Consider the following 64057-nt stretch of genomic DNA (forward strand, 5'->3'; position numbering starts at 1 on the left):
GAAGTTACGCAAAAAAAAAAAAAAAAGAGGTGGGAGGAAACTCATACAGATACACAGGAAATACATGGATGAAACAAGCACTGGAATATTGTGTATGGCAACAGAGAAAAAGTCAAAATCCCTTTCAAACTGCAAGAGTATATATAATGTTGAGTGTCATGACTTCAGTTAGGAAAGCATATATAGTATCCGTGCTCAGATGATACAGTGATGGGCAACAGTATAGAACTCCACGCTAGACCCCAAATCAGAGTGGCAAACTCTGGCATTATATTTTTTAAAAATGCAATCACATTAAAAACTGTATAAAATGAAATTTTATTTGTTAATTTATCAAGGGTATGTTATTTGTAACACTACAGTATGCAGAATTCTACACCAACTGTTGTAGCAAGACTGCAGATCAGCTCAGCGCTGTGATGTATAAGCAACACAGCACTTCCGGTTTAGCACTTCAGAACTCAACATTCAATACTGCGGATCCAACATTACTGCACAAACATAACAACAGTCATGTTTATTCCTTGCACATTTTCTATTTTCCAGTGCAGCTTCGAGTTGTTCCCTCCCTTTGTCCATGAATATAATACAGCTTTAATTAAATAAATAATTTTTACACAATGCATCAAACAAAAACATTTCACTGACTCCATTTTCTAATAAAGTTATGCCACCAACACTACATATTAAATTATAATAAAATTAGACTGGCAGTTTCTGAGCATGCCTCCCATTGACATCCGTGGGTGCAGCATCAGACCTTAAATCCACAGTCACTGGTGTTGGTATGTTCTGTGTGTAAAGATTACTGCTTTCCATCCCAGAGGTGGCTGCATACTGAAGATGGGGCAAGTGACCATGGTATGCTATATGGGCCAATCTTGCAATCTTTAGTCAGGCAAAAATCCTATGTCCCAATCCTGCAACCCTTACACAAGCAATCTTATTTACTTCAACAGAGCTACTCCCATGAGTGAGCACCACTTGAGTGAGTAAGAGTTCCAGGATCAGGATCCTGAAAAGTCTCTTGGTATTTGGGATCTTTGGGTGCAAGGTGCTATGTAACTGTCTTAATTTATTATGGCCCAGATCACCCTCTCAAACCGTCCATGGGAGGAATGTCTGGGGAGAAAAATCTCAGCAAGGACATCCCCATACTACCCATTGATCCCACATGGAAAAGGCTCTGGGGCCTATCCATAGAGCTCCAGTCCCTCTGCACCAGCTATGGCCCCAGTGACCACAGTGGAGCCGCTCTACCAGGAGCTACCCTGGCTGTGGTAGCCCCAAGATGCCCAGGGGAGGCTCTACACAATAGATAAGACAACTTGGAGGTATATCATAGGACTGGACAGGGGATCCTGCCTGGTCCAGCCTTCTGCCTTCCCATTCCTTCCCATAGTGTGCAATAAGGGCCCATGGAGGAGGGTTGTCCGGGGGGCCTGGAGAGAAGGGGTAGTGGTACGGGGAGGGTGGCTGAGGCTCCCTTCCACGTGGGTGTGGGTTGTTCCATGAGCAGTGTCCCCTTCATTCACAAATCTATACAGGACAGTCTAGGCCTGTGCATGAAATTCACCCTGGGGCAGAGGACTATTTATGGCTCACTGAAGCCCTGTTCTGAGGACATGAGTGGCTCATGGACCTTGTGCAGGCCCTTCTTCTCTGGAGTGAATTTCACCTAGTGTGAACAAGCCTCAGCAAATATCACATGATTATAAAAGGTACAAGGCTCTGCTGATTGTATATTGTACATATACAGAGATGAAAAGAAGGGAGACTTCAGGTGAAATATAGAATTTAAATGGTAAATATGTATCATTGGCAGTTACTGCTTAAGGATGGCAATTTGCTGATTGCTTTTTTCCTAGAGAAGATGTTTCTAAACCCTTAAAGTTTTTCCACTGTTACTTTATAAGCAGATTGAAAAAGAGGTACATATAATCTATCTGACTGGAGTCCCCTGAGAGATACATAATGTTGTTTGGAAAGAAACACTCATATTATGTTCTACTAAATAAGCATATCCACCCTGTCAGACAAGTGATAGCACACAGGGTATGGAAGGCTTAAATACATATGATACAGATGTGTACAGACATTCTGCAATGAGAAAAGGTGAGAACAAAGTGCACACAGTAACAGCTCCAAACTTTGTTCTGTTTCTGTTCTAAGGGCTCATTCCACCCTTGTTAATAAATAACACAATATACAGAACTAGATACAAGAAAACTAAAGATGCAGAGGAACATAAATATTGGAAACCAGAAGTCACTTTGTTCAACAAAGTTGGGATTGGGCCTCCTGCAGCTCTCTTCTTCATGGCAGGTCACGTCTCAATAGAGTTTAAACATACCAAAGTATGTGTTTCCATGATCATAGTTCACTTGAGTCGAATCTGTCACATTAACAAACACCACGTCACCTTTCCGGAGTTCAAACACTCCTCCCAGGTGAGTGGATTGGAGGGCACAGTAAACACTGGATGAGCTGTGTGTATCCTGTCCCTTTAATAAGAGCCGATCAAATTCCGATGGTAGGTTCAAATAAATAAACACCGTAAATGGCGCCCCAGGAGTTTGCTTGGTGCAGAAGCTGACCTGGGAGTAGATGTAGTAGAGCCCTTCTTTTTCCACCTTCAATTTCCCTCCTTTGTAGGATATCAGGTTGCTCATAGGGGCATACCCCGTTTTCTGCCACTGTAAAACTGTGAAGGGAAAAACATCGCTTTTGAGTTGAATGAGTCAGAAATCACATTAGGAGAAAAAAATACCATTAGAACGTTTCATGTGAATGACAGGTTTCAGAGTAGCAGCCGTGTTAGTCTGTATTCGCAAAAAGAAAAGGAGGACTTGTGGCACCTTAGAGACTAACCAATTTATTTGAGCATAAGCTTTCGTGAGCTACAGCTCATTTCATCGAGCTGTAGCTCACGAAAGCTTATGCTCAAATAAATTGGTTAGTCTCTAAGGTGCCACTAGTATGCCTTTTCTTCATGTGCATGGAATCAGTCCAACCCCGAGTCTCTCTTGTCTCTTTAGACTGTAAGCTCATTGTGGTAAAAACTGTCTCTCTCAAAGTGTATCTATACCATGTAGCAAGATAACTGCTCCCCAGCACAGCTTCCCAGTCTCCATCCTGCTCCTGCCCAAATGCTCCTCCTCTGGGGCTGTGAGCACTGCCCACAGCACAGCACAGCCTCCCTCTTGCTGGGCTCCCTTCCCTGCTCTGGGAGAAAGGGGCTCTTTGTTCTTCATGGCAAGTAGTTGTATCGGTTGACATCATGTACAAGTTGACCAACGGTGATGGGAATTATTAGAGCTGGATTGGGAGCTCAAGGTGGATATTCTATCCCTCCCCTCTGTACTCTGATGGGATCCCAGCACTAGAGTGGCCACAGATTTACACTGCTGTCTTATTTATACACAGGAAGGAAGTTGGGTTTTTTGGTTCTTAACCCACGCTGTCCCCTCTGATTGACCTGGTGTGTGGCTTAGCATTTGGCCTTCTTTATGCAGCAGAGAAGTAGTCATGGTTATAATACATTTTGCTACAAATAATAGACACAAAGAGCCAGATTCTCAACTGGTGTAAATGGTCATAGCTCCATTGAAGTCAATGCAGCCTTCAGATGCTCGGGTATTGCCTTTGAGAGGAGCTGACTCAAAGCCATGAAGAGTCCCTCTGAAAGGAATGATGGTTTTTGTATTATCAGGTGTGTTCAACACCCAGGTGCTGACATTCGTTTCTGACCTGTACACTGTCTTTACGTTCCTCCTTCCATCGCCCTCTTCCAGCTACTGAAGAGGGTGGGAATCAGGTGAGAACGTATAAAAATAATCTTGCTACAGGTTTCATTCTACAGTCATAGCAGGCGCCTCCGAGCCTAGCAACTTACATACCATAAACTTTCTCGTGGCAAAACACAAATCTCCCCCAACAGCATCGGCAGCACTGTCTGCTGCATGCCAGGATGGGCTCTTGTTTGTGCACCGGCTGCCACAGTTGGTGGGGGTGAGTGGAGGTGTCAAGGACATTTGAGGAGTACGTCCTTACTCAGGTAAAATGCCCATTAGAGTCAAAGAGAGCTGGGTCAAAGAGCACAGGAGGGGCCTTTTCTTGGCTGACGTGTACATCTACCTTGAGCACTGTCAAATAGCGAAACTGAAATAACTAAAACCCTCTCTAATGTAGAACATGAAATATGCCAGGCAATTAGAGTCCACCTACACCGCCTGCAGCAGCGAGTCTCAGGGCCCCAGGCTACAGACTTGATCTCGTGCTACAGCGCTCAAAACAGCTGTGTAGATGTTGTGACTTAAACTCTGAAGCCCACCCTTCTCCCTGGGCTGCCAAGCCCGAGCTCCAGCTTGAACTCTTTGGATACATCTGCCCAGCAGCTAGACACTTGTGGCTGGCCCGTGCCAGCCAAGAGGCTTGCAGGACTTGGGCTGCAGGGCTGTTTCATTGCTGTGAAGATTTCTGGGCTCGGGCTGGAGCCCGGGCTCTGGGACCCTGTGAGGTAGGAGGATCCTAGGGCTCAGGCTCCAGCCCAAGCCTGGAAGTCTATGCAGCAATGAAACAGCCCAAGCCCCACGAGCCCAAGTCGGCTGGCACAGGCCACAGTCTAGTTGCTGTGTAGACATACCTTTAGAGGGCTTTTTTTCTCTATGGGCCTGATCCTGTGCCCACTGAAGTCAATTACCAAGTTCCCATTGACTTCTCTAATGCAAAATCAAGTCCTATTGAAGTTTACTGAGCAAATATTCATTTTCAACCTTACATTAAAAAAAAAAAGTCTTGATTTTTTTTTCCTAATAGGAAAAAAAGAGTGAGAACCCAGGTAAGGAAGTACAAAATAAATAACTCAGGTTTTTGGAAGTTTGCTAGACCTGATGGAGTTCTGAGAGTGGCACTCCAGAACTCCAGCCTCGGATATTAATATGAAAATAATATCCAGTATCAGTGTTTCTAATTACCTCACAAAGAACCCAACCCTGGAGAAACTGAAATACCATTCTCTGCAATGGGAGCAGGATGGGTATCTTGACCTTTAATAGGAAGTTCTCTTAGTGAAGGAATAATCCAGCATGAGGTCTATACATGTGCATGTTACTGTCTTGTTTTCTTTTCCCCAATGGCTGAGTCTAGGCACTGAGTTCCAGCCAAACTAGTTCATTTCTGAGTGTTTGTTAGTTTGCATTATAATATCAATAGGATTACAGGGAATTTTTTTGTGATTTTTATTTGGTACAAAGGTTTCCTCAAGGTTATGCGTTGAGCTATAAAGTGGAATAAAGTCTGTGTGAGTTGTAGCGTCAGAGATGGAAAGAGCTATTGCTGTTACTGGTAATTACTCCGGAGTCAATTGAAATGTGCTTAGGTTTAGAGATTCTTACCAGATTATAGGTCTGATCTTGCAGACTCTTACTCATACACCTTTGCTCTTGCAGGCTGTCTCCTGGGCCAGGACTACTCTAGAAAATTTACCTAGTGCTGACAATTAGTGCAGCCGAGCCAGTGATGAAAATGGTATAACTGCAAGTGTAGACAGGCCCACAACCAATTCAGCACAGTTTCAGGAAACTGTTCTAGATAAATGTAATTGAGATGGTACAGAACATGGCTCTGTGGTGTCTATACGTTCATTATAGTGACTAAGGGTATGTCTACGCTGCAATTACACACCCATGGCTGGCCTGTGCCAGCTCTCTCACGCTCCTGGGGCTCTGGCTAAGGGGCTGTTTAATTGCAATAGAGAGATTTGGGCTCAGGCTACAGCCCGAATTCTGGGACCCTCCCACCTTGCAGGGTCCTAGAGCCTGGCTCCAGCCTGAGCCCAAACGCCTACAGTGCAATTAAACAGCCGCATAGCCTGAGCCCCATGAGCCTGAGTCCGCTAGCACAGGCCAGTCATGAGTTTTTAATTGCAATGTAGAGATACCCTTTAAAGCCAGTGACCATCAGCGCCTTATCTAATGAGTGTTCTCCCTGTTGATATCAAAGGTGGGAAATTTTAGGGGAAATGTGGAGACAGCCTTGAGAAGAGTGAGACGCTTTGCATGCATAAAGACAACACTCATGACTAAGGGTTTGCAGGACTAGGCCTTATTCTGTTCTTACAGTTTAGCATGGGCTATTTCAGATTCTGCATATGATGAACATTACTCTTCACTTAAACCAGCCCTAACCTTCTCCACTCACAGCTGAGCCTGACAATCCCTGGTATGATGGGATTTCTTCATTTAGCAGTTTTTCTTGTAAAAATGACCACCAGAAATAACGTTCTGAAAAGCACACACATACACTACACACACATAGACCACACAAACACTCTCTCTGCTAAAGGCACCCAATTCCCCAGTCCTTCAAAGTGCATGACATGCCTACAAAATCAAATGTATTTTAGCCAGGTTTCAGCAGGAGGGTGGTCCATTTGAAAACAATGACATTATTTCCTTTTCTTAAAGACCATCTATTATTTATTTCTAGGAAACCTGATATTAAAAAAACAGAAAACAACCAATAATGAAGCAAAAGGAAACATGTTCATTGCGAGGTTTAGTTTATGTTGTCACCAAACTCCTATGCTGGAATTATTGTCTTCTAACTCACTGTAGCCTTTCAATTACACTTCACATAAGACCAAACAGAGCCCACCTTATTCAAGTGCATTGTCACAGTGGAGTCCAGTGGGCAGATGGACACGAGTAAGGCAAGCAGGAGTTAGCCTACATGAAATATCATCAGACTCAAGAATAATACTCTACATAGTTACCACTGAGTTTGATTCCCTGAAGTGTGAAACCCCATATAGGAAAATGTGTGCCCAGTGGTTAGAGCAGAGGACTGGGACTTAAGAGATCTGAGCACTATTCCTGGCTCTGCCACTGGCCTGCTGGGTGACTTTGAGCAAGTCACATCACCTCTCTGTGCCTCAGTTTCTCCATCTGTAAAATGCGGATATGCTACTCCCCTCCTTTATGAAGTGCTTTGAGCTCTATAGAAAAAGCATTACAGAAATGCTAGATACTATCATAGAATGATAGAAATGGAGGGCTGGAAGGGACCTCAAGAAGTCTTCTAGTCCAGTCCTCTGTGCTGAGGCACACTAAGTAAACCTAGACCATCTCTGACAGGTGTTTGTCCAACCTGACGGGGATTCCACAACATTCCTTGGAAGCCTATTCCGGAATTTAACTAGCTTTATAATTAGAAAGTTTTTCCTAGTATCTGACCGAACTCTCCCTTGCTGCAGATTAAGTCCATTACTTATTATCCTACTGTCAGTGGACACGGCAGAACGATCGATCACAGTCCTCTTTAGAACAGCCCTTAACATATTGGAAGACTGTTCTCAGGTCCCCCTCAGTCTTCTTTTCTCAAGGCTAAACATGCCCCGTCTTTTTAACCTTTCCTCCTAGGTTAAGCTACCTAAACCTTTTATCATTTTTGTTTCTCTCCTCTGGACTCTCTGCAGTTTATCCACATCTTTCCAAAAGCATGGCACCCAAAAATTGGACACAGTATTTCAACTGAATAGAATGGGACAATTACCTGCCACGTCTTACACACAACACTCCTGTTAATAAACCCAGAATATTAGCCTTTTTCACAACTGCATCACATTGTTGACTCATATTCAAGTTGTGACCCACAGTAACTCCCAGATCCTGTTCAGGATTTGGTTACTACAACTGCCCGGCCAGTTATTCCCCATTTTGTAGTTGTGCATTTAATTTGTCCTTCCTAAGAGAAGTACTTGCACTTGTCTTTATTGAATTTCATCTTGTTGATTTCAGACCAATTCTCTAATTTGTCAAGATTATTTTGAATTCTAATCCTGTCCTCCAAAGTGCTTGCAACTCTGTCATTGAAAATTTTATATGCATGCCCTCCACTCCATTATTCAAGTCATTAATGAAAATATTGAATAGTACCAGACCCAGGATTGACTCCTGGGGGACTCCACTAGATATGCCCTCCCAATTATTATAATAATTATTATGATTATTTCACCACTTATAAATCCCACTTTCCCCTCCTTCTCCACCCCTCCAATCTGTGAATAGGGTCTGGCAAAGCTGAGTTCCTTACCTGATATTTTCTTGGTGCTGTTCTTGAACCCCGTTAGGTGAGCTGAAATTGGTTGCTGCCTGTCATCTGCAATCAAACAAGGCCAGTGATTTATTCATGTGTTTATCCTTATTCATTATCTTAGGCAGTACAGCGACTGCCCTAGACGCACCTCCGCGCTGTGTAATAATATTAAAGTACACAAGAGCCAGAATCATCAGGACTGATTTTAAAAAGCCTCACCCCTCATAGAAAACTTCCCTGTCTAATAGAGATAATGGCCCCGATCTTGCAATGAGCTCTATGGAAGCAGCCCCCCGTGCCCATGCTGAGACCAGTAGGACCAGGGCCTACAGTAATATTCAGTCAAAAGTCTGATCGAACAAAACGTGTACAAATTCCCATGTGTATGAATGCGAATTCGAGCTCTGATGGGCACAGCAAAGTGGGGACTTTCAGCTCAGAGTGCCCTACTGCTGACCTTGAAAGGGTGTGTTCCAGGCACTGACAGCAAAGACATCTCAGGTTCAAATGAGGTGACAGATAGAGCTTTAAATAACCAACTCCCAGACCCTGGAGGGCTGGCTGGCACGCTGAATTACCAATAGGTTGCTGGTGGGGCACACAGTGTAAAGGTGTTATGCACTCACAGAAACCAACCTCACCCAGACGGTGGGATGCTGTGAACTGCAGCGACTAACCACTTCAATAAGCCTTACCCTAACACTCTCTGCTTGGGGTGAGCAGGGAATGTCTTCACTGCAGAGTTAGCCCAGGCTCTGACGCACACAAAAACCCTTTCACCCAGGTTTGATGGTGCTTTCATCCCGGATTAGCTGGGCTGGCTGGAGGTGATAGAGCCTGGGTTCCACTTTCACTCGGGCTGGTAATGTGTCCACTTTCCAGAGAGGACACAGGCTAAATCACTGAATGCTGATAGTCCACCATTGCCTTGCCCTAATTCCCCATGTGCCTAGAAGGACAGACAAATCCTCCCACAATTTACTGGGAAAGAATTATAGAGTGGCTCAATTTACTGCAGTGCCAAGCATTATGGGATGTGCCTCCAGAAGTCCTAGTGACACACATGGGTGAGTGTAGCATCAGTGAGGATGCAGTAATACAGGCAGCTAGCCTAACTTGTATGAGCTAGCCTAACTTGTATGCTCAGACTCAGGTGCTAATCACCTGGGCTAACTCTGCAGTGAAGACATTCCCTTACAGGAGCCCAGTCAAGATATGACAGATGCACCAACGGGAATGCATCAGGCAAGACTATAAAATGCACACCACCAATAAGTATTTACATGCATGCCACCTTGACATGCCTTCTGAATACGTTGTGTTTCAATCCTCCCTTTGGTTGCGGGTATAGAGCCCCACTGACTTCAAAAGGGCTTTAACTCGCTGGCTCTGATTAGCAGCAGGAACTCATTCATTTGTCTGGTACAAACACTGGCCTCACAGAGATGATGGGCATACAATACATAGTAAATAGTTGGTAAAATATTTTCTGCCTATGTAAACTAAAGGATTAGCAGCATTGGGGCACTGGCAGAACAGTGCTTTGTTACTGGTTTAGCAGATTTAGCAATTTAGCACTTTTTGGTAGCTTTCCTGGCAAGCACTTTCTATTCTTCTGACATCTTATCCTTCTCACATTCCTAGAGATGTTCTTCTGCCTCATGCTATCATGATATAATAGCACTGAAAGACCCAGATGCTGAGCAAAGGACGCCTCAAATCTTGTTCCAAAATGACACCGTAAAGCTCAAGGATTGCCATAGGTATTAAGATACTGACTCTAGACCTTCTGAAACATCATAAGGAACCAAACCTGCTGCATGGGAGTGTTGCCATTGACTTCACTGGGAGCAAAATCAGGCTCCAAGCACAGTGCAGGCCATCCCCAGATTTTTTATGTTATCGATCGTGTTTTCAATGATGCAAAGAACATTGTCTCTTGACAGACCTACTTTCCACTTTATTTCATTTAGTAAAAGTTTTCCCAGAATATCAAGAAGTGTACCTTTTTGCATTTCAAATTTTGCACCATCCTTGCTGAGTTCTGCATCCTAAAACCAGAGCATTATAAAAGGTTATTCAGAGATTTGAAATCACATTTAATCAGTGTTCCAAACACAGCACATCTAATCCTACAACGTATGTGTGATAACCAAAGGTATCAGAATAGTATCCTTGGAGTTATCTGTGACCATATAATGATATTCACAGTAAAAGCGCACCAGCATAACTGAGAACGGAGTTTGACCCATAATATTTTAGATTTACATGAAACTTATCATCCTAAAGGATTGCCGGGCCGTACGAAAGGAAATGCAGCCAATTCGGGGAGCTAGAGGGTAGGACAGCTACCAATGGGTGTAGAGCACACTGAAAAATAGTGGCAGGGTTGGGGAACCACACCTTTACTCGTATGTAAATATCCATACAGAGCAAAACAGTTTGACCCTAAAGGTTAACCTGTATTAAACTGCATGTTATTCCTTTTGTCTGACAGGAGGATGAAGGGCTGCTTGCATTTCAAATCAGATGCTTAGAACACTAAGGCATCCCCTACCTACCAGCCTCATTATACAGTAAAAATTCCATGACTGGAAAAAGATTGGAGAACAGATCACCCAATTTTTGTTCTTCTGGCAAACCACCCTGACTTCGCATTAGCAGAATCAATGCTAGTACATAAACAAAGCATAGCACTTGGGGGGACAATATAGTGCCCCTCCTACACAGATACTCTACAAGTGACATTGGTTATTACTGTTTGGCAAGGTTTGAATAAAATAAATTGACAGCTCATCATCATTGAGCGTAATCTTCTCTGTTCTCTCTAGTGCCTGAACTACCTGATCAGTATTTCTGATGTGTGGAGAGAAAATAAATATTTGAGAAAGCAGAAGGGAAAAGGCCAGTAAGTTCCCATTTTCATCACCTGTGTTGCGAGATCTTTTCTTCCCTGCAGTGCAGCCCATTGGAATTCATTTTTATGGTAAGCAATATTTTTCATTGCTTTGGTGCAGCAGATATTTAAGACCTACTACAGACCTAATTTATTTCTGTTCCCCAGCACTGGATTCAAAAGGTGTTAGTGAGGTTACAGTTTGGCCCTGAGAGCTCTATTGACTTTCGGTTCTGGGATACCTATCACCAGAACTTGTGAAAACAGCTCTGCTGGGGTCACGCGCAGCAGAGTTTTTACTTTCCGTTTGTAGCTCACGGTTTAAAGGGCCTTTTATTTTAGGTTTTATATCATGAAAATGCTGTGACAGGAAAGGTGTATTTGAAAACACTTAGAAGAATGACTGTACAGGGCAATTCAAAAAGTGTGATGCTTTCCTACAAGGCTATCGTACAGCGCTGCAATGCTGGACTCCTCCAGCTCAGACACACTACAGGGTATTCAGAACTGATGAGCCTGGTCAGTTTCAGGCATGATTTGCTTTATCAACTAGAGCCTGATCGAAAATGTTTGGAAGGACTCCCATTTGACTTTGATGGGCTTTAGTTTAGGCCCCTGATGTGCATGCCACCAAAATCCACTTAACACAGGTAGGAAATTATTATATCTACTGAACAGAATAAACACTGCTAATTAATTATTTCAAGAGCTAGGCAGATTGAGGGCACCATCCCCTAATCTGACACCAATTCAGAGTTCATTAGCTGGTTCCCTTCACCTATTCCATTCACTAGGATATGCCAGAAGGAACTTACTGACTATACCAAATGGATCCTAGTTAGTGCCTCGTGAATGAGCTCATAGTTAAGTACCTGAATTTCAAAAAAACCATGATGATAATATGTCCCTGTAGCTGACATCAAATATCTGGAGCCCTGTGCTAGCTTAGATGTATGCGTGGAATTCTCATTAACATTAATGGCACTGCACTTCCATGTGCAAACCAAGGACTGTGTAACATCAAGCGTCTATGCCGGAGCAGAATTAAGCCTCAGATATGCTATGCACACTGTTCTCATGCATCTCGAATAACCTGCTGTTTTGCTTCTTCATGAATAGCAGACTTTTTTCTAGCTGCCGAACTGTATGTGCTGCACCTCAGCCCCAGTAATGAAAATGAGCACAGTGTCTGGGCTCAGTTCTCAAGCGCTTTGCAACTTGTGTAGTCATTGACACCTATGCAATGTGGGTGTAAAAACACAACCAAATCTCACACTGGTGGCAGCATTTTACACCCACCTTCCAAAGGTGTTAGTAAGGTGCAAGACAGTTGAGAATCAGGCCTTCTGTGTATTGTTTAGCACACAGGGTCAGATCCTACCAGCAGCCCACAAATGGAGCTCCCTGTCCAGTTCTGCATGAAAGCTGGCATCAGAGCAATGTTAATAAATCATAGAATCATAGGACTGGAATGGACCTCGAGAGATCATCTAGTCCAGTCCCTGCACTCATGGCAGGACTAAATATTATCTAGACCATTCCTAACAGGTGTTTGTTTAACGTGCTCTTAAAAATCTCCAATGAGGGAGATTCAACAAACTCCCTAGGCAATCTATTCCAGTGCTTAACCACCCTGACAGTTAAGAAGTTTTTCCTAATGTCCAACCTAAACCGCCCTTGCTGCAATTTAAGCCCATTGCTTCTTGTCCAATCCTCAGAAGTTAAGGAGAACAATTTTTCTCAGATACAATCTGAGATCAACTTGTAGGGCGTCAGCTCCATCACTCCCACTAAGCCGATGAGAGTTAGAGTGTCAAAGTCCTGAGTGTTGTACTGCGAACACAACCTCTTGTGTACACTTTTGTAGCTACTGTCTTGTTTGTTAAATAATGGGTGCAATTGTTGTTACATAATGTAACTCATTTTAATGTAAAAAAGAGCAAATCTTGTGAAGGGCTTAGAGTGACCCAGTATTTTGTCATCTATATTTTTGCCGTCTATATTTGTCATGCTTGGTGCATTGTAAATATTGTTATGTATAATGTTACTCCTGTGTAATAATTATGATGTGTTAAGTGCCACTTGTATACCATGCACCAGGGGTGCTGGAACTAGGAGTGCAGGGAGTGCGGCACCACGCCCTGGCTTGAAGTGCTTTCCATCATAGATAGGGCTTACAGTTTTGTTCAATGGCTTTCAGCTTCCCCTCTATAAACATTGTTCCAGCGGCACTGCCATGCACTATATTTAACATGGAGGAGACATGATCCGAGCCCTCTGGAGCTCACACTCTAAACAGAAGCAGTAACTGAACTCCAATATAAATGAGCCTTTCCTATACCTTTGTCTTCAGTACATGATAAATAATTAAATATCATTTTATCCCATGACTGTTAAAAGTTTCATTCAATGCAAATGATCCTCAAACTTTCTAAGACAAACATTCCATTGTCAACTGGGGCAGATTGTGTGAGTAAAATTACCTACAGGTGTTTGTGTTTGTACAATCAGGCTCTATAATATTTGTTTTAGTGGGCCAGATTCTGATCACACTTACGTTATAATAATTCCATTTACTTCAATGGAGTTATTCTGAATTTAACTCCAGTTAAAATGGGATTAGAATCTGGCCCAGTATGTGGAAGTGTACAAATATTGCTTTTTAAATACAGCTTTGCAATATTGCCTGTGTGTGCCTACATATGTGGCATTGCAAATCTTTATCAGCATCTTTATTTATTTAACAGCATCTTACCTTGACGAGCAGATCCTGGAATCTGTTTATGATCTCCTTACAGTCCAATAACGATGAGCCCGCACCTTCTGGTTTCCGACATTTTTGTATTCTTCTGAGGAACAAATAATCTTCATGTAAGCTCAACTCCTGTTCCAACTGTCAGTGAGATAATAGATAAAACAGAATGCTAGAGGCCAAGTGACAAAAGAACATAAGCTCATTGTGTTCTGAAACAACGTCTCATGAAACAGTAGATCCCTACACCATACCATACCTCAAGGGCCCAATCCTGAAGGCCATACTCAAGCAAAGTTCCCACTAACTTCAATGGGAATTTTGTCCAAGTAATGGCTGTAGGATTGGGCCCCACATCAGATTTCTGTATAAAATAAATAACAGCAATTGAAACTTGCTCTCAGATCTTTTGTATTAATTTTAGGGCTGTCAATTAATCGCAGTTAACTCACGCAATTAACTCAAAAAAATAAATCGCAATTAAAAAAATGAATCACGATTAATTGCACTTATAACAATAGAATACCAATTGAAATTTATTAAATATTTTTGGATGTTTTTCTACATTTTCAATATTGATTTCAATTACAACACAGAATACAAAGTGCACAGTGCTCACTTTATATTATTATTTTTTATTACAAATATATGCACTATAAAAACGATAAACAAAAGAAATAGTATTTTTCAGTTCACCTCATACAAGTACTGAAGTGCGATCTCTTTGTCGTGAAAGTGTAACTTACAAATGCAGATTTTTTTTTTTTTGGTTACATAACTGCATGCAAAAACAAAACAGTGTAAAACTTTAGAGTCTACAAGTCCACTCAGTCCTACTTCTTATTCTGCCAATTGCTAAGACAAGCAAGTTTGTTTACATTGGTAGGAGATACTGCTGCCTGCTTCTTATTTACAATGTCACCTGAAAGTGAGAAGAGGCATTCGCATGGCACTTTTGTAGCCAGCATTGCAAGATATTTACATGCCAGGTATGCTAAACATTTGTATGCCCTTTCATACTTTGGCCACCATTCCAGAGGACATGCTTCCATGATGATGATGCTTGTTAAAAAAAAATGTGTTAATTAAATTTGTGACTGAACTCCTTGGGGGGAGAATTGTATGCCTCCTGCTCTGTTTTACCCACATTCTACATATATTTCATATAGCAGTCTCAGATGATGACCCAGCACATGTTTATTTTAAGAACACTTTCGCTGCAGATTTGACAAAATACAAAGACGGTACCGATGTGAGATTTCTAAAAATAGCTACAGCACTCAACCCAAGGTTTAAGAATCTGAAGTGCAGTCCAAAATCTGAGAGGGATGAGGTGTGGAGCATGCTTTTAGAAGTCTTAAAAGAGCAACTCTCTGATGCAGAAACTACAGAACCCAAACCACCAATAAAGAAAATCAGCCTTCTGCTGGTGGCATCTGCCTAAGATGATGAAAATGAACATGTGTCAGTCCTCACTGCTTTGGATCATTACATTAAGCAGAACCCATCATCAGCATGGAAGCATGTCCTCTGGAATGGTGGTTGAAGCATGAAGGGACATATGACTCTTTAGTGCATCTGGCACTTAAATATCTTGCAATGCCAGCTCCAACAGTGCCATGCAAATGCCTGTTCTCACTTTCAGGTGACATTGTAAACAAGAAGCAGGCAGCACTATCTCCTGCACCTTGTAACCAATCTTGTTTGTCTGAGTGATTGACTGACCAAGAAGTAGGACTGAGGGGACTTGTAGACTCTAAAGTTTTACATTGTTTTATTTTTGAATGCAGTTTTTTTTACATAATTCTACGTTTGTAAGTTCAACTTTCATGATAAAGAGATTGCACTACAGTACTTATATGAGGTGAATTGAAAAATTTTTTTTTGTTTTTTACAGTGCAAATATTTGTAATAAAATATAAACATAAAATGAGCACTGTACACTTTGTATTCTGCGTTGTAATTGAAATTAATATATTTGAAAATGTAGTAAACATCCACAAATATTTAAAATAAATGGTATTCTATTGTTGTTTAACAGCGCAATTAATCACGATTAATTTTTTTAATCGCTTGACTTCCCTAATTAATTTACATGTTTCCCCTTTTCAAAAGGCAGAAGGTGAGACTTCATCAGTTGCTATAGGTATCTATGTGTGAATCTTGATGAAGAGCTTGATTCTGCCGCCCTTATTCCTGTGGAGTAGAACCTTGAATTGGTAAGAAGTCCCACTGAAATCACTGAGGCTGTATTGGGATGGAAGAACACAGACTCTGTGCCGATACACATTCCAGTGATTGGAACAGACTTCTGCATGGTCTGTGCTAGTGGATCCAAATGCAGGGTCAGACTCTCAGGACCTACTCATCGTGAGGAAAGGTGACGGATTCAGACTGTTTCTATGGTGTACGACCGCATTTCATCTTCTCTTAGACCAAAACAGTCCATTTCATAACTCAGAGAAGAAATATTTTCTTGCAATAATTAGTAATTACATTCATTCAGACAGACCGTGTTGCTTTGTTTCTCTTGAGTAGTACCGTACTGCACAAGTAGTTCCATTAAAATCAGTGGGACTACTTGCATAGTAAGGTACCACTCAAGGTGAGTACAGAATTTACAAACTGATCCACCACATGCAAACTAACCCGTTCTTAATCTTACAGACTGTTTTGCCTCTTGTACTTTAACATTTGGAGCCGAGCTCTACATTCCATTGTTAGGGATCAGTATTAACTCATTTAAATTTAAATTAAAAATATGCAAAAATGTATATTTTTAATTTCAATGAGAAAATATTGTCTGCATGCCTTTTAAGGAGAATACACTTTATTCTATACCCAATTAGGTAGTTTTACTTGATATATGAAGCACAGCTGGCTACTTACTGTATATCATTTCTTTTACTTGACTAAAAATTAGTTTTAGGCAAGCGACTATAAGCATAGCATGGTCTAGCGGCAGTTTGAATAAGAGCAAACTTGAAAACAGTTTTGAAATTTTGAATTCTTTAAAAAATATTGTTAGAAGCATGAAGCAGAATAATTTGGATTATGCTTATTTTAAAAAACTCCACTCTCCTTAAGTGCAACTTACTATAAAATTATCATAGGCAAATATTTAAAAAGCTTCTGAAACCTCTTCCTTTGCTAGGTATCACTGTAAAGCTCAATACTGCTGAATCTAAAATAGTATCACAAAATAAAAGATTTCACCTTACTCCCAACAAAGAGCATAGAATAATTGTCAAACTGTTCAAACCAACCAAACAATATTTTCATTCTACTGTCACTGTATTTAATCTGATAAAATAAGCAGCTTGATTTGATATAATCTACACTGCCCTTTGCTACACTATTATCATTTTGTTAATTAAAGGGGAAAACTCTTTATGACAATGTATCTTTTATTAAGTGGAAAATTAATGCATAAACAAGAATGTTTACACGATAAATGCTGCTTCTATGTAAGTACAACTATTTGCATTATTCTGCCTCATTTTTCACTGTTGTTAATCAATTTTCTTCGTGCTAGATGTAAATCATTGTTAGAACCAGTCCATTTAACATGATCATATTTCTAACCTTACCTTATCCAGCTTCATGTGAAGATATAAGCAAAAAAGTACAGTCCCAATAGTCTGTGCTATAATAAATACAATAAGAAAACACATAAAAATTTTCATGGTGTTAGGTGAGCTGGTACTGATAGGTCGAGGCGTAGTTGGGCTATAAGGTTCATTCATTCTGTGTTCAAGTGGCTGTGGCCTCCCCTTCAAAAGCACGGTGCAGAAGCAGCATGAGAACTGCCTCGCTAGCACGCTTCTCAAGATAGTTAAAGGACAGGTAGTTGTGACAGCCCACACTTCCTGGAAAAAACCCTTCGTAGTGGGTAGGTTTGTTCATTACCGTCTCCCACAACAAAAAGTGACTTGAACTTTCTTCTTTCATTCACTTCCATACTTTTTCCTATTGTTCTATCAGAAGTCAGTTGAATGTTCTTATTCCATGTATTCATACTTGCCTCGCAACGCTCCAGAAAATAACTGTATTTTTTTCCTACTGAGGACAAACATTTCATGGCTGATGGCTTCAAAGAAATGAGGAAAACAAATCCACAAGCAAAGCTGCTGAATTTCAATGTGGAGAGTAAAAGATTGGGAAATAGGTAAAACCAACACACACAAAAAGTCTTACTTTAATTTTTGTTTGTCTCCGTGAGGAAGGATGGTTTTGTAATTAAGGACCTAGACAGGACTCAGGAGATGTGAGTTCAGTTCCTGGCTTTATCACAGTCTCCCCTTTGTGATCATGGACAAGTTGCCTAATCTCTCTATGCCTGACCTCACCATATGTGAAAAGGGGGGGTAATAATACTTCTTGTGTCTGTTTTGATGGTCTCTTACCATGTGTTTGTACAGCACCTGGCACAATGGACTGCCAGTCTTGGTTGGGGCCTTTATGCGCTATCATAGCCATAGTCTTGGGTACTACATCTTCTAGTATCTATTTGCTTTTATAGCCAAGTTTTCAATGAATCTTCTGACTTTATGGGATGGCAGAGCTGGCCTTAGGGAAAATGGCATCCTGGACGAACTTGTATTTTGGTGCCCCAACCCCCCGCTGGCTGCCTGTGCTCCTCACCCATCCCCCCATTGCACCTAGCATCCGCTGCCTCTCTGGGCTCCCCACCCCTCCCATCGCTCCAGGACCCAGCTACCTCCCCTCCCCATTGCTCCAAGCTCACTTCTGCTGCCTCAAACCCCATGCCTACCCTGCTCCTTGCCTCTTGACTATGGCACCTTCCTGACCACAGCACCCTGGGCGGTCACCCACATCACCCACCCATAAGGTCTGCCCTACGTGACAGAATGTCTACCCCACTTGGCCTGAGGGGGGTAAATTAGGTCAATTAACCCATAGGCTGCACCTGGAGTAAAGCCAGGGTGTATTAAGGCCTAATTGCTGATGACGTCCAGCTGGTGGAGGACCTGGGCCGGGTTTATAAAGACAGGAAGTTGGCAGCAGGAAGGAGCTGTGGGGGGAAGTAGTCTGTAGTCACTCCCTGGGAGAAGGGAGGTGTGTTTGGGGGGCTATGGTGCCAACTGGCCTGTGGTTACTCCCTGGGAGGAGGGAGTTTGGGCTGGTAAATCTAAAGCAGAGGGGAGCCAGAAGGTACAGCTGGGAAGTAGGAAGGCATCCAGGGGAAGAGCAACATGGTCTGGGAGTGTGTAGGCTACCTTTGCTAGAGAATGGGTCCGTGGACTGGAACCCAGAGTACAGGGTGGGCCTGGGTTCCCCTACCAGCCACTGGAGGAGTGGCACAGTCAGGGCAGTGAAGGGAAGACTGCCATTTTTATAGGGAGGGACTTTGATACCCAGAAGGGGTGGACTATAGTGACCTGGTTGGAGGGCTGAGTCACAAAGGAGCACCCTGAGTTCCACAGAAAGAGAGACCATGGGGTGAGGAACTCACAGAAGTGGGCATCAGATCTGGAACTAGCTAATCCCCAGAGCAATCAGTAGGAGGTGCTCCAGTGGTGAGTGGACCCCATGACACTTGCACAATTAGGTGACAATCCTGCTCACATTGAAGTCAGTGGAAGTTTAATAACTGAATTCAATAAGACCAGGTCTTTAAAGAGAGACAGTACATTGGAAATCTGGTCCCAAATATTCAATAATCCGAGGGCCAAATCCTGGAGTCCTTGCTCAGGCAAAACTCTCCAGGCATTTCACTGGGATCCCCAAGAAAGTTGGGGGAAGAGGGGTAGTCCCCCCACCTAGATATGGAGAAGCTATCCACAAGCATCACCTTTTTACTCCCACTGTCTTGGGATCAAAGCAACCAAAGCTCATGAGCGCTAACAGTTGCGGGAGTGGGATCAGCACTAATCGTAAATAACAAGCCCCTCTATTCATAGAGAGGAAAGTTGGTCTCATGGTTAATGCACTGGCCTGGGATGGAGGAAATCTGCATTCATTTCTTGGCTCTGCCACAGACTCTTTGTGTGACGCTGGACACGTAGCTCCAAATGTCACTTCATTTCTCTGGGCCTCACTTCCCCAGCTATAACAAGGAGATGGTATCTCTTCATTTGTCTGTCTTGTCTGTTTAGACTGGAAGCTCTTCAAGGCAGAGACTGACTCCTAGTATGTGTTTGTACAGTGTACAGCCCCAGAAGGTTTTGGGCTGAGTTGGACCCTCTCGGCACTGCTGTAACAAAATCATGGTAATCTGTGGGCTCCTAAACCATTAGCAATTAGTGGGAGGGAGTGCTTGGATTTGTGTGGAGCTGAAAGTGGATCACACCATCGCAGAGAGCCAGATCTGCAGTTGCTGTAATGTGGGATTAGCTGTTTGCAATGTAAATCAGAGGGTTAGGTCTCTTGTTCAGACAGTGATCAAGCCATCATATAAAGTTGTTAAATGTAACAATCTTATCTGATGTGCACATGGTAATTAAAGAGCCAGATCCTGCGGGAGTTTGAGTGCCAGCTGTGAAGTGCTGAGTGCTGCTCCACTCGCATTGACTGCAGTTGGAGTTGAGGATGCTCAGTGCCTTGCACGGGTGCTCAGCACCTTGCAGAACTGAGCTTGCAGCTTGCTGCAGCTATACACCCACTCTCTAGCATCCTGTCCTGTGTGGTCGGGGAGCTGTTTGCTGCAACTGCAAATGCAAATGCTGATAAGCACAAGCACCAGTGCCACCAACTCAGTTTGACCTTGGGCAGGTCACTGAACCTCTCTGTACCTAAATTTAGGATCAGTAAAATGGATGCCCTAATACTGCCTCAGATTTATCTAATATGAATGTAATAGAATAGTAGAGGAAGGCTCGCCAGCCTTATGGTTAAGACACTAGCTCTGGACTTGGGAGGTCTGCATTCAGTTCCTAGCTCCTCCACAGATTCCCTGGATGACCTCAGGCAAGTTCCTTATCTCGGGGTTCCCCGTTGGTAAAATGAGGATTATTATCCTTCTCTATTTAGATCGTAAGATCTTCAGGGCCGGGACTATCTCTTACTATACATACACATACAGCTCCGGGCAAAACAGTGCTCTGATCTTAGCTTGGGCCTCTCAGCACCACCATAATACAAAGAACAAAAACCCTTGCTGCAGTGAACTGTTCCAGGTCAAGTTTCTTCTGCACACCTGGAATCTGATTTAAACATCGCCTTTGCTTTTCTATATGACAAAAGTTCTCCAAACCAGTTAGCCAAACCACAAACCCTTCTTCATTCAAAAGCCTCTTGAATCACCCCATCCTCTGCCAAGGCCAAAGGAAGTGAGCTTATAATTTAAAAGAAGCAAACAAAGCGAGCCCCTTCCTTCCCAAGTTACCCCACCTCTGGGTTTCCCAGTATATCTTGTCTTTGGGCTGTCTTTCTTTTGGACAGCCAGTTCTTCGGTGATGGGACTATTACTATTTTTGCATATTATACATGGCTAAGCCCACTGTATGAACCAAACATTAAAACAGTATTATTATTTATTATTATTATATGTATTATGGTAGCAACAGAGAGCCTGGCACTTAGCCATTGAAGTCAGTGGAAAGATTCCCATTGCCTTCAGTGCGTTTTGGCTCATAGGTCCCAACTGAGTTCAAGGCCCCATTTTGCTAGCCATTGTACACACACATTGAGAGTAGCTGGAGACTACCATTTTGTTCCTGTTAAACTCAAGTTGACTAAGACCTTTGCAAATGCTAAACTGGACACTCAGCAAAGATTTGTGCTAGGACACAAATGTTTGTGCCTATGCTAGACATGTGCTGAGAGACAGTTGCTGCCCCAAAGAGTTTACAATCTAAACAGACAACGCAGGCAGAAAGCAGGTGCAGTGGGACTATCTCCATTTTACAGATGGGGAATTGGGCTCACAGAGATTAAGTGACTTGCTCACACAGAGACTCGGTGGCAGAGCCTGGAATCAAATGCAAGTCCCTGAGTCCCAGCCCAGTGTCTTTACTACAAGGGCATCCTTCCTCTTTAAGCACATGTGGTAATAACTTAATTTTCCTGACTTCTTCAAAGTTTCTTCTGAATTTAAGACTAGTTTTCAAAGGAACTGTTTAAATGAGGGAAAAAAGTGCTACATTAAGTCATTACCTAATACTTTCCCCGAATCCTTCAGTGTCAATAATGTGTGAAACCACAGCGAAACATTTTATAAAGAACAGCAGCTGAGGTTTTGCACAGATATTCCTAAACCCTGGCTATCACCTGCAGATGAAACTCATTCAAATAATCTTTTGGATAAGTACCAGCAGCTATTTCACCGAAATGAGCACAGCCTTTGAATAACACCGGAAACTCTTAAAGCCCTTTACATGCACCCTGCAGGGAGGAGATGGTACTTTCTAGAACTTAGCTCAAAAGGCCCAGGTTTTCAAAAGTGGGTTAGGGTGGCCTCCATTTTTGGGTGCCCAACATGAAACCCTTAAAGGGGCCTGACTTACAAAGGTGGGTACTCAGCACTTTCTGAAACCAGGCCCCTTTCTGGTGTTGCAAGTTGAGTACCCAAAATCACAGTCACTTTTGAAAGTCTTGGCATAAAGTCACTTGAACAATGAATCTACGGGAGAATAGTACATCTGGGGTTCTGGCAGCAATTATCAATGCCCCCCTTGAGAGAGGGAAGATTGACAGCTTCTCTTAAGGAAGTCTGGCCTCTGCTTACTTGAAATTGGCAGTCTGGCCAATCACCATCCTGTATCTCATCTGAAAATCTGGTGGCAAAGCAACTCTCTGAGTGCCTGGCAGCCTCAGGTCTCTAACTGTTGTGGGGGTGAGTACCAACCGGGGCGTGGCACTGAGACTGCTCTGGCTGAGTGAGTAGGTGATGCTAGCAGTAGATCTGCTGGCTGTCTTTGACACCCTTGACCATGAGATGGCGGTGACTCTTTTGTGGACTTCGGTGGGGCTGGGCAAAGCTGCTCTTGGGAGGCTCCATCCTTTTCTGACCGAGCATTCTCAATAGGTGGTTTGCTTCTCCAACCTGAGGGAGCTCTCCTGGGAGTCTCCAGAAGGCTCCATCTTGTCACTCCTCTTGATCAATGTGCGTATATGGGGCTGCTGGGAAGGCTAGGGAGGAGAAGGAGGTTGCAGTGGTTTTAGTATGCTGTTAGCACCCGGTCTTATAGTTCCATCCCACGGGGCCCTGCCAAAGTGTTCAGTTGCCCAGCCCAACGTTTGATGAGATCAGGGCAGTGGAGGGTATGAGGAGGTACACCCTGTCCCCACAGGGCCCTCAAGGAGGCAGAAGCCCATGCTGCACACCACCCCACCATGCTTGGGGGAAGCAGTCATCCAGCAGTATGGAAGACTGGGTGGATGTAACAGAAGGGCCCTGTGGCCCTGTGGGTGGCTTAACTGTCTGAGGGCAGTTGGGAGCACAAAAAGGCTCCAGTGGAGGATGCCAAGGGCAGGAGAGTGTTTAGTTGTGTAGGATTCCCCATGGGAACTGAAATCTGTCAAGCTTGAACCCATCAATGTAGACCTGCAGGGCATGGGATGGTTTCATGCCCAAGCCCTTTGAACCGAATCCCAGGCCCCAGCTCACAAACCCCCTCCTGAACCAAACCAGGCTGGGTTCTCTCACAGCCAGATCACCGCCCGCTGTGTGACAGGATGGGAAAATGTGATCCATCACTTGGATGCCGAGTGACCTACTTAGGGTATTTCCACTGATCAGCAAATTATCACAGCTATGGTTAGAGCATTCAGCTTTGTTTACTAAGAAAATATCCGGTAGCCTCCCCTGATGTTCTGGTACATACCGTAGTGTCGCTGCAACGCACCATTGAGTATGCTGATGAAAGGTGTGATTTTGCATTCTCACTAGTGGTTTGTGTCTGGCTAGCTGATATATATCGCTTGCCCCCCTGTTGCTTTACAGTGTCCTGCACTTAATGAACATGCCACAGTGCAACATGCTAATAGCAATACAGTGAAAGGGAGGATTTTATTTTGAGTCTCAAAGGCAATTTGGTGCAATGCTGTGGGAGATACAAGGAGTAGAATCTTTAAGAGGATGTAAATTCAGGTATGTCGCACAGGGGTAAGGAGGGCACTAATATTTTAGCTTCCAAGTTGTAACTTTTTTATAGCACATCTCTCTTATTGACACATGAATTTGAAGGCTCTAGGTTTAATATATATTTAGAAAACCAGCTATCAGCCCCAAGTTTCAAGATGGTCTTTGCAAACAGGGAAAAATATAGCCAGAAAACAGCAAAATGCTGTCAGCCTAAAGAGAAATGCTATGTTTGACTCTCCCTAAGTTTTGAAATAGAAAGTTATATCTAGCCACATGAGCACAGAAAGGACATGCAGGAGTGATTGTGAAAAGGTCTGAAGCTCACAGCCCTGTATTTAAAAAAAAAGTATAATTATCATGATCCCGTACAAACCAAGTACTGCACTTGCAAATTGTCATTTGAACATGGAAATCCATAATTTGTGCATGTAGATATAAGAATGTGTAACAACCTTCAGCACGTTTGAAAGCTATGCCTTCAGTGCTGCAGCAGAGACCTCCACCACTTGACCTAAAGAAGTAACTCTGCTAGCTAGCAGCAGTGACAGGTTTTTCTCCTCTAGGGAACGAAGCACACACTCTGCCAGTATGGTGCATATGCAGCCCAGTCTGCAGTACTATATTTTGGTCCCGGTGCTGGCTCCACATTTTAAAGCAGCCAGGCTGAGTTCTGGAGAAACACTCCATCAGTCATCAAGTGGAGTTGCAGAGAGCACCTAAAAAGAACCACAGAGTGATGTGCTGACACAGCAGCATCAGAACACTGTGCCCCAATCGCTCTGAGGCTTTTTGCAACTACATTTCCCATAATCTTGTCTTCTTCCCTGCCCCTCTTCTCCTCTTCTGACTGCTGTGAGGAGGAAGGTGTCTCTGTTCCTCTTTTCTTTCAACCTTTCTTACTCTGCACCCCGTCTGTCTGTAGGGATAGCAACTGCAGTCTGTTTATTCAGTGCTGCTTCCAGGGGCTCAAGTCACAGGGAGCGTGAGGAAGGCCCCCAGATGGTGGCTTGTTCTCTAACCAAGGCCAGGCACAGAAAAGTGGCTTAGGCCACACGCTTGGTTTTGATGAGAGCAGAACGCGGGTCTCCAAAGGCTCAGTATGCGGCTTTGGTGCTGCTGGCTGAGCTTCTTGATTATAAGACTAAACCCACCATCTCTTCACCAGGAGGGCACCTTTGACTTTCACCAGCTCAAAAGTGATGCTGCATCCCACTGCATCTGCTGTGACACAAATAGCATCAGAAACTGCTCACTGAGGCAGCTGTGCCTACCACTCCCTGCTTCCTAAAAATAGACCCTGGAAAAGCTCCACGCTGTGGCATTAGCCTTGCCAAAGCCTTGCTGTCTGAGTCACAGGGGAAGAACCCGTCAGGCAGAGGCGCCCCATGAGCTTCCCAAGCAGTGCGTGGCCAGGCTTAGCACATGCCGAAAGCAGTTTTCACCAATACAATTTTCAGAGGCTTGCGCGCATCAAAGCTGAACTGAAATGTGCAAGTGGGGCACTGCCCTTTTATCTTGTGACAGAAAAGAGTAGGTGTGTGGAAGAGCAAAAGCTGCGGGAGGCCCCCAGCCCTTCTAAGTGCCAACACCATCTTCCTACAGGGTGGGTGGGGAGGGTCCCAGCATTACGCTGGCACTCCTACTCCTAGGCCTTTCCTGAAATAGATACGTGACAGTGTTCTTTATCTCTGCCGTGTTAACCAGCAAAACAAAAACACACGGAGGACTGAAGGAAGACACAAGCTGAGTGAGCAACTGCAACAATCTGCCAGAGACTAGGTTTGCCCTTTCTCCAGAGTTAGCGGGTCATTCACAATGTACTTAGAGCTGTTTTATGTTGTGACCCCCATCACCTGTACCTGGGATTGTCCACACACTGGAAATAACATTCAAAATGCAGGGGCTGCTTAACCCCTGCCTTGTGCCTTGTGTAGTGATTTACACCTGCTGCAAAGTGGGTGTAAAATGCTACCAGGTCAGAATTTTCCACTTATTTACATGGTGGGAGCATTTTACACCCACTTTGCACTGGGTTTTCACAAGTGTAAGTGATAACACAAGGTGCAGGGCAGTGCAGGATCAGGCCCAAAGAATTTTGGAAATGGCTCCTTTGCTTACACGGTGCGTGAGACACCTCACCAATATCTTGCAAGGTGCTGAGCATCACCCAACTTCTACTGCCTTCAAATGTCAAGACCAAAAACAGGTTTCAGAGTAACAGCCGTGTTAGTCTGTATTCGCAAAAAGAAAAGGAGTACTTGTGGCACCTTAGAGACTAACCAATTTATTTGAGCATAAGCTTTCGTGAGCTACAGCTCACTTCATCGGATGCATACTGTGGAAACTGCAGAAGACATTATATACACAGAGACCATGAAACAATACCTCCTCCCACCCCACTCTCCTGCTGGTAATAGCTTATCTAAAGTGATCACTCTCCTTACAATAAGAAAAGGAGTACTTGTGGCACCTTAGAGACTAACCAATTTATTTGAGCATGAGCTCATGCTCAAATAAATTGGTTAGTCTCTAAGGTGCCACAAGTACTCCTTTTCTTTTTGCAAATACAGACTAACACGGCTGTTACTCTGAAACCTCTCCTTACAATGTGTATGATAATCAAGTTGGGCCATTTCCAGGACAAATCCAGGTTTTCTCACCCTCCGCCCCCCCGAAACTCACTCTCCTGCTGGTAATAGCCCATAGTTTGTGTGTGTATGGGGGTGGGGGGTGAGAAAACCTGGATTTGTCCTGGAAATGGCCCACCTTGATTATCATGCACATTGTAGGGAGAGTGGTCACTTTGGATAAGCTATTACCAGCAGGAGAGTGAGTTTGTGTGTGTGGTTTTTGGAAAAAGCGGGGGAGGTGAGAAAACCTGGATCTGTGCTGGAAATGGCCCAACTTGATTATCATACACATTGTAAGGAGAGTGATCACTTTAGATAAGCTATTACCAGCAGGAGAGTGGGGTGGGAGGAGGTATTGTTTCATGGTCTCTGTGTATATAATGTCTTCTGCAGTTTCCACAGTATGCATCCGATGAAGTGAGCTGTAGCTCACGAAAGCTTATGCTCAAATAAATTGGTTAGTCTCTAAGGTGCCACAAGTAAGACCAAAAACAGGAGCACTCAGTGTGAGTGCAGCTCCTGCAGATTCAATGGGAATCTGTGCAGACGTCTGAATTGGGACCAGTCCTATTCAACATATTCATAAACGATCTGGACAAAGGGGTACACAGTGAGGTGGCAAAATTTTCAGATGATACAAAACTACTCAAGATAGTTAAGTCCCAAGCAGACTGGGAAGAGCTACAAAAGGATCTCACAGAACTGGGTGACTGGGCAACAAAATGGCAGATGAAATTGCATTTATCAACATTAAAAGTAATGCACATTGGAAAACATAGTCCTAACTATATATCTACAATAATGGGGTCTAAATAGGCTGTTGCCACTCAAGAAAGAGATCTTGGAGTCATTGTGGATAGTTCTCTGAAAACATCCACTCAGTGTGTAGCGGCAGTCAAAAAAGTGAACAGAATGTTGGGAATCATTAAGAAAGGGATAGCTAATAAGACAGAAAAATCATATTGCCTCTATATAAATCCTTGTTATGCCCACATCTTGAATACTGCCTGCAGATGTGGTTGTCCCATCTCAAAAAGGATACACTGAAATTGGAAGAGGTTCAGAAAAGGGCAACAAAAATGATTAGGGGTATGGAACAGCTTCCGTCTGAGGAGAGATTAATAAGACTGGGACTTTTTAACTTGGAAGAGAGACAACTAAGTGGGGGATATGATAGAGGTCTATAAAATCATGACTGGTGTGGAGAAAGTAAATAAGGAAGTGTTATTTACTCCTTCTCATAACACAAGAACTAGGGGTCACCAAATGAAATCAATAGGCAGTAGGTTTAAAACAAACAAAAGGAAGTATTTTTTCACACAATGCACAGTCAACCTCCTTGCCAGAGGATGTTGTGAAGGCCAAGACTATAACAGGGTTCAAAAAAGAAATATATAAGTTCATGGAGGATAGGTCCATCAATGGCTATTAGCCAGGATGGGCAGGGATGGTGTCCCTAGCCTCTGTTTGTCAGAAGCTGGGAATTGGGTGACAGGGGATGGATCACTTGATGATTACCTGTTCTGTTCATTCCCTCTGAAGCACTTGGCATTGGCCACTGTCGGAAGACAGGATACTGGGCTAGATGGACCTTTGGTCTGACCCCGTATGGCCGTTCTTAAATTTGACATGTTGAGTACTCCCCATTAAGCTCAACATGTGCTTAAATGCTTTGCTGGAATAGGTCTCAGCGTTTGATCCATTTCCAGCCACCCTCACTAAATATTCCCCACTAGGTTAATAAATGCTAGCTTTGCTCTGGAAATCATTGCAGAAATATTAATAGTTAATTTTCTTCTTTTTAACATGAGGACAGACCCTAGGGTGGGTCAGCGAGAGCATGAAATTAAAGCCTGAGATTCTGCTGCTTGAGCTCAAGTACTCACCTGTGTTAGCCAAGGCCATAATATGCTTATCAACCCCTGTGGGTGGCCCAACCATGACTAACTGGGGACAGAGCCACACTGGGTGGGTGTGGGTTACATAAATAGCTGGCACATGTTAAGGAGGAAGGCTGACTTTGGGGTTAAGACATGACACTAACACTCAGAAGTTTTAGGGTCAGTTCCCTGTGCTGACCCAGACTCCCTGTGTTCTCCTCCATCTGTAATATGGGGATAATATTTCCTTTGTGTAGCTCATCAATTTAGAGTGTGAACTCTTCACAGCAGGGACTGTCCCTTTTTGTGTGCAAGTACCTCACCTAATATCACAGGTGAGGTAGGTACTGCTGTAATATTAAATAATGGTAAGGGAGGAAGGATGGTGCAGTGCTTAAGATGGCAGCCTTGAACTCAGAAGACCTGCATTTAATTCCCTGCTCCACCGTAGACAGAGACCTCTACAGTAAGCAAGTCACACAAGCCCAGATCCTCAGTGGTATTTAGATGCCATAGATTTCAAGTGGAAGTGAGGCACCTAAATACCTTCTGAGGATCTGGGTCTTAGTCTCTCATTGCCTCTGTTCCCCATCTGTACAATGGGGCTGATAGCACTTCCATGCCACACAGGGGGTTGTGAGGATGAATACATTAAAGATTGGGAGGTTCTCAGATACTTGGGGGTTGGGGGCCAGGTAGGCACATACAGCAGATAGAGTAATAAGAACTGGGAAGGGCAATAAAAAGGTCTGTGCAGTGATTAGTTTGCCAGTGGAAAGGCTGCCACAGAGGGCAGGACTGCACCCCTGAACAGGACCAGCACAGCACTCAGTCTGAGAGAACTGGTTAACTATGGAGTCTGGAACGGGAGAGGGACTGCACAGAGCAAGGACACACAGGAATCCGAGTCCATGCAACAGGCTGCTCCTAGAAAGCTGTTTCCATCTGAAGGCTATTCTGGCATCTCTGTGATATGAGTTGGCAGTTTCACTCCACTTTCTAGTGGACAGATTTCCATATAATGAAAATTACCCCCACCATTAGCCACGCTTCAGCAGAGTGGCTAAGGACCAGATGGGCCCTTCATGCCAGAACATCCCTCGGATGCTGGATGGCTCATCCAGGTCCGGGTCCAGGTGTGCCGGCCTGCTGAGGAGGGGATGTTGTTTTGTGACGAGAGAACTCCACACAATGATCGCTCCAGCACCTTTTCACTTATTATTACTAATATTTAAAATGTGCATGATTGTAGCATCTAGAGGCCCCAGCAGAGACCAAGACCCCCTTCCAGGCACTGGGCGTTCACACAAAAGAGACAGTCTCTGTTTCCAATCTAAACAGACAAGGTAAAAAAAAGCATGGCAGTGCTATTGTCCCCATTGTACTGAGGGGAGCTGAGGCACAGAGATTGTGTCTTCCACAGGAGTCTGTAGCTGAGTCAGGAACAGGTCTCCTGTGTCCCATCGCACACCTAAGGGTACGTCTACTACACTGTGATAAAAAAACCAGCTGCACCACGTCTCAGAGCCTGAGTCAGCTGGCTCAGGCTTGCAGGCCTCAGGCTGCGGGGCTATAACATTGCAGTGTAGCTGTTCAGCCTCGAGCTGGAACCCGGGCTCTGAGTCTGTCCCCCCCACATGGGGTCTCAGATCCCAGCCCGAGTCCCAGCGTCAACACTGCCGTTTTATAGCCCTGCAGCCCGATACCCATGAACCCAAGTCAGCTGACCTGGGCCAGCCATGGCCGGGCTGTAGGTCTTTGATTGCAGTGTAGCCATGCCCTTTGTCACAAGGCCACCATTCATCTACTTTCCCAGGCTTTTTAATCATTTCAAAACTCCTTGTGAAGAGGTTGGGTGACTTTGCATTGAGGGCTGCTCAGGCAAAGGGTGGTGCATGGGCAGCCTTTCTTCCTGGATCTTGGCCTCTGCTCACATTCACATACAATAATATTTCCATGAACATGAGATATTCCTGAGCTAAAAAACGGAGCTCGGCCCACTAGAAAAGGCAGGCAATCAAGGGTCAGTGCAACGCAGCCCCACAGGCTGAATCTAATAGACCCTGGTCATAAAGATGACGGAAAACCTTCCTGCCCAAATTAGCTTCTCCATAAAAGCCTCACCACCTGTCTGTGACTTAACATGAGGATTAGTGTGGGGCAGACGGGATCATTGCACTAAAATGGCAATTTGCATGCTGCTGAAATCCCCAGAGTGCTCCATTTAGTACCTCAAGCCAAACAGAGAACACAACCCAAGCATGATGAGAGCCAAAGCTGATGCTCTGGTATCACAGGACCACTTGCAAGACAAGGCTGGGGCACAACAAACACGACTGATACCATAATAATAGCCCACAACACTGCAGTGTTAGTACTGTAAGCTGTAGCGTTGTGGCCACTGGTGTAAGCGTTCCTTTATAAGGAGCTGAAGCTCTGAACGCTGCGGCACTTCTATTGCCAGAACGTAATGCCTGCATGCTCTTCCCAGCTCAGCTGGTTTGCCACAGGCTCTCCTGCAGTTCCAACCTTCATCCCCTCCCACCACCAGCCCTTGGAATGGCAGCCTTCTCAGCCAAAGCCAGACACTAGCCTGGGATTGCAGTAGCCCTTCATTATCCTTTGCCTCTAGAAAGTGACTCTGCTAGCAGAGATCCCTTGTAAAGATGCTGGACTGCAAATGTTAAATTGCAAGCAGCATGTCAGATGCCAGCTCAGCTCTGCCACCTACTGACTCATCATGCACCCATCCATCCATCTCACACTTAGCCACACACTGCTTGGTCAGGAAAGTGGTTGGTGAAAAGAAATTAACAGTGCAGCAAATGTGATGCACCAAGTGATGCTGGGGAAAACTCTAAAGTGGGATGCACAAGTAAACTCATTTTCCAAAGGCTGTGTAAAGATGACACTTGGAAGTACACTAGAAAAAGAGTGCTGGCCTCAAGCTAGTTTTAAAACTGCAAAACAAGGTTTCAGAGTAGCAGCCGTGTTAGTCTGCAAAGCAAGGGGCTCTTTTAAGAGGCAAATAAAATACAGCTGCATGAACATGCATGCTGCTGCAGGCAAAATCAGTTTCTACCACTCAGTCTCGAGGTTAAGTGATGCTTCAAGCAGATCTCAAAGTCTGGGCCTGCACCTGCCCTCACTGACGTCCACGAGAGTTTCCAGTGCTCTGTACTTATGAGGATTTGCCCTTTGGAGCTGTGTGAGGCCCAGTCCTGTGAGGGTAAATATAACGGGAGCTGAGGATTGCTTAGCATACCACAAGATCAGGCACAATGCACATGTCCCTGGGATGTTGTGGTGGTCTCCCAAGAAAAACATTTTCAAGATCATTCTTTTTGAGACAGGGTTTGCAGGGATTCCACCATTTCCCCTGTTTAACTTCCCCTCTGCCATCTTCACAGGCCTCTTGAGGCAACCACTGGCCTCTCATATTAGCATATGGAGCCCTTCGGCCCCTGACTGTGCCATTCCAAAGGCTGGTGGTGGGAGGGGATGAAGGTTGGAAAGGGAACTGCAGGAGAGCAGCACCGGGCACTCCCCTCTCCAGAAGGAGCTAAGAGGCCTGTGATCCCTCCTCGCACCAACAAGTGAGAATCTTGGCTGCCTCCCATAAGCCTCCTGAATTATCTGGACAGACTGCAGCACTGTCCCTTGGGGAAGGAAACTCAGCCAGGTTCAATATCTGTCAACCATATTCTAGCTAGGTTGACTAAAGTATTCTTCCGTCAACCTAGCTGCATCTACACTGGGGTTTAGGTCAGCATAGTTACAGTGCTCAGGGGTGTGAATCTAATGTTGATCTGAATTTATGTAGATCTAAATTTTAAGTGTAGACGAGGCCTCAGTCTGCAGAGGGCCTGGATCAATAGCTTTGAGTGGTGTGAACTGCTCCAGTCAGCTCAGCGAAGGGTTAACTCAGGGGCCCAGGAGGATAATTTAAATGCAGCTCGTTAGCTATTTAATTGCTCTTGGAGGAAAGAAGCTGGAGGGTCACAGATCTGCACAATTGTCTGCTGTGAGTGTCATCTCCCTGGGAGCAAGCTGGGCAAGACTGTATCCAGCCCACACATGGGTGTAAATGCAGCAAGGCAGAGAGTGTAGGGGGGAGCTCTCCTCTCTGCACAACAGTGTGGGACTTGGTCACAATGGCAGCCCTGGGCGCCAAAGAATTCAGAAGGCTACTTCCCTTGTCCGAAGGTGATAGGTAGAGGGCAGGGCTATGACTCTGCTCTGCACTGACAAGTGGAACTGGACATGGGCTTGATCCAAAGCTCTTGAAATCATTGGGCTATTGACTTCATGGGGTTATGTATCAGGCTTCATGTTCATGGTGGAGCTGACACAGCATCCTCTCCAAGGATGGTACAGCAGCCACATACCCCCACAGTTCTCTTTGCTTAAGAACCGTTGTGGCCCCAACAGCACCTGCTTGCAGGATAAATAATGTTGCAAAGCAAATGAACGTCTTGCCCCAGTGGCAGCATGCTCTTTAGATGGTGAGAAGGCCTTCAACCATGTGGAGCTGGGGAAGTATCTATTCTACACTTTGGAGGCAGCCCTGCCTCCTCTGAAGCCAATGGGAGTAATGAGCAGTGTATTGGCTCAGACCTGGCCCAGAGTTTATTGATTTCAATGGAATTATCATTTAACACATTGGCAAGAGTTTTAGCGGATGGGATTTTGTCACACCCCTCTGGTTTACACAGAGGCATTGGCAAAGACAGGCCCTTGAATCCACATCCTTTTACACTGGCACTAAAATGTTTATTAGGCATATTCAGAGGTGACACAAACCCCAGCTCGCACAGATTCCAGTGTGCCACCACTCCTCCCATGTACAGTTACTGTGAGGGGAGCTCTACAGCATAGAAAACCAATGGCAGTGGCTGAAGTTCTCCCTATCATGTGAAGCAAATATAAGTCTTAGTCTATAAATAATAAAATACAAAGGAGAAGATGAGGTTAACACTGGATTTACTTTTATTAATATTAAAAAATCAACCAGCATTTGCAGCATTGGAAATAAAAGAGAGAGAAAAAAGCTCTCAGTCCTTGTGCTATAACAACCAGCCTGCCACTGCAGGGAGGACGACGTCTCCAGAATTAAGTATCCATCACTAGATCCATTCCACACCTCCAACATTCAAAAGCAAAAGGGCATACGTGTCGAAGAAAGGAACAGGCTGGAGACATTTGGAATTACATGAAGTTGTTATAATGACTTTGATACTACAAATATGAGAAAAATATGTGTTTCCTAACTCAAAACATGTTTGATGAACTCTGTGTAATAAACATACTATATACATCCACACTCAGTTATATACACAGGGATTCCTTTTCTCAGTTCTTTTTTCCCCCTCTTCTTCTTTACGTGTGCACACTGTAAAAATCCAAGAGTTTCTAAACTTAGGGGTGGTTTTTTATTCTGGTCTTTCTTTGACACACTACATTAATGAGGTGGTAAATGTCATAGCTGGCTCCTCCAAACTCCAACCCTGAATGTAGCAAAGGATTTGGTGAGGACTTCTAGAAAAGAGAACTGCATGTCCACATACTGCCACCAGAATAACCCTTATTCCATTTAAATCCTCAGAGCTAGGGTTTGCCTCTCTGATTTCTCTACAGATGTAACTGATAGGTACTAGGGCAGTCATGTTACTGGTTCAGTATCTCAGCATGCTGCTGTTTATATATCTATCAACACCAGTCAGCAGGTGAGGGGCTTTAAGAGACACATCTATTCCTTATTCTAACCAAGAACTGGCCAAAGGGATGGGTTTATGGATCCAGATGAGAGTGAGAAGAGAGTCCAAACTCAAGGCCTAAAATGTATACAGTGGTTGGGATCTGACTTGGAAGCAAAGCAATGCAGGATCAGGCTCTCAGGACCTCATGCTTAATTCCTTGCTCCTGCACAATTCTCAGTAGAATTTTGCCAGAACAAGGAAGTCAAGTTTGGTCTAACCTATTTCCCCTCCTATTTCCAGCCATCTCTACCAGCTGGCACATTACTGGAGGGCTGGGGAGGGGGATGGGGAATATCATCTGCCAGTGGGTGAATTTCAACCCTATTATATGAAGCAAATATATAAGGCTTAAACAAAGACTCCACCCCTTCCCCATCCATTTGCTGCCAGGGAATGGATGAAAAAGCCAAAACACAAGCACTGAGTTCCTCAGGGTACCCAGATTTGCTGTGCAAGCAGCTTCCTAACAACCAGGCATGGGGGTGAAGATGTCGTTCTCTCCCATGCAGCTGGATTAGGTTAACCTCTAGTCCTTGGGTTCTTTCTGAGGAGACGCGCATGTCACCTACATTCTCACATTTTGTGCTGATCTAAAATATGACTGACTTACTGTAGTCAATGGGAATTTTGCCTGAGTCAGGACTGCAGGATCAGACCCTACACTAACATCTGGTGGGAGTTCCTTTACCGCCAGTAACAAGGGAAGATTCTGCTAACAGACAGGAAGTATATTTACTGATCTAATGGGTGCTGAAACAGTACAGGTTAAAAGCAGAGGACACGACAAGGAGGCTAAAGACATGGTAGCAGCCCTATCTGCACTAGTCTCTTTATGCATAGGCTGTACCACAAATGCAGTATTTTATTAAGGTCTGAAACCTCCTTAACAACACCCAGCTCCACCTGGGTCAAAATTACAAGGGTGAAAGGAATGACCCTTTGAATATATCTATCTATCAGTAATTTTCTTCTTTTTTTTCCCGACTGCAATGGGACACAGCCATCAGGAATAAGATTGCCATACTCTTTTCTGAGAACCTGTTTGTGGAGAGCAGCAACAAGACTTCATTTTCTTTGAGTGCTTTCAGTCCCAAAGCTAACCTGACAGCCCTCCATGGGCCAAGAATTTCTTGTTTAATTAGTACTAAATCATGAGAGAAATGGCACAAGTGTTAATTGCAGCAGCTGGCTCAGGGAAAAGCCATGAGCACCCCACTTTTAGCAAGTGCAGTGCCTATGCACTGTCCTAAGGGGTAAGAAATCATATCCCTCGCAGGGCTTGGTGTGCTAAGGTCAGTCTGGGCTATAGCGGGGTTAGGCGCCACACTGGGAACAGGAATAGGACAATGCTGGCTGTGTGTCTGTACAAGGCGAGATAGCTCGGGCAGACAAAGCGGTGGGGCACCCACTGCTGTGTCTTGGTGTACAGTCTAGCTGGCTGGAGGCGTGACTGCCCATCCTTGGTGCTGGGGACGGATGGCTGGTGTTCTGGGCTACCAGGCTTGACCCCTGTTCTACAGGGAGGGAAAGTAGAGTGGGATGGGTGGAGAGGACCATAGGTGCTAACAGAGGGCAGGAGGCGAGCAGTCCAGCTGGATGAACTCTCCTTCATCTAGGCAAGATTGCACCTTATTCACAAACAGGAATGGGGGAGACAGAAGGACAATGTTACACTTGGAGTGGGGAAATCTTTTACTGGAATAGTGAGCGTCTGGGACTTTATATAGCCTTTGCAGTTCTAACAGCAGCCTTGATATCAACTGGAACGGGCCCTCTACAGTAGCTCACACACACAGCTGGAGGGGGAACAATAGTGGGACAGTCATTTATTTAGCACTTCTCCCAAACAAAACTAAATGGGAAGGAAACAATGGCAATTTTAAGCTTATGTGGAATAAAGAGTGAAACTTTTCTGCTGATGTTCACCCTACTCCTGAGTTGGAACATCCTTTACTGCACCCACCTCCAAAAACATACAGAACCAGGTTTGACTGGAGGGCAGTGCAAGCAGCCTTGGCATTTAGTGAGTGTCTACATTGGCAAGCCTTTGCTCATATTTCCCCACCACAGTGACTGCCGGTTCAGCTCCAGCCATTGCAGTCCTAATACAGACTCCAGGTGGCCACAGATCTACCGGACACAATGCTTTAAATGCCAGAAGCTGCACTGTCTTCTCCAGCACTCTCACAGTTGCTACCACCTGTGGAATTGTGCAGCTGGGAGCAATGGAAGGAAATGCTAGCAGAAAACTCTAGCCTAGAGAGCCAGAGATGGTTAGCTCCTTAGGGCAGGTACTGTCCTGTATGTTCAGGGGCCAAGCACACCATTGGCATTTTGACAATTAAGCTGTGCAAAATAATGCCAGACAAACCATTCTTTACTGTTTCCTAGATTCTAAGGCCAGAAGAGATCAGAGTAGCTTATCATAACACAGGCAATATCAGGCAGACTTCAGATCAGCATATTTCTTGACTGGCAAAGGAGGATAAAAATATTAAACCAACAAAACAGCATCTGATAGCTTTTGAAGCTCGATGGTTCAATTAAGCAACTGGTGTAGTGGAGTCACAGTCATTTTGCTTAAAAACAATTTGCATTTCTGCATTGACACTAAGAATTGTGACTTGAAGGGCTGATAAGTCAGTGCTCATGCAGCTCCCCATGTTAGGATTTCAAGCCTTGGGGTCTAGCATTTTTGTACATGTTCGTGAACAAAATGCTGCTAGGTGAACAGAGACCAAAACACTAAGAAATAAAGACAGAAAGGGAGGTTAGGAGCCTGTTTCTCGCTCTGTGACTAGGTAGCGTAGATAACACAGGTATTTCTCTCAGTTCACCATGCTGCAGTGTCACTGGCCCAGAAGAGGTATTTCCAGGAAAGATGATTTCAGTGCTAGTGAATCAGCACTTCTGATGGCAATAACAGGTCATCTACCATTCCAGAAATGATATAGAAGAAACCATTGCAGAGCAACCATTACTTCAGAATTAAGAGGGTCACAAATTTTTGTTGATGTTTCTAGGTAGAAATGTTTCTTTGCCAGTAATGTTTGTATTACTGGCAAAGCTGAAATCTATTCCAGTAGCTTGCATACATGTGGTATTCTTAAATGTGTAAGATTTAGGGCATACATTCTGAAGTGGAAAAAATTTTGAAGGAGAAGGTAGTTAAGGACATTGAAGTCAATGGTAAATGGGACAAAATACAACATGGTTTTACAAAAGGTAGATCGTGCCAAACCAACCTGATCTCCTTCTTTGAGAGAGTAACAGATTTTTTAGATAAAGGAAACGCAGTGGATCTAATTTACTTAGATTTTAGTAAGGCGTTTGATACTGTGCCACATGGGGAATTATTAGTTAAATTGGATAAGATGGGCATCAATAGGAAAATTGAAAGGTGGATAGGGAATTGGTTAAAGGGGAGACTACAACGGGTCCTACTGAAAGGTGAACTGTCAAGTTGGAGGGAGGTTACCAGTGGAGTTCCTCAAGGATCAGTTTTGGGACCAATCTTATTTAATCTTTTTATTACTGACCTGGGCACAAAAAGTGGGAATGTGCTAATAAAGTTTGCAGATGATACAAAGCTGGGAGGTATTGCTAATTTAGAGAAGGACAGGGATACCCTACAGGAGGATCTGGATGACCTTGTAAACTGGAGTAATAGGAATAGGATGAAATTTAATAGTGAGAAGTGTAAGGTCATGCATTTAGGGATTAATAACAAGAATTTTAGTTATAAGCTAGGGACGCATCAGCTAGAAGTAACGGAGGAGGAAAAGGACCTTGGAGTATTGGTTGATCATAGGATGACTATGAGCTGCCAATGTGATATGGCTGTGAAAAAAGCTAATGTCATCTTGGGATGCATCAGGAGAGGTATTTCCAGTAGGGATAAGGAGGTTTTAGTACCATTATATAAGGCACTGGTGAGACCTCACCTGGAATACTGTGTGCAGTTCTGGTCTCCCATGTTTAAGAAGGATGAATTCAAACTGGAACAGGTACAGAGAAGGGCTACTGGGATGATCCGAGGAATGGAAAACTTGCCTTATGAAAGGAGACTCAGGGAGCTTGGCTTGTTTAGCCTAACTAAAAGAAGGTTGAGGGGAGATATGATTGCTCTCTATAAATATATCAGAGGGATAAATACCAGAGAGGGAGAGGAATTATTTAAACTCAGTACCAATGTGGACACAAGAACAAATGGATATAAACTGGCCACTAGGAAATTTAGATTAGAAATTAGACGAAGGTTTCTAACCATCAGAGGAGTGAAGTTTTGGAATAGCCTTCCGAGGGAAGTAGTGGGGGCAAAAGATCTATCTTGCTTTAAGATTAAACTCGATAAGTTTATGGAGGAGATGGTATGATGGGATAACATGGTTTTGGTAATTAAATATTCATGGTAAATAGGCCCAATGGCCTGTGATGGGTTTTTAGATGGGGTAAGATCCAAGTTACCCGGGAAAGAATTTTCTGTAGTATCTGGCTGATGAATCTTGCCCATATGCTCAGGGTTTAGCTGATCGCCATATTTGGGGTCGGGAAGGAATTTTCCTCCAGGGCAGATTGGAAGGCCCTGGAGGTTTTTCGCCTTCCTCTGTAGCATGGGGCACGGGTCACTTGCTGGAGGATTCTCTGCTCCTTGAGGTCTTCAAACTACAATTTGAGGACTTCAATAGCACAGATATAGGTGTGAGGTCTTTTTTAGGAGTGGTGGGTGAAATTCTGTGGCCTGCATTGTGCAGGAGGTCAGACTAGATGATCATAATGGTCCCTTCTGGCCTAAATATCTATGAATCTATGAAAGTGTGAAAGGCTGCTAGCCGACAATCTCCAAGCGTGATCTGTATTGCATCTTATTCTTCTTGGCAGACATAAACCTAACATCATTGCGTAGTGAGAGTCCTATGGGCCTCGGTGATGTCTTCTATGTTCGTCCTACTGTTCATTTCTGTTGGGAATTGGGACATTCTTTCATTGCTGGGCCAACATAGAGGTTGAATGGAAGGTTGTAAAAGCAGCTTTTTGATCTAGACTTCGTAATGAACCACAAGAGTCTTTTGGTTTTTTGAAGAGCGTTGAGTGTTATTTTTGCTTTGCCTTTCATCCACCGGCGTTTGAGATAGGGGAATCTCTGTTACCCAGCCAGCTGTCTCAAAGTTTTGGCTCTCTTTTGAATTTAGAATGTTTTTAGTACACTGAGGGAACAGTCCACATTTTACTAAAGTGATTAAACACCTGTAGAACTAAAGAAGAAAAAAAACTGAAAAACTGAAATTTAGGAGAGTGTACACTAAAAACATAGTCTCGAGCAGCCCCTTAAGGATCACATCACACAAACTTGAGAGAGGAAGAATAAACTTTATATTATTACTAGCTCCCTGCACTTCATCCTGTGCATAATAAATCCGAGGAACTGGCCAAGAAGCCTGTTAATATAACTCACTTGTCAGTGTGTGTTACAGGTCCCACTCCATACATTATCCTCAGAGAACACAACTGTGTTACAGCCCCCACTTACATAGCCTATCTTTTTAACTCAAGATGTAGAGCCCCATGATTTTAGCTCTGGGAATCCCCAGTTTAATCCCTACTGTCAGCCAATATGAGGGCCATCCCCTTTTTAAACACAGCTTTGCTACTCAAATGAGCTGACAAAATGTGGACTGTTTCAAAAGCAACACCCTTCAAGATTCAGGAAGTGATGGGGTAATGAAGCTTAGCTGGCTATAAAAGGGAAGGAAGAGTCGCTGTGCAGGAGCAATACGCCACTACACACAATGGAAAACCAAATGCAGACCCCTCCCTGCTAGAATTTTTCAACTTTGCTCATAGATATACAGCTTTAAGGATGGATTTCCCTTTATTTTGATTGATCTTCTGTTCAAACTTCACTATCAAGCTATAGCTCAGTTCCACATGAAGTACAAGGAGAGAATATAGGTTGCTTGTTTTTAGGATGTACTTCCTTCAAGAGGAACTCTTCATAAACATAGGACTAAACAGATCCTAATGCATCCCATTCACTAGGCTTCTGACTCTGATGCAAAAGAACCTCACCCCTCTTTTAACAGCAATCCCCATGGTCTAGGAAATGCGGCAGGCTTTGGTTGAAGTATTACATATTTGACACAGATAGAGATGACAGCAACAAGAACAGACCATTTGCTAAAGAAAAAGAAACCCACATACAAAACCACCCAAACCGAACTAAAACCAAAGAGGCCAGTTTACATTAGTATTTAACAAGTGGGGGGATAGTCACTCTGGGAGAGGAAAGAGCTTAAACTGGATATGATCGTTGTGCTGACATGCAAAAATCCTCCACAAAGCAGCTGATTGTCCTCAACATGATGACAGTGGAAGTCAGGAGTAAATGGAACGAATGCATTGTAGTAAATGGAACGAAATAGTGTACGCAAGAGGAGAATCAGCCCAAACCACGTTCAGTTTTGCCCTCTTACTCCCAGCTTCCTTCTCCCCGCCACGTTGCAATAGGTGATGAATTGAACTGTGACAAGTCTCAGTTTATTTCTGGTTACTCTGATGTAGCGGGTGGCAGCTGACAACCGGATGCCAGGTACAGAACTCTAAAGCAGTAGGGCAGGCAAGACTGCCATGCAGACAAACAGCACCTGTCCTCACCAAATGAGCCTCTGTCCATTCTGTTCTGAACCTCCCTTGGTTATTAGCACTGAGAGGAAAGAAGGGGACTGGATTTTGGCAGGTGGCAAGTAAAGCAGCGCAGTCTAATTTGTGACCCTTATTATGAGGTATAATAATGTGTTGAGAATAAAGCTACACTTAGCCAGGGTGGCAAACACTCCGCACACAGATGCACTTTCCTGGGGCGCTAGCAGGTATCGGGATATAGATGGGATTTTTCCAATATTTCCTAGAAATGGTTTTAAAAATATTTTAAAGCACTAAGACCCAAAGGAAACATCCCTGCTAGTGCCTTGGAGAACCATACAGAAGAATAGTAGTGGCTCTAAACCAACTCTCAGGGCCAGATCTGAACATTGGGGTGTTCAATATCCAAACCTTCATCAATCATTCCTGGGTTCAATCCTAATTGGGGGAGGGGAGGAGTAAGGAAAGGTAGCTCCAAGCCACCTTTAAGCCTCAGCAGATTCTCGGTCTAGTTTAACTTGCGAGCAGTCTGAGGATTATGTTTAAAGATTCTTAGAGCTGTCAATAGATGGCAATGTAACTTGCTAAATGCATCCTGAAAGCACTCCCATGTATGTGCTACTCAAACAAGGAGAGAGATGAGAGCTTTCAGGGCATTTAAAGGCCTGTCCCTGTTGACTATAGGCTAGATTATGACTTGAGGCACCACCCTAGGAGTAGCACTGTGGGGGCCAGACTCCCCTGCTCCCTGACTAACTTCACTGCTAGGCAACCAACGAACCCAGCTGCCCTGCCTTGGAACTGACAGAGTAGTGACAGCACCTGATTGATTGCTGGTTTAGCAGCCCTGATATAAGCCTGGCTCCCACAACAGCTCAATTGCTGCTCAAGGTGTTTGGTGCTTGTAGCTGTGCTTGCCCTGCTTCCTGTCCTTGCTCCTGCTGTGTTCCAGCCCTGCTCCAGCCTGCTACCTGTGCCTGCTCTTGCTTTGCTCCCCTCTGGCTGACTTTGGTCCTTGGCTCTGCCTCTAGCCTGTGACTCAGGCTTGCCCTCTGGCATTTGGCTTGTCACTGTGGTACTGTCCATCAGCTTGTTCCTGAACTTTGACCACCCTGGGCCCAGCTGTCGCTGGTAGGCTGAGCTCTCATTTCAGCCACTATGTCTAACCACCAATGGCCTGGTTGGCTACCGTCTCAATTCTTCTTTGCTCCCAGGAGGTAGCAACTGACTCTTGGCTTCTACCAACAGGAAATTCCTGCCCCTGTGGACTCGCTCAGCTGATTGGAGAGGGCAGAGACAAATCTTTGCCTGTGTCTACCCCTTCCTGCCATTGTCTCTGGAAAGGGGAGCTAGCAAGAGTGCAGCCCCACTTCCTCCTGTGCATTGGACCCAGTGTCTGGGCAGCGAGTGTGGGGATAAAGGGGCATACGTACTCTCTCCCACTCCAGTGCATGGTCACAGTCTAGCCTTATAAGTTCAAACAGAGCACATCACATCGATCTAACAAGAGACTGTAATCCTGACCCACTGCAGTCAATGGGGGATGTCTGTGTTCAGGATACTAGTCGGGAAGTACGAGTAAATACACCTGTGTTAGCCCTCTTATGTCTGGGACTCCCATACAAGTACCTTTGAATCTGCAGGTATCGACTAATTTACAGGCAGAGTTCAGTTTTTTGGCTGAATCACTGCAGTGCCTAGAGCAGAAACAAGGTCCAAATCATTAACAAACAGGACTGGGAGCCAGGACATTTGTGGGGTTTCTTACTGTCTGTGACACAGTCTTCTCACATCACCTTGGGTAAGTTACTTGACCTCAACTTTCTAATCTGTAACACAGGAATAATGCTGCTGTTCACTGAAGCAGATAACTATGCATTGCACTACTGAGTCTCAGTGCTTTGACACAGGATCTCCCAGTAGTGTAGGGACTCAGACTGATTTTCTGCAGTGCTCAAATCTCCCTAACTAAAACAAGATATGAAAGGTTTCTAGTGTGGTCATGTGGAATGCAACGATTCCTAGATGGCAGCCATGGGTAAGTGTGGAAGGACTTTGTGGGATTCCTAAACCACCAGGGTCCTTCTCCTTCACCAGCCAGGACGTGGGAATTGACAGAGTGCTAGCATGGATGGGGGAGAGGTTTGAAGGGTCTGCAGTGTCTTTGGGCCTGGACCGTGTGTGTGTGTGTTTTTTTTCTAAACATAGCAGGGTGAAATCATCAATAGAACTTAAAATGCATTCACAACACAGCGCTCTCCCATTGAAAATTATTATGAATTATAAAGGCAGCCAATTACATGCTCCTCTTCATCTAGTGCCAAGCAAGTTCATTCTTCTGAGCACCTGTTTCTGCTGGAAACAAAAATGCTGCTCTTAGAAAAGTTTTTAATTATAAAAACATTGGCCTAGATTTTGTTTTGGGCAAGAGCCGCCAGTGAGTTCACCCTTATGGGTAAACATTTACTGTACTGGTCCAAATGTTAAACCACAGTCCTTAATAATAATGCAGGAATTGTGACCCACAGCTTCTTTTTAGATTGTGAGAAACTATCTATTCCCAAACTCCTGGCTGTTGAAATGTTTCAGGTCAAACAGAGCAGCTCCTTTTTCACCCTTCCCCACAATATTCAAACTGAAAACATATATGCTTCTCTTCATCACCACAGCAAAGATGGGCAGGTCACAAGTGGGGAGTAAAATTCTGAGGTCTTCTCCAGAAGCAGAGTGACCTGAGAACCCTTAGGCCCTGTCTAGACTAATATGAGACCCTGGGAGCCACCTCCAACTGCCCAGGACCAGCTAACACTCTTCAAAATCTGTCATCCCTGTCCACACAAGCATTCAAACCATGGTCTTTTTAAGTGCAGCTCATTTCCCCAGTGTAGGCAGAGCCTTGCTATTCAGCCAAGGGAAATAGAACCTCATCACTAACACTGAATTTAGGCTAGAAGTCGGGATGCCAACTCAGAATTTGGTTGACCCTTGATCAGAACATTGTTAATGTAATCAAAGAAGGTGCCTAAAGAAAGCCCTGTATGAAAGAGAACATGCATGTAAGGACAAGAAGAGCTAGGGCTGGAAACGTCACCATTACAGAGAAGCACAAGTTACAACTCTATCACCGCCAACTTTTATCACTTTCAGGGTAACTGAACATTTGGCAAAAGACTCATGGCTTTCAATATTCTCATGGAATCGCTCCCTTCTACCTCTCCCTCTTGGTGTTCCCCTATAGCACATTACATTCATCCCCATGTTAGCCACCCCTCTATTCCCTTCTCTGTGATTCTTCCATTCTTTTCTTTCCTCAGATCACTGAGACACTTCCTCTCATGAAACTAGACTTGAATCTTCCTGTTGGTTTTAGCCTCTAATTTACTCTGGACAATACTCAATAGAGTGCATTCTTCCATCCCCACTCACTATAACTAGGCTGTCAATATATATCCAGGTAGGAACACTGGGAGCTCAAGAGAAAATAATGCAAATTAGCTTTCCTTAGCTGCTAAGCTCTTCAGGCATGGACTGGCCTTTCCTAAAAGTTTTGACAGCGCCTAGCACATTGTGGGCACTACTGCAATAAATAGCAAAATTGCTGTGTACTGCTGGAAGCATTACTGTGTGTGCACACTAGCATGTTGTATGTCTGTGAAACTAACTTGCCAGTAAATGAAATGATACCAAAAGGAGCTTCTGGACATTTCCTCCTGTCTAGTTTCCAAGACTAATGTTGCCTTTGTGTGTGTGTGTATTTTCTATTTAAGTAAAGCTGTGGTGCTGATCAGAAGAGTGGAGTCAGCTTATCATTCCCCCACTCAGTTGCGTGCTGTGTTATCACTTTTAAGTTCCGGTGTTTTAAGTCTTTCTTCTGCTTGCTGTTTGTGCAACATTTTCCTTTTTCTGCTCATCTGAGTCACTCCATCCAGCTGCATAGACAATCAGCTCTGTTTATATCTTTGCAACACCAATTTTTAGCATGATGGAGGCTATATGCAATGCATCATCACTCCTCAGGATCATGGCATTGCTGGGAAGGATTTGTCTGGACAAAGAAAGAGCCTGAGAATGATGCTGCAAGCAATGACAACCTCTCAGCATTCACCGTGCAGTGCTTATCTCTGCAGCCCTTTGCCCTGCTTTAATTTGTGCATAGTCTATTCAGAATGAATGTAGGACCATATCCTGTAGTACATTTAGGCAGGTTTGTACTGATCTGCCAGAAACTACTTGCCCTGAAAGTGGCTCAGATGACCACCAGAGGTCTGCCCCAACAAAGGGATTATCTTTGAACTGAGTAGGGAGCCACTGTAGCAGGTCCTACAACATTCCCCTTCCCTGGCTGGGTCTCCCCACGTGTCCTTATAATCCCCAGATGGCATACTGGCCTCTTGGGGTCATTGGCAGTCAATGTATGTTCAGCCAGCTTTCAGGCTGCTCTCGCTTGTGCCTGAAAAGTAGCCAACTGCTGAGAAGCCAAAGGATCAGGAAACCAGAAATGTGGTTTATCGCCTCCATTGCAACTCACAACTTCTAACTTGCGGGGTAACGGTGAATCAGGATTAGGGAGCTATAGACAAAGCGGAAATGGGAGGGACCATTCTATGGACCCTCTCCAAAAAAAACTTAAAATGAGGCCAGAAAGCTACTCCCCATCTGTAGTGGGAGAGCAAGTCAGCAACACAAGGACATATTAGACTTCTGTTGGGTTACTTTTATTGACAAGAACTATTTTTTTTAACACCACAGTGCAGTTCAGTAAGAAAATACATTTGCTGTGTGTGATGCAGGACAAAGTGTATTAATTACAGATTGTTAATGCGTAACTGCGCTGCATGCATCACCAGAGAAGGGTGATGTCACAAATAGGGGACAAAGGGACTCCAGAACAAGTCAAGAGCTCAATTATGTCTTATGAAATAGAGCACGCACAGAATGGGCAGTGGCAGTGCAAGCTACCCCATAGTGACCCCACTACTGTGCCCTACTTCCTAATGATCACCTCCAGAGGAATGAAAAGACAGACTACATGCCAACTCGGCTAAACCTTTGTCATTTTAACTGAAACTCGTTGTGAGACTGGGTGTTCCAACAGTCCATTAGAAAGGGACTGAGACACCCCAGCTCATTTCAGACAGGTCCCCATACAAAATTGTTACATATATTGTAACAATAGCACTTACTGATCACAAATCTAATATGAAGGAGCAATTGTGTTTCAGAGTAAATACAAACAAAGTGAAATTCTTACCTTTTTTGTTCAAGAGCACACAGAGAACAGGATTAACAAATTTTCTAGTCTTTGCCAAAATGGATGGGATAATGCTTACTGTTGGAGTGATTATTCCTGGCTTGCCAAATGTTGCAATCAAAGATACTATCCCATATGGCATCCAACAGAGGAGGTAGCAGGTAACCATGGATACCACCATAAAAAGTATGTGGCGTTCCCTCTTCTGAACTGTTGTCATATTACACCTAGAAACCTGCAAAAATAAAGTACTGTTTTACGAAACTCAGGAGTGGGGGTTATTTCCGTCCTAAATTCAACAAGTTGATAGAAGATGAAGGATTATGTGACACATGCCAATGGTTTTGTCACGTAACTATCCTGATGTATGCAATGGCACAGCTATTCTTTCACTAATATTCCTACTCATATGGGCAACATGATGATTGCATCCGATGAAGTGAGCTGTAGCTCACGAAAGCTTATGCTCAAATAAAGTGCCACAAGTACTCCTTTTCTTTTTGCGAATACAGACTAACACGGCTGTTACTCTGATACCCCATTATCCCCACTCGAGAGATGGGTGAACACAGAATGGTTAAGATTTGACCAAGGTACATTTCAGAGCTGGGATTAGGCCTTGGCAGCTCTTGGAGCCTCCTCCTGAACTCAAACAGACTGCACTGCCTCCCTGATGCCATCATGTGAATTATAGAAAACTGAGTTGTGATTGGCTGAGCCAGTCCAATGACAGTAGTTAATGAACATTACTAGAGTACAGTTTAGAACTGTTAAATAGGTGACCTCATCACACAGATGAACAAAAATATAGTTTATTATGCCCAGCACATTCAAAAACAAAAAGAAATATCACAAATAAGCATTCTTATAGCCCATTTTTTGTCCTTAGCATCACATACACCATCAATTTTTAGACAGCACTTCCCAGTGGAGTCTCCCACCCCACTGCTGTTCCTCCACATCAGCCTATATATACACTTCATCTTCAGTGAATTAAACATGCATAAAATAAAAGGCAGGTTAGCCTACAGGATTTCTGTGAATTTGTGTTCTCTTTTTGAGTGTTCTGCTAGGAATGTGTGAACTACTGGTGTTCATATCACGTCTCTAGTTCTTTGCACATTTTAAAAGCCGGGGGGAATGATTTCTTACATAACTGTCTGCCACTAGAACTCAAAGAAATACCACAATTCAAGGTGCTAAAAATACCTCCATGATTCATTCATAAAATGACACCAGAGGTAAGTGTCTTCAAGAAAGAGACCAGGATTCTATATATGTAGTGAGACACTTTGTCCAGGTTGCATAATCCTTTAGGGTGCATTTTCCAATATTACTGAAGAGTTCTTGTGTTTCTCACAAGCCAGTTTAACACCTTGATAAATTTAGTAATAACAAATCCCTGAAGCATTAATAAAGTCAGCCTAGCAGCTCTTGGTCGTGACTAAAACAGAGGAACCAAAATACATATATTTGTGAATAGACTGATTATCTAACATCATTTCTAAACTGCTGTGTATCTGACCTGTCCTGTGTTAGGTCCTAGTCCAATTCACCTGGAAGTCAATGATATGTCCTCACAGAGTCAGCTTTAGTTTAAATGCCAGGAGGAGCTACATGAGGCAGCGTGTCATATGCAAGTGACACTTTTGAAATAAGAGGTTGACAGACACATCTGATTTTAAAAAATGCATTCTTCTTATTGTAGCACTCTGGCAACACGTTTTATACCGAGCTCTTCAGTGTAGCCCTGATTGTAGCCCTTGCCCAGATCTTCTTTTTAGCAAACAAAAAATGTTGGTCCAGGGAAGTAAATACTGTCAGTCAAACCAGCAACTGGATGTAGATCCAGAGCTACGGCTGTCAGTCTATGCATGTAGGTGCTACACTACATGGCAAATAGTTATAATACTCCTGTTACAATGGTATCTGTGCACCGACGATGTTATGCATAGTACAATACCTAGCAACACTAGGGCCTGATCCAAAAGAAACTTCTCCCATGGACTTCAGTGAGTTTTAAATCAGGCTTCATAGGAGATAAACATAGTTTATCATCCTGAACTCTATATCATCTGGCATTTGTTGGCCTATGTTATAGCCTTAAACATAGATTTGTGTGTGTATATTTCCTTCCTTAAAAGAAGTTTAAATAAATTGCTGTGTCAAAGTGTTTGGGAGTTGCCATGTTAGACAGACTTGTTAATTACAGATGATGTAATATACACCAGGATTAGGGGCCCAGGTCTGTGTTGTCTTACACCCTATGCAACTCTATTCAAATCAGTGCAGAATTTAGTTCACTGACTTTTTAAAGATGCAGATAACTGAGTACGCTCTTTTGGAGCCATTACATCATAGAAATATAGGGCTGGAAAAGACCTCAAGAGGCCATCACGTCCAGCCCCCTATGCTGTGGCAGGACCAAGTATTGTGTAAGTTCTTAGAGACAAAAAGACATTAAAGTCCCTTATTGACATATGTGCTTGTGTGCACATACAGCGCTAACAAAATATTAACTATGCACACACGTAACAGCACTTGGCTTTTACACAGTGCTCTCATCTGTAGATCTCAAAGAACTTTACCAAGGATCAGTATTGCCAATCCCAAGCCTTCAAAAATTATAAATCAGGCTTCCCAAAAATCATGAGATTGTTAAAAATATAACATTTGGGATTCTTTTTATTTGTCTTCTGGTTTTTGAGCCATTATGGTTCAAGTTTTCAAGATATTCTCTGAAACCATGAGCGGTAGAAACCTACTTTTAAAAAAATGAAAGCTGAGATTCTCATGTAATAACATGACTCCATGAGCTGAGGCTTTAAGCAAGCCACCAAATATTGCAAGATTGCAGTTTTATCATGAGAGTTGGCAACATTGAATTCCCATTTTAAAGATGGGGGAAACAAAAGAGTCAAATGCAGTAAAATACAGCTGGATTAACAATATTGGTCCCAAGCTGCTCCTGGAGGCACCACTTTCTCCTGATCACTTTTTGCTGTGTACTCTTCAAGGCAGGGACCGTGTCTCTCCACTAACTTTGGAAAGCCCCTAGTACATATAGCTTGCACTAGTGAACACAGTCATTCAAAGCTTTGTGAAAATAAAATCCCTACTTTCCACACTGCACATCTGCTCACCCAATTACAGCTACTTATGACCAGAACCTTGAATTGCCCAAAGCATGTCATAGTAGATTGTTGCACACGTAGTAACACTGCTTGATGTGCAGCAATGCAGTGCACTAGGTCCTGTGAACAGCAAAGTACCAGAGCCGCCCAGAGAACACAGGAGCACCTGGATACTGCAGCAAGAAATGTGTGGACTATATAATAATAGTCATTATCCTCACTTTCCATAATCTGGTAGATATTTATTTCATTTTATACAGTCTTTATTGCTAGCTCTCCAACCTCTGCTCCAGAGATATCCCCAGCCAGTTAAGCTGGATTTACAGCTGTGTTGAGTCTAGGAGCAGATAGAGAATCTAGACCAATAGCTGCAAACCACAACTAAAGTAGATTGAAACTGACTCAGACCATGAGCTCTTTGGCGCAGGGATCACCTTTCTATTACATTTATTTACATAAAGGGGCATGCCATTCCTTGATGGAGCCTCCCACAACTACCACAATAAGTTCAGCATTTGGCATCAGTCAGTGTCAAAACACCCATTGACTTCAGTGGGAGCAGGATCATAGCTCCCCACATATTGCTTTATGGCAGGTTTCATTCCTGATAGGCAGACATGGATATCAAGTGTCCTGCAACAGGAAGAACTCTAAGAATATCCCCATTCAGTAAAGAGAAAAGAAGAATGCAGTTACAACCACCCTATGTTAGAGAAGCTAGAAAAGACACTTACCGTTTTGATTGCTCTCATTATTTTCCCGTAACAATAGATCATTGTCAGAAGAGGCAATATAAGGCAGAAGATAAAGAGACATATGATGTAAGAGATATTGTTAGGAGACCTGGAGTGCCATGCTACTGAGCAGGTGGTGCCTGGGCCTTCGGGACCGTAGCTGCTCCAACCAAACAAAGGAGGCAAAGTCCAAAACAAGGAGTAGAACCAAGAGCCTGCAATAAAGAGACAGGATTTCTGGTAGCTGGACACGTTCACTTTCATGCACCTCCTGAGCACTGTGACATAGCGTTCGTACGAGAGGATGGAAAGGGAAATCAGAGAGACAATTCCTGCAAGGAAAGAGATGGGCATGGTGTTAGTGAGTCAGAAAGATGAAGGGGGTTATTCCCATGGAACCAAGTCCTGCAGTCCTTACTCAGTCATGACTCCCACTGCAGGCACATGTCAACTCTTGCTGACTCTGGCCCTGCAGGATTCACCCCATGAGTCCGTCAGAGCTGCTGCTCAATATAGGCACATTTGGTTTTGCCGAATTCTCCCACTGGGAGAGAAACAAGCACGCAGGGTAGGGATAGATGGAAAGTGCAAAGTCTCTGAACATGCAGCCAGTTGAACCCCTTGGGCCTGATCCTAATGCCCTTCCTCTCGTGAGTACTCCCTTCTAACTGAAGGGAACAGCTGCAGGATCAGGCATTTGAAATGGTCCTGCAATAAATGTGAGATTTTTAATTTCAAACAAATATCCTGCTGCAACTGCAAAAAAAAAAAAAACCCATCAGGATGGCAGCATTAAAATACATCTGGATATAACCATATCGGTCCCAAGTTGCTCCTGGCAGCACCACTTTCTTCTGATCACTTGTTTATTTCTGTTGACAGACCAAGGGGCTGATCCTGCCTCCACAAAGGTCAGTGTGAAACTCCCACTGACTATAGACCAGCGGTTCTCAAACTGCGGGTTGGGACCCCAAAGTGGGTCACTAGCTTAGACTTGCTGGGGTCCAGAGCCCGAGTCAAAGCCAAAGCCCAAGCCCGACGGCTTCAGCCCTGGGCGGCAGAGCTAAGGCTTCAGGCCCCCTGCCTGGAGCTGAAGCCCTTGGGCTTTGGCCCCCCAGCCTGGGGCAGTGGGGTTTTGGCTTTGCCCTGCCCACACCCAGGGTGGTGGGGCATGGACAGGCCCAAGCTTCAGTCCCCCCTCCTGGGGTCCCGTAGTAATTTTTGTTGTCAGAAGGGGGTCATGGTGCAATGAAGTTTGAGAACCCCTGCTGTAGACCATCATCCATGCTCACTAGGCTTGTTCTCTGCATTGTTCCCATGTGTTTGTTTTAGCTATAAAATCCCATATCTGCATAATTCATAGCTACATTAGTGGTCACAGTTATTATATTTTATCTATATGAGGAAATTGACCCAAATAGCTATTGCAGATAGCTCCCCATGTGGATACTCTATTCCACAATAGTCATTTTATTCCAGAATAATTGCTTTGCTTTGGAAGCATGCTAATTTTTCTGAAATAAAGTGATTTATTCCATAATATAGTATCCCCCTGGGAAGCTACCACAAAACAGCCATTCTGGTCTATCTCCCCATGTAAACAAACCCTAAGTAAAGGGGGAAACCCTGCTAGTTTTGTTACCACTAGGTGTAGCTGTTAGCAAATGCTGCCACTTTAAATGCAGACCTCAGTAATAGAGCTCAGTGGAGAAACGCAATTCAGTTTCACAGAGGATTTTGATATTTGGTAGGTGTCAGAGAAGCACTGTTCCAGCAGCTGGAGTGAATGTGAAGTACCAGGGAATTAGGTCAAAGGTGTTTGAGTCTGGGTGAAGCGAGAAGGGTAAATGTGTGATTGCCTGGAGGAAGGGGGGCTGGGGTGCACAGGAGAGTGAGAGCTATGTGCTGGTCTCCCCTGTACGCACTTACGCAATACAAATAAATATCAATAATAATAAGTGTGATTGGCCTGTGAGCCAGTGATAACAGTAAATTACAGACAGGAGAATCTGGTGCCTGCTTAGCCCTTCAGTTGTGCCCATAATCCATACTGACATCAACTGACAGGCTGAATAGGCTCCGGTTGTACACATTTAGTCAAGGCGGCCCTAAAACTCCATGGTCACCTAAAACTAGAACGTCTATAGATGATGTGTCTAGCAAAGCGTTGCCAGGATAAGGGGGGGATACATGGTAGAATTTTTTGTTAAAGCAAAGAGCATTCTTCCTGCTTGTTTTAAGTTCAAAAGACGCAGGTCTTCAGAGTTCCCAGAAACAACTCATCTTTGAGCAAGACCAGGCATATGCAGTTTCATCCCATAAGGAACTCTACTGGGCAAATATCAGAAGGATAGCCGTGTTAGTCTGCATCCACACAAACAACGAGGAGTCCGGTGGCACCTTAAAGACTAACAGATTTATTTGGACATAAGCTTTCGTGGGTAAAAAACCTGAAGAAGTGGGTTTTTTACCCACAAAAGGTTATGCCCAAATAAATCTGTTAGTCTTTAAGGTGTCACCAGACTCCTCATTGTTTCTACTGGACAAATGACACATGAGAAGAAACAGGGAGAGGGTTAGGATGATGGAGGTAGGGTTTCACACCTCTGCCACTGAACACAATGCTCCCTTTGTGGAGAAGTGCACAGAACGATGGTCCAACATGCAAGGATTTAAAAGGGACCATTTAGACAATGATGGCTTACTAAAATCCATAGCAACCAGACTCTCCTTTGGAAACCAACACACAGGGCACACGCAGCAACACCTGCCTTTGACTTCACCTTCTCCATCCCCAAACCACAGGCAACCAAGGCAGTTTGTTCTCTGTTATTAATCAGACACTCCACCAAAGACTAGAGCCTTTGGTGCCTACAGTTAGTCCCCTATACCCATATGTGAAAGAGGCTTGATTTCCAGAGGTGCTGAGCACCACAGACTGTCCTGAAATTCACAGGAGTTGTGCATGCTGGGCATCTCTGAACGATCAGCCCCAGCTTTTATATAGGTGCCTAGTTATGGATGTAGGAGCCCAAATGTAGAGACTCCTGTTTGAAAATTTGGCCTAGAAGACAGAATAAACCAGCAGGAGGGCCGAACTGTCTTGTCCTAACAGGTCTTTGGGGCCAGGTTTTCCCGTGGGTGGAAGCACGCACCGCTTTCCCTGCCAGTCTGTATCTTTCTGCTTCCACTCGGGAGGTGGCTGCATGCACGGTGGGGATCCTTACCCCAAGGAACCCGGGGCCTCTGTCCCCGTCAGCACTACGCGGCCAGCGCCCTAGAAGAGGAAGCGCGACTCGGCCCCGGGAACTGCCGTGCGGCGCCCCTTGCCCCTGGGGGCTGCGGCGGGGCTGTTTCCTCCCCTAGGTGCCAGCGGGAGCTGGGCAGCCGCACCTACCGAAGAGGGCGTTGGCGAAGCCGTACCACTTGCAGCCGGCACAGGCGAGGAGCCGGCGGCCCCGCACGCTGGCGGCCAGGCGGAAGGGGGTCCCGAAGATGCAGACCAGCAGCTCGCTGAGGCTGATGTTCAGCAGGATCAGGGGAATGGGGGTCCGGAAGGACTCGAACTTCAGGAAGATCAGCAGGACCAGCAGGTGGTTCAGGCAGCCCCACACCAGGATGATGCCCAGAGACACGGCCACCGCGCTGTGCCCCGTGCGCCCCAGGCCCCCAGCCGCCCAGGCCCGCAGCGGCCCCTCCTTCCAGCTCAGGTTGCCGGAACCCCCAGCCCAGCTGTGGTTAGTGCGGTTGAAGCTCCGCTCCGCCAGGACCAGCCTCATGACCGTGGCGCTGCCTGCTCCCCCCTGCGCCCTCCTCTCTTGCGCGAGGGTCTGCTACAGCTTTCGCCTTCTTCCTTTAGCGCCCTGCGCCCTCCTCTCTTGCGCGGGGGTCTGCTACAGCTGCGCCTTCTTCCCTTAGCGCCCTGCGCCCTCCTCCCTTGCGCGGGGGTCTGCTACAGCTTTCGCCTTCTTCCCTTAGCGCCCTGCGCCCTCCTCCCTTGCGCGGGGGTCTGCTACAGCTGCGCCCTTCGTCGCTGCGCCAAGGAAGACTGCAGCCCGCCACCCTGCCCCCTCTAGCCTACAAGGCAGTCTGGTACTGCTGCAGCCTGCGCCCTTCTGCCCAGCGCTGGGCATCTGACACCGCTGCGCCCTTCTCCCTTGGCAGACGGCGCGCTTCGCCAGGCCCTTTTCTGCCCTACGCCCCCGAAAGGTTCTCCCGGCCACGCGTCTCCTCCAGCTCCTGGTCGGGGGACTGGACCTCTGCACCTTGCGCTCCTCTCCGCTATCGCCTGCAGGGCCGAGATAGCTGAGCCCTTCCTTCTGCTCCCAACCCCCGGGAACGGGGAGGTGGGTGTCCAAAACCTCTGCGCACTTCTCCTCTGTGCCCAAGGGAAGAAGGGGCTGCCCGGCTGCGCCCTGCGCGCTTTTGCCTAGCACCCGGCTGAGATAGCAGGAGACTCAGCCCGGAGCTCGCAGGGCTGCCCGGCGGCGGCTGGAAGCGGTGGCTGGAGCTGTCTCGGAGAGTCCTAGGCGCTGGCTGCTTTATATCTTAGCGGGTGCCCTCTGCTGCCAAGATGCACCATGGAAGCAGGCGGAGAAACTCCTCAGCGCAGGAAGGGAGCCCCGGCCCCCGGCCAGGAGAAGGCGCAGAGCCCCGGCCCCCTGGGCACCCCGCCCGCAGAGAACGCCCCTGTCTCGCGGCAGGGACCTGCCTGGCTGCCCTGGCGTAGCAGCGGATCTGGAGGGATTTCTCCCACCTCCCTGCGTCAAGCGTCCATCACTCCGGACCCTGAGCTCAGGTGGCCCTCGGTCTCCGGCCTTCCCGGCTCAAACGTCGGCAACGCAGAATAGCGATGAAAGGAGCCGCAAACACCGGAGCAATCCTGCCTGCTCCGACACATGCGGGCACCAGGCTGCGCGGCCAGGTCCTGGTATGAAGCGAGTGGAGCTTGGCGGATTTGGAGTTCCTTGGGATCTCTCCCCGGAGCAGGCAGGCAGGCGATCCGTGGGGCTTGAGGCCCTAGGAAGTAGTTTCCCTGCCAGACGGAAAGAGCTTAGCAACTTTACATACACTGAGCCCAGGGCGCTACTCGTGTGTGCAAGGTTATTACATTGTTTGCACGATCGGGGTCTTAACTAATAACTTGAGCAGATCGGAACACGAAATAAACCAGCGCATTTTTGGTGAAATGTAAATTGTAATATATTCTGGGGTTTCCCTTAGCCTAGGGGTCAGGAAGGTGAACTCAGGGGAAGGTGCCACGTGCGAGTTCTTTGCCCTTCACATGTTGGGTTTACATTGGGGTCAGCACTGCCTGGCCAGAGAGGTACTTCTCTCTGTCCTGCAGGATATTGTATCTGAGGCCGTCAGAGCGGTGAGGGAGTAGAGAAAAGGGAAACTGGGTCTGTCTGATTCTCCTCTCCGTTACTCTGGTGTAAATCAGGGGTGATGCCATCCCAGCCAACGAAGTTATCCAAGGGTTAAACCAGTCTGAGAGCAGAATCAAGGGCAGTATTTTTGCATTTGCTTGATTCAGAATTAGGAGCCAAATTTTGCTACACTGGGTTAGCTCTGGTGAAGTCAAGCAGAGTTATGCTGTATTTTTACTGGCTTTATTGAGAGCAAAACTTCATTGTAGACTGGGAAAGAAAGACAGCATTAGAGATCAACCTGGGGCTGAGGTCAGCAGAGTGCTGCTGGGGAGACAAAGAGAATAAGTTTTTTTGAACTGTGACTTTCAAAAGTTCTTGCCCATTTTTTCCTATACTGGAACTGGGCATAATATAGACTAGGACACAATATGATTTAGGATTGCAAGTGAGGGTGTGCGGAATGATTTTTTGTGAGGAATGACAGATTCTTCTTTTCAGGCAGACAATGAATAGTGAAAAGAGATTTAAAGTTTTCAAGTTTAATAATCGTCTGAAAGTTCTGGCTAACTTGAATACATCAGCCCTTAGATGTATTATGAGTAAATCAATGGGATTTTTTCCTGATGATTTTCTAATAGGAGTTGGATCAGGTTCTTTGTAAGGTGCATGCTAGTAAGGGAAAGGCAAACAGACTGTCTACTGGCACAAAGAATGTATCTGATGCTAAATTCCTTTTGCACCCAAAACTCCCATTAATCTGAGAACTTTTGAGTGTACAAGGAATGCCGGATCAAACTCTGTGTTTGCAGCCCAAACACTGAGGTATGATGGTACTGTACGAAAATCTAGGATCTGATTATGCAGTCAGTTAAGTTGACTAGAAAGTGAAAAAACAGGGAAAATGACTAATCTATTTTCCGTGTCCTAGCTGAGAGCAAAAAATAAACAATGAACAGTGAAAAGGGATTTAAAGTTTTCAAGTTTAATAATAATCTGAAAGGTGTGATTTGGAACATAATACATGTTAAACTTGACTGTGTCACTTTAACTATCTGCAGTGATGAAATAAGTTCAGATGTTTCAAGTTACAGCTTGGGCAGTGATCCTGCTCGAGCCCTGGGCATGTCATTGTCTGCACCTGTGAGGAGTTCTGTGCAGGACTGGCGTCTAAAAATGTACTAACATTCATACAGCTGATGATAGGAACCCTAAAAATACCCTAATGTTCTAGAGTCTTTGATCCTGAAGCCCCTACTAACACTGAAATGAATATACCTTGGTGATACCTGTAGTGTTTTACAATGGGTAATTGTCTCATTGGACGTGTGCTTGTAATTAATATTGTTGTTCACTCCAGTGAATCAGTCCCACAGATGTAAAGTTGCAGGATTGGGTCCAGTAAGGTGATTCTACATCTCCATCTCTCCCTCAGTTCCCTCATTTGTAAAGGGGGAGTACTAATGCCCCTCATAGAGGTGTTGCAAGGTTTAATTAGCTCACTGTAAAGCACTTTGAAAATAAGTGCTTGCCATTATTACCACCTGCCACGAGTTTTAATTGTATTACCACTAAACAGAATATGTCTCTATTAGCTATTTCACTGGTGTGGTCCACTGCCTGCCTGATGATCTGGGAAAACTAAGAGCCACTGAAAGAGAAGAAAACACACACATACACCACAGATCCCTAAAATAAATAAGCTGTCTTGATTTTCTGAAAGAGCATCCCTTCCAAAAGATAGGTCATGTTGCTAAGGCAGCAGCTGGAGCTAGTCCTGTGTCTCTCAAGAGTGACAAGAGCCAGACTGGTTTTATGATGATTAAATGAAGCCAGATTGATTTTATGAGGTTGTATGTCAGGGCTCATGTCAGTTTCTTAGAATGATCACACACTGAATTCAGTTCTTGGAAAGTTTGCCTGCTTTAAGGTTGTAAGCACTTATAAACATGCCCCCACTCACACTGAGCCAGGCCACTGTTTCACTTCAGCCCGGGGAGTGGTGCATTCCATGTTCCCAGTGGGTCTGCATCAGGGGGAGCAACAGTAGGCAATATACCAGCCCCCAATGTGTATGATGTTCAGTTATCCCCAGGAAACGGTCATTGTCAGATCCCTTTATTGCCATTGTCCCAAAGGTGTCTGAGAAGGCTATGACAGGTTTCAGAGTAACAGCCGTGTTAGTCTGTATTCGCAAAAAGAAAAGGAGTACTTGTGGCACCTTAGAGACTGTCATAAATATAAAGGGAAGGGTAAACCCCTTTAAAATCCCTCCTGGCCAGAGGAAAAATCCTCTCACCTGTAAAGGGTTAAGAAGCTAAAGGAAAAGGAGTACTTGTGGCACCTTAGAGACTAACCAATTTATTTGAGCATAAGCTTTCGTGATGAAGTGAGCTGTAGCTCACGAAAGCTTATGCTCAAATAAATTGGTTAGTCTCTAAGGTGCCACAAGTACTCCTTTTCTTGTTGTGAATACAGACTAACACGGCTGTTACTCTGAAACCTGTCAAGAAGCTAAAGGTAACCTCTCTGGCACCTGACCAAAATGACCAATGAGGAGACAAGATACTTTCAAAAGCTGGGAGGAGGGAGCGAAACAAAGGGTCTGTGTCTGTCTGTCTGCTGCTTTTGGCAGGGACAGAACAGGAATGGAGTCTTAGAACTTTTAGTAAGCAATCTAGCTAGGTACGTGTTAGATTATGATTTCTTTAAATGACTGAGAAAAGAACCGTGCTGAATAGAATGACTATTCCTGTCTGTGTGTCTTTTTTGTAACTTAAGGTTTTGCCTAGAGGGTTTCTCTATGTTTTGAATCTAATTACCCTGTAAGATACCCTGTAAGGTATCTACCATCCTGATTTTACAGAGGTGATTCCTTTACTTCTATTAAAAGTCTTCTTGTAAGAGAACTGAATGCTTTTTCATTGCCCTAAGATCCAAGGGTTTGGGTCTGTGGTCACCTATGCAAATTGGTGAGGATTTTTACCAAACCTTCCCCAGGAAGTGGGGTGCAAGGGTTGGGAGGATTTTGGGGGGAAAGATGTGTCCAAACTACGTTTCCCAGTAAACCCAGTTAAAGTTTGGTGGTGGCAGTGGAAATTCCAAGGGCAAAGGATAAAATTAATTTGTACCTTGGGGAAGTTTTAACCTAAGCTGGTAAAAGTAAGCTTAGGAGGTTTTCATGCAGGTCCCCACATCTGTACCCTAGAGTTCAAAGTGGGGGAGGAACCTTGACAGAGACTATCCACAGTATGCATCCGATGAAGTGAGCTGTAGCTCACGAAAGCTTATGCTCAAATAAATTGGTTAGTCTCTAAGGTGCCACAAGTACTCCTTTTCTTTTTGCAAATACAGACTAACACGGCTGTTACTCTGAAACCAATTTATTTGAGCATAAGCTTTCGTGAGCTACAGCTCACTTCATTGGATGCATACAGTGGAAAATATAGTAGGGAGATTTTATATACACAGAGAACATGAAACAATGGGTGTTACCATACAGACTGTAACAAGAGTGATCAAGAAAGGTGAGCTATTACCGGTGGGGGTGGGGGGAGAGAGAACCTTTTGTAGTGATAATCAAGGTGGGTCATTCCCAGCACTTTACAAGAACAGTAGGAGGGGAAATAAACGAGGGGAAATAGTTTTACTTTGTGTAAAAAGAAAAAGAGTACTTGTGGCACCTTAGAGACTAACCAATTTATTTGAGCATAAGCTTTCGTGAGCTACAACTCACTTCATCGGATGCATGCTGTGGAAAATACAGAAGATGTTGTTATACACACAGACCATGAAAAAATGGGTGTTTATCACTACAAAAGGTTTTCTCTCCCCCCACCCCCCACTCTCCTGCTGGTAATAGCTTATCTAAAGTGATCACTCTCCTTACAATGTGTATGATGGAAATGGCCCACCTTGATTATCACTACAAAAGGTTCTCTCTCCCCCTCTGCCCCGCTGGTAATAGCTCACCTTTCTTGATCACTCTTGTTACAGTGTGTATGGTAACACCCATTGTTTCATGTTCTCTGTGTATATAAAATCTCCCCACTATATTTTCCACTGAATGCATCCGATGAAGTGAGCTGTAGCTCACGAAAGCTTATGCTCAAATAAATTGGTTAGTCTCTAAGGTGCCACAAGTACTCCTTTTCTTTTTGAGAAGGCTATGCTTTCCCTCCATCATTAAAATGATGATCGCTGTCTGGGAGCTGACCTCTGGGTGATGTCTGACGGGTATACTTTTGAAAGCAGTGTTTGATCATTTAGCAATTCTTACTGTAACCCACTTGTACCTGCTACTTCAAAGCAAAGAAGATCTTCTCTGGAGAAAAGTACTGAGCAGCAGGTGAACATCTTGCTGTGTTACACCTGTGCAGATCTTGGCTGCAGGTGCTTTAATTACAAAATGCAATGATATAAAAAACAGATGAGAAGAGTAGGAGGAAAAAAGAAGAATGAGATACATGTGTTTAGACAGAGCTGATTTAGACACTAATCACTTCAATAGAGCTATTACCAATTTGGCAGGGGAGAAAGGACAAATAACGCTCATGAGTGATGGTGGAGAAAGGCTGGCCTTGTGCATAAGGTATGTGGCTAGGAGTGAAGAGATTTCCTTCCTGGTTCTGTTACAGACTTTCTGGGTTACTTGCAAGTCACTTCATTGCTGTAGCCCAACATTGTCAGGACAGGACGGTCTGGGAGAGAAACTGACAGAGCAATGTAAGGGAATCTCCACAACGCTATACTTGTAGAGAGGGAGGAGGTGGCCTTCTGCAAGAAAGTCGCTCCCAAACCTGGCCAATCCCCACAATCTACAAAACACCAATGTCAGCTCTTGTTCTTATTCTATGGGACCTAGTGCAGTCTTCCTGCTCTCAACTAGGCCAGTAATCTGCCCCTGTTCAGAGACCTGGCATTCAATTTTGATGTTGCTGTCTGTGTTTTGTTTTCCACCCTGGTCTTCAGGTTAGTAAATTTAGCAGAGATTTTTTTTTTTTGGTGGTGTTTGTCACAGATGGAATGGTTTCCACAGCAGAAAGTATCTTCTTTGGAGTTACTTGGCTCCTGCGATGCTTGGACAGAGAACTCCTCCAGCTGAGGGCTGGTAGGTGCAGCTGCCTTGTGGTGTCCCTCAGTTTGAAGAAGATCCAATGATGTGAGTGTAAATGCCACATTCCACATCTTTGGGGGTTCTGATGGTCTATTTGCTTTCTATTGTTCAGGGTAAAACCTTACGTTGCAGGAGCTCCTGATTCACTCTTGCACTCAGCTCCCTGCTCCAGCCCTGTCCCTGCACTTCAAATTTGAACTGACTTTGTAATCTGTAATTGGTGGCAATGATTGTAAACATAGTTTGTGTCTACGCTCAACCCCATATGTTTAAAAACCATGAGATTGGCTTAAACATTACATGACTTTAAATAATACATCTTAGGTTAGGATGATTTGCCTTCTGGTCTTTATACCTTCTAGAGTTCACCTATTCAAGCTTTTCTCCCTATCTGTGAAGGAGAGTAAAGCTTTTTTTAAAATAAAAGCAGAGATTTTTTTTCCCCCCATACTAACTTATGCTCTTAAGGGCAGGGATTTTTATTTTTTTGTTCTGTGTTTGGGCAGTGCCTAGCACAATGGGGTCCTGGTCAATGACCAGGGCTCCTTGGTGTTACTGCAATACAAATAATTAATAATAATCTAACTCCAAGAGCTGGAGCTTTGAGAAAAACCATCATATATCTGGAGCCCTTTGATCAAATCAGGAAAGTTGTGATCTAGGTGTTGATCCTGCCATGAACTGTGCTCACATGCCATCAAGCGGTCAGCTGCAGGTTCAGGGCTTTATTAATAACCATAGCCTCAAATCACAGGTCACCCCCTCACATGGCTAGGTGGCTCAGGGGCAGGTGGAGGCATTTAAACTACTTCTAACTTTGTTTTCAAAACTGGCTAGAGTTCAAGCTGATGGTGTCTATTTAGCCTCCGCTTTTGGGTTACTTTATTTTGGACTGCAGTTATGGAGATCTAACAGCAGAGGCCCCACAACCTGTTGTTAGGGACAGGGGGATATGAATGGGGTGGAGAAGACTGTATCTGTGATATTTTGCTTAGATGTTATCTGTCTGTTGGTCTGTCTTTGAGACTATACGCAAGGGCTGTGCAGTGTGGTGCAAAGCTCACACTGGTACTGAGAGAGTTAACAGGTGCCTGAGTGCTCAGTCAACCCACCTGCTGGCACTTTGGCACTAAGCAAGTTGGTTAGCAGGTCCACCTGGAAAGCTCAGTTAGCAGAGACCCAGGAAAGCTCAGTGTGCATGCGCTGTGGCTGGGGTGGTAGAAGTCAGGAGACTTAGGAAAAGCCTGAGAAAGCAGAATGTGCTCTTATAGGGCATGACTCTAGGGAGGCAATCCTGGAGTGCTGGTGTTCAGGTGAGGAGCAGAATAGTGGGGAGGACTAGCATTCAAGACTGGGAGGGATGGAAGTAGTTTGTAGTTATGCTGTTGGTTTGGGGTTTGTTGGAGAACTCTAGGAAGGAATCCTGTGACCCACAGCCCTGAAGGAAAGGTGAAACCTGAGGCTTCAAGGAGCCTGAGATAGACCCTCGTACTCTGTGATCCCAGGGAGGGGCTGCGTGAAAGACCTACAGACAGGCTGAGGTAAGAAGAGGATGCAGGGGGCCTGAATAGTCAGACCTTGTATGTTTATTACAGGGGTGTTGGGCTGGAACCCAGAGAAGACAGAGGGCCTGGGTTCCCCTACCAGCCACTGGAAAAGGTGATGTGAAGACCCTGGACAGCCTGAGACCTGGTTGGAGGGCTGAGTCATGAGAGGAAGCAGACCACTGCTGGGCTGGAGTGACTGCCAGCAGGGGGTGCTAGATGAAGATGTTATGTTATGCCCAGCTATGAGGGGGTGAATCAGCGGTGAGTCCACTCCTTTAGAGGCTGATTCTGTGTTTGGAAGGTATCTATCCCATGCATTGTATTGTGGGTGTTACTGCAGTTCAAATCATCAGCTCTTGAGTGACAAATGGAAAACATTTTTGTTCAAGAAAATAGCTTTTTCACTAAACCAAATTAATCTCTGGAGTAACTGCACTGGCTTCAAACTAGCATTACATTATTGTGTTAAGGAATTAGTCGCACTTTGTCTGTGATTACTGCTCTGCCTAAACAAGCAATAGGAAGAAGGCCCTTTCTCAGAAAGGGAACACGCTGTGCTTAGGCTAAGAAGCTGAAGTACATTCTTTAGATCTAATCTGGGTAAGCGGAGCCATTAAACTTAACCTTAGATTATAGTTGTTAAGTCTTAAAACTCAAATGAGTCTGACTCACGGGTGCTGTACCAAAAAAAAACTTGCTGGCTACTTTGTGCTTTTCCTACAAACAATTTATTTTCAATATGCATAGGAATCCTGCATAAATAGTACATGTGTTGCATTTTTGTACCCTTAAAATCCATAAGCTAGTGTCCAGTTTTGTATCTTGGGCTACCAAATGCTCATTTTATTGCAGGAAACGGAACAAATTCTGTATAATGTACATGTAATCTTGATCCTGATTGATCCCTTATTTGGGCAAACCCAAAGAGAAACGCATGGTAGAGGTTAGTCACCTTACTTAAAGCACTACTTGAAAGTGTTCCAATTCTTCAGTGAAGAGAGTGGTATAAGAACCTGTATAGACAAAAATGGATTTCAACTGATTGCAAAGACTGGCTCTATATGTCATTTACTCAGAAATAAATTGCTTTATATTAATACAGTGCTGATATCAAATGAGGCTCAAAATACTAAAAACCTATGGGAAAAAATGCAATCCTCTACTGAATTGTTTTAAAATGCCTTTTATAGTTCAGAAGTGAAGTTGGGACATACAGCTCTCTGCATAATTACAATCAGCAATAATAGTTGAGACCTTAGGGAGGAATAAGACTCTTTTGATGCTAATGCTTTTTGAAAACATGGAAGTAATCTAGTGTCAATAAAACAGTGCCTGGTAAGTGGAACTACTACAATGTCACCATACATCTGAAATATCAGGGTTTTGTTTGTTTTTTTTGGTAGTAGCACTAAAGCCAAGAGACCTTAATTAAAATCTCTTTATGCATTTAAAAAAAAAAAGTTGAAAGGTCCAGAGAGGGACTAACTCTAATTGTCTACAGTAATTGTTTTTAATTAGCATTTATATTTTTCAATGAAGCAATTTGAATATGTATACAGCTGGACCGGCGAAATATCGGCACAGTGTGCTTGACTTTGGGTAGGTTGTATTTGTGAGAAGAAGAGACCAATGTGTTAATGATCCCTCTGTTATTCAGAGTTAAACCTACCCCATCTTAGTATTCTATCCTTGGTATGCAGCTGAGGTTTGTCTCTCATTTGGGCTATTATAGTTAGGTAGGTCTAGAATATCCATATCCTGCCCTCCCCCCTTGACAACAATCAAACAGTAAGTTGGCTTGACTAGTTTACTATGTGTTTGTGATAAAACATTTATGCACCACTTGACAAAAACAGGCCCCCAGATACCGATGCCACAGTCAGATCCAGGCAGCTTTGGGGGTCTGTTCACATGGCACTAGTTGTAGAATGAAGGCCCTAGGTAAGGCCCTACCAATTTCACAGATGTAAAAATCACATCATGGACAGTGAAATAAGCCCTTCCCTGTGAAATCTTATCTCCCACTGCTACCAGGGGGCTCCTAGCTCCCACTGGGCTGGGGAGGGACAGGACTTGTCCATCTCCTGCACAGCTGCTCTTGGGGGGAGGAGCTCAGACCCACCTCCGGGAACCTCCTGTGGCTACAGGAAGCTTCATGGTTGCTGTCTTGAGTCCAGCAACACCCCCGCCTCCACAATCCTG

At 44.5% G+C, this 64057-nt stretch overlaps 1 protein-coding gene across 1 annotated transcript; it reads right to left on the reverse strand.

The window, feature by feature from the left end:
- Window positions 1–299: 299 nt before the first annotated feature.
- Window positions 300–54363, reverse strand: CD40LG (CD40 ligand). The gene is made up of 7 exons (XM_048864351.2): window positions 53221–54363; window positions 49824–50155; window positions 46035–46190; window positions 13749–13886; window positions 10103–10148; window positions 8095–8160; window positions 300–2704 (listed from the first exon to the last, which is right to left on the reverse strand). Exons 1-7 carry the CDS (start codon window positions 53600–53602, stop codon window positions 2334–2336), a joined length of 1491 nt encoding a protein of 496 aa, XP_048720308.1. The 5' UTR covers window positions 53603–54363; the 3' UTR covers window positions 300–2333.
- Window positions 54364–64057: the final 9694 nt, after the last annotated feature.

This window comes from Caretta caretta, chromosome 9 (assembly GCF_965140235.1).
Source record: "Caretta caretta isolate rCarCar2 chromosome 9, rCarCar1.hap1, whole genome shotgun sequence".
Lineage (NCBI taxonomy): Eukaryota > Metazoa > Chordata > Testudines > Cheloniidae > Caretta > Caretta caretta.

Coding starts and splice junctions, on each gene's coding strand:
- CD40LG (XM_048864351.2), bottom strand. CDS start 53,602: ATGAGGCTGGTCCTGGCGGAGCGGAGCTTCAACCGCACTAACCACAGC. Junction 50,156..53,220: donor CTTCGCCAACGCCCTCTTCG/GTAGGTGCGGCT, acceptor CTTTCCTTGCAG/GAATTGTCTCTCTGATTTCC. Junction 8,161..10,102: donor AAAATTTGAAATGCAAAAAG/GTACACTTCTTG, acceptor GTTTGATTGCAG/ATGACAGGCAGCAACCAATT.